This window comes from Carassius gibelio, chromosome A24 (genome assembly GCF_023724105.1).
Source record: "Carassius gibelio isolate Cgi1373 ecotype wild population from Czech Republic chromosome A24, carGib1.2-hapl.c, whole genome shotgun sequence".
Classification (NCBI taxonomy): Eukaryota; Metazoa; Chordata; class Actinopteri; order Cypriniformes; family Cyprinidae; genus Carassius; species Carassius gibelio.
In genome coordinates this window covers 1,969,639-2,028,673 of record NC_068394.1, presented here as the reverse complement: position 1 = coordinate 2,028,673, position 59,035 = coordinate 1,969,639, and the positions used below count along the sequence as shown (strand labels likewise).

General features: G+C 35.4%; 3 protein-coding genes across 5 annotated transcripts; 1 reads left to right on the top strand and 2 right to left on the bottom strand.

Annotated features, from left to right (window-relative positions):
- Positions 1-17,903: 17,903 nt before the first annotated feature.
- On the top strand, positions 17,904-45,689 carry LOC127946087 (katanin-interacting protein-like). Its single transcript, XM_052542402.1, is given in 27 exon segments — positions 17,904-18,350; positions 19,952-20,023; positions 21,999-22,542; positions 25,379-25,835; positions 28,667-28,752; positions 29,803-30,139; positions 30,245-30,346; positions 31,496-31,597; positions 31,716-31,935; positions 33,745-33,873; positions 34,049-34,352; positions 34,909-35,269; positions 35,346-35,483; positions 36,678-37,431; positions 38,647-39,351; positions 40,844-41,058; positions 41,428-41,488; positions 41,658-41,835; positions 41,911-42,076; positions 42,167-42,369; positions 42,479-42,543; positions 43,487-43,597; positions 43,740-43,879; positions 44,014-44,115; positions 44,584-44,744; positions 45,200-45,285; positions 45,372-45,689. Coding segments are annotated over 25 exon segments (5,673 nt in total). The 5' UTR covers positions 17,904-18,350; positions 19,952-20,023; positions 21,999-22,111; the 3' UTR covers positions 45,431-45,689.
- A 1,429-nt stretch (positions 45,690-47,118) lies between these two features.
- LOC127945872 (cytochrome c oxidase subunit 6B1) lies at positions 47,119-49,562 on the bottom strand. 2 transcript variants are annotated; one of them, XM_052541961.1, is made up of 4 exons: positions 49,322-49,562; positions 48,745-48,869; positions 47,458-47,558; positions 47,119-47,380 (listed from the first exon to the last, which is right to left on the bottom strand). In XM_052541961.1, the coding sequence occupies exons 2-4, from the start codon at positions 48,848-48,850 to the stop codon at positions 47,327-47,329; spliced, it is 261 nt and encodes an 86-aa protein (XP_052397921.1). In that variant the 5' UTR covers positions 48,851-48,869; positions 49,322-49,562; the 3' UTR covers positions 47,119-47,326. The 2 variants fall into 2 exon arrangements, with proteins under 2 accessions (XP_052397921.1, XP_052397922.1); XM_052541962.1 differs by having other exon boundaries at positions 49,333-49,560.
- A 1,694-nt stretch (positions 49,563-51,256) lies between these two features.
- LOC127945844 (protein FAM234A-like) lies at positions 51,257-58,756 on the bottom strand. 2 transcript variants are annotated; one of them, XM_052541940.1, is made up of 12 exons: positions 58,639-58,756; positions 56,775-57,044; positions 56,592-56,699; positions 56,164-56,346; positions 54,921-55,066; positions 54,708-54,831; positions 54,508-54,634; positions 54,290-54,430; positions 54,129-54,210; positions 53,326-53,472; positions 53,137-53,230; positions 51,257-52,990 (listed from the first exon to the last, which is right to left on the bottom strand). In XM_052541940.1, the coding sequence occupies exons 2-12, from the start codon at positions 57,022-57,024 to the stop codon at positions 52,761-52,763; spliced, it is 1,632 nt and encodes a 543-aa protein (XP_052397900.1). In that variant the 5' UTR covers positions 57,025-57,044; positions 58,639-58,756; the 3' UTR covers positions 51,257-52,760. The 2 variants fall into 2 exon arrangements, with proteins under 2 accessions (XP_052397900.1, XP_052397901.1); XM_052541941.1 differs by having other exon boundaries at positions 58,514-58,648.
- Between the last annotated feature and the right edge of the window lie 279 nt (positions 58,757-59,035).

Below are 59,035 nucleotides of genomic sequence, written 5' to 3'. Positions count from 1 at the left end.
TGTATGTTCACAAAGGCTGCATTTATTTAATTAAGAATTTTTTTTTAAATTGTGCAATATTTTTACAATTTAAAATAGCTGTTTTCTATGTGAATATTTGTTAAATTGTAATTTATTTCTGTGATGCTCCGCTGTATTTTCAGCATCATTCCTCCAGTCTTCAGTGTCACATGATCTTCAGAAATCAGAATAATGTGATGATTTACTGCTCGAGAAACATTTCTGAGTATTAGCAATGTTGAAAACAGTTGTGCTGCACAATATTTTGATGCATTTTTTTTTTTAGGTTTCATTGATGAATAAAATATCAGCATTGATTTGAAATAGAAATCTTTAATAACATTATAAATGTCTATACTGTGACTTTTGATCAGTTTAATATGTCTTTTCTGAGTAAAAGTATTTCATTTGTAGCGAACTATTGACCCATTTTTTGTGTTGTTGGTTTAGTCTGTTCTGGTTCTGGTTAAGGTCACGTCAGATCTGTGTCATGAATACCTCAGAAGGTGGGCTTTGTGGGGTTTGATCACGGGTGTCAGTGATCGGACGATCCCTCGCGGGGGTGACGTCCCATCAGCGGCCCTGTGGAGGTCCTGTGTGTGTGTGTGTGTGTGTGTGTGTGTGTGTGTATCAATTAGTCGTAGGGTAATGTAATTAGAAAGGTTAGATAAGGTTACATGAACGTGTGTGAGTGCAAATAATTTTGTAAGATGATCTTATGCAAATGACAATCTGTCTGAAATCACTTTATTGTGTGAATCTCACAGAAATAGTCAAGAAAGATCTGATTTACTGTCAAAAAATGCAATGAAACAATTTTTTGCATAAGATTTTTTCATTTTTTGAAACAGCTTCATTTTTTGTAATCAAATATGTCTTATTTAAAAAAATGCAAAATGAAATAAATTATATAATGCATAACAAAATATTTTCATGATATTAAATAAATTAGATTAATTGTGAAAAACGATGTGCTTAACTAAAAAAATTAATGTTTTAATTTAATTTTCTTTATGCAAATATAATTTCTTATTTCACCCCAAAATCGATGAGGAAAGAGAAAAAAATAATAATAAAGGAAACGATATAACAAAATGAACTCTATTTTAAGATTACTAGGATTATGACATTATCTTCATCACATTTAATGAATTATTTTCTTTATTAAAGAAATGTGTCTAATAATTTAATGGTCCAAAAATTTTCAAAAAACAAAACAAAATTGCATTTAGAAAATGAACTCTATTTTTATGATTACTATGATGTCTTGACATTATTTTTATGACATTTAAGTAATCATAAGTAAATTTAAATTGTGCAATCAATTCTTATTTCAAATTAATACGTCATTTTTCTTAATGTACTTACAGTTTTTGAATGAAAAAATACCATAGAGAAACCGGTCAGAAATACATAACAACCAAACATCACAGAAAATAATCAAATATAGATTTCTTGAATTTTTCTTTACAAAAACATACATATATGAATTATTATTATTATTATTATTATTTATAGAAAACAATAGAATATTAATATATTTGATTATATATAGGGATTAAACAATATTACTATTTGTCAAATATTAATGTAATATTATTTAAATTATTTTGTTGTATGGTTAATAAAATCATCATTACATCACCCATATGAGTGGGTAAAAACATATTAATGTTTGTCAAATATTAATATCTGATTATTATTTAATGTTTTTATCATCTTTAATAAAATGTTTACAGGTTATATATGTAAACGGGTAAAATATTAATATTTGATGTTCTTGACCATTAAAAAAATAACCATAGAGGCACTAGAGGAAAATCCCTCATGCTTGCGTTTGACTGAGAGCAGAATGTGACTCATGACGTGTCTTGAGCTTTAATAACCTCCTCACACATCATTCTCGTGATACCGACTGACCATGACACACTGGTTCCACTTAGTCATGAAACCAAAGTTATGTTTCCGCTGAAGGCACTAGTGGACCTACGCAGTCACGAGGAATCTCCTTTGTGAAGTATCTGTACACGCTGATAGTTCTGCAGCACACACCGCTGGCAAGGGAGACACATTTAGTCTGAAAAAACGGAGAAAGTGTGCAAACTGAACTCCCGAGTTGCTGCAGCACAAATCTCAGAGAGAGACACTCTCTTAAACGATGCCCAAGATGTTGCTAAAGCACGAGTGGAGTGACAGACACAGACTGAACCGTAATGAGAAATGACCTGAACCACCCAGTGAGCCAGTCTCTGTTTGGAAAGTGCAGTCCAAGTCTTCATTGGTGGTGTGTGTGTGTGTGTGTGTGTGTGTGTTCTTGTTTTTGTGTCATATCAGGACACAACTCTGTATAATGACATGGGTATGACACAGGTATTACAAGGAGAGAGTGACTTATGAGGACATAACCCATGTCCCCATTTTTCAAAACACTTATAAATCATACAGAATGAGTTTTTTTTGAGAAAGTAAAAGTGCACAAAGTTTCCTGTGAGGGTTAGGGTTAGGGCCATAGAATATACAGTTTGTACAGTTTGTTTAATGTGTCACATTTGTTACATTTTTTATTCATATTTGTTAACGTTGAAAATTTAGATTTTTACTTTTAAATATCTTTTAGATTACATTTGACCTTACTTTATATGGGATTATTGTGTATTAAAAAAATAGTAATAATATATACATTTTTTGTTCATTAAATGCACATTAGATTACACCAGGGTTTACACCCAAACTTGAAATATATGATTTGTTTATTATTCGCATGTTAAAATAACCCATTAACCAACATCAGAAAACATGCAAATGTATTGTTTAATTCTAGAACTATTCACTTTAGATCTCAGGGGGACTTGTAATCCATTAAACATTAACTGCAGAAAAAAAACTAATTTTTTTTATTTATTTTTATTCAGCGGCGGAAACAGGCTTCCTTGTTAATTCACTATAGCTGATTTCTTTAAATAATGTTAACAGATACGACTTTTGATTTTAATATTACACTAGTAAATGCTGAAATTAACATTATAAGTAATAAATGCTTAAGCATTTTTTTTTTAGTTGCTGTTAACTAAAGTAATTAACTAATGTTAACAAATAGAACCTTATTGAAAATGTTACCGATCAGGTTTATGACTTCCTTAAAATATGAGACATTCTTTCTACATTTGCTTTAACTCTAATTTAAAACATTTTCATGATGAGTTCTTTGAACATACAGACTTTAATGACAGTAAAGATATGGTTTGTCCTGTTTAAAAGTTATTAAGTACATTTTATTGTGTATTAAGTACACAATAAAAAGTGATTGTGTCTTGAACCGATGCATGTGATTTCCTGAGCTGTATATAATATTTGAATGGACGTGTGTGTCTGTCTGTGTAAGTGACCTGCTGTAACCCATCAGTGTGTATGAAGTCATTACTTAATGAGCGTCAGATCTAAACACGTCTGAATCGCTGCAGACTAGATGACGACCGCCATGATTACACGTCTGAACCTCCTTCACCAGGGGAATGAGTGACAGCTGCTCCACACACACACACACACACACACACACACACACACAGCTGATGCTCAACACAAACACACACAACACATACAAGCACAGTTCTCCACACACACACTATATATATATATGTCATTTATAGAATAGAACAGTGTGTGCTAGTGTGTGTGTGTGTGTGTGTGTGTGTGTGTGTGTGTTATATGCTGAGTTGAATACTACAATTAAGGGCAAATGTGGGTTAAAAAGCAGAAATGTGAAGCACAAATTTTTGTTCAAACTCTTTTTCTGTATAAATGCATGTTATTTGTGCTGTGAAGTTTCTGAATTGTCCTAATATGCTACAGGTGGAGGAACTTCTGGTCATGCATTACTGATGTGGTTCATGTTAATGGAGTTTTGCTCCATATAAACAGCTTTGCATCACATCCATATCACTTCCTGGAATTCCCACACGGAAAGTTGAAAATATGGATGCATCATGGCAAGTGATTTTATTATTATTATTATTATTATTTTTAGTTATTTTTTGCATTTTCGACCAATATTTACAAAAAGGTTTTCTTTTTTATGTTGACTTGTTTTTCTATTGAAATAGTACAGGGAGGGAGATTTCCAAGATTTGTCAATTGGGTTTTTTTTTTTTTTTTTACTAATATATCTATATACATTTATTTTTTATTTTTATTGTTACTCTGTTTAAATGTCCCACATGTACAATTTTGGCCATTGTGATGCATCTCACTGCCATTTCAGCATCTTTTGCTGTTATTGTAGAAACTACAATTAAAATGGTTACAAATTACAAAAACACAACAGTATAAAAAAAAAAGGACCCACTTTATATTAAGTGGCCTTAACTACTATGTACTTACATTTTGATTAATAATTTAGTACAATGTACTTATTCTGTACATACATGTTTTTACATTGTACTTATATTTAAAAAAAACTACATGTAATTACATCTGTATTTAATTTCTGTAATTACATTTATAATTACACTGTTGAGCCATACTTTACACCTTAACCCACCCTTAAACTTACCCATACCTCCACCCCTCTCCCTATCCTTACCCCTGTCCCACCTCAATAGCAGCAAAAGTGTTTTACAATACAATATGAATACAATAAATACATTGTACTTCTTTTTATGTAAGTACATAGTAGTTAAGGCCACCTAATATAAAGTGGGACCCAAAAAAAAAAAAAAAAACCTAAATTAAAATGAAAAAAGCATGTAAAAATAAAACTGTATAACACTATATAAACTGTTCGGTATTTTATCAAATTAAAAATACTTCTGAAAACAATAGACCAATCAGATGAATTTTTGGCAATAAACAGAGATTTTCATTGTGTATTTTGATAAAATGTTTATTTGAGCTTTTAGTACGACACTATGATCTCGAAGCTAATCTTTAAGCTTTACTAGTTTTCTAAGCCCGTGAAACGTTTCTGTTGTATGATGCCTTTTAGTTCACACAATGTTTCATTACATCATGTCTTCTTTTCACTGCTTTTTCAGTCCGTCTTGTACACGAGTCACTACAGCTCAGCATCAGACAGTTCTTCTTTTTATTCTGTGTGTCTGTCGTTCCTTTACAGAAAGAGTGCAGTCATCCTGCATTAGGCCTGTCGTTCCCGAGAGCTTTTAAAGACCTTTATCTCCCTCTTGCACTCTTTTATTATCAATGTGCTGCTTTACAGGGTTGACAGCTCTTAAGTGTGTGTGTGTGTGTGTGTGTGTGTGACAGTGAGAGTGTTGTACAAGGTCAAGGACTGAGCGATTCTTGGATTTCAGGCTGCACGAGGACAGAGGTCACACTGTTTCTTTTAGCATTAATGACTGGAATGACCTCCTGAACTTTGCCTGAATGGAACAAGGGTCTGTTTCAGGAGTGAAGGGAATGAGCAGAAATGCGGGGGCTTGTGGGATAGATACACTTTAATTAACAAATCCAATTTGAATGTAATTAATGTTGTTTGGAAAGAGAACAGGAGACAGAGACAGTGTTCTTCAGGTGACACTGACGACTGGAGTAATGATGCAGCTTTGATCACAGAGATAAATTACATTTTATAATATATTTCAATAGCTATTTGAAATGGTAATAATATTTAAAACTTTTACTGTATGTACTGTATAAAAAAAAAGCATAATGGTGAGCAAAGAGGGTCTCAAAAACAAACTTCCTACCTGCTTGTGTATATTGATTATCATATATAGATTATATATATATATATATATATATATATATATATATATAAATGAACAGTCTGTCTGTCTGCTATAATCAATCTATGTTTAATTTAGCAATGACTAAATTAAATTTAGCAATTGCTAATTCTTGTGCTTACTTCACAGCTACTTACAAAACAATATTAACCTGAAATAATTGATGCAAGAAACATGAAACAGGCATAAAATCATCATTTTGAAACAATGATAATATTTTTTGTATAGAACAAAAACACACTTGTCTTCTCTCACACACGCGCGCGCACACACACACACACACACACACTCACACTCACACACACACACACACACACACACACACACACACACACACACACACACACACACACACATACACACACACACACACACACGTTTGTTTTTGTGTAAAGTGTGTTCATCCCATAGGTGTAATGGTTTTTATACTGTGCAAACTGTACATTCTATGGCCCTTCACCAACCCTACACCTAACCCTAAGCCTCACAGGAAACTTTGTGCATTTTTACTTTCTCAAAAAAACTCATTCTGTATGATTTATAAGTGTTTTGAAAAATGGGGACATGGGTTATGTCCTCATAAGTCACCCTCTCCTTGTAATACCTGTGTCATACCCATGTCATTATACAGAGTTGTGTCCTGATATGACACAAAAACAAGAACACACACACACACACACACACACACACGCGTGGAGGTATCTGGCCTCAAAGGCATTTTTCCATTTCTCTCTTAATGAAAGCTGCTCCTCTGATCATCTCCTCTGTCTCACCCCTCTCTCACTTTCACCTGGTGACCACAGCATCCCTTTCTCACCCTCCTCCTCACCGCAGCGACCCACTCAGCCCGTAAACCAACCCAGCAGAGCCCACATCAAATATTAACCGCCCCATTAATGAGTTTTCCATCGCTCAAACACACACACACACACACACACACACTCTGCCGTAATTAACCGAAAGCACTTACCATGTCTCACTACTTAAATCCACACGGCGTCCACGAGTGACCTCTGAGAGACAGACAGACAGACAGAGACCACAATCTCAACTCCCTGAAGTCTGGACAGTGACGATCACGTGTCATACACCACATGTGTGTTTACATCCAATCTGCAAGAAACGATGCTGCATTAATATTCAGTGTGTTTGTGTTGGGGGGACGGGGGGTGTAGGTGTGTTAATATTTCATCTCTTTATCAAGTTACTGGTGAATGTGGCTGTTCTGAGCTAAAGTGTGTGTGAAACTAGATCTTGTTTCGGTCTCTGCGCCCCTGCACCACCTTGTCTGGGATTCGATCTCTGGACCTCTGCATCCGAATCAAGACTCATATAGTAATGGAAGTAAAAATCATTGAGACACATTCTCAAACTACTTAGCAATGTATACACTACTGTAGAACATTTTAAGGTTGTACTATTTTTAACTGTTTTTGACTGACATACTCATCATTTTACCCAAAAACTGCGGTAAATATTGTGAAATATTTTTACAGTTTCAAATAAGTGTTTTCTATGTGAATCGATTGTAAACTGTAATTTATTTCTGTGATGCACAGCTGTGTTTTCAGCATCATTCCTCCAGTCTTCAGTGTCACATGATCTACAGAAATCATGAAAATATGATGATGATAAGAAACATTTCTTATTATTATCAATGTTGAGAACAGTTGTGCTGCACAATACTTCAGTGAAAACTGTGATACATTTTGCTTTTCGGGATTCTTTAATGAATAAAAATGTCATGAGAACCACATTTATTTAAAATACTTTTTTTTGTTGTGAAATTATACATTTCTTTGCTTTCACTTTTGATTCATTGCTTTCTTGCTTCCTTCCTTGAATAAAAGTGTCAATAAAAAAACAAACAAAAAAAAAAAAAAACATTACTGACTCTTAACAGTAGCGTATATATTTGAATCAGGTTTATTATTGTTAAAAAACAAAAAAAAAACAAAAAAAAACATAATAAATAATAATAATAAACTAACTGAAATAAATATATATATATACATACATATACATATATTAATTAATTAGCTTTAACTTGATGTACTAGAATAACTAAAACCAAAACTGAAATAATTTTTTTTACATATTTAATATTTAGACATATTTAATTTTATATATATATATATATATATATATATATATATATATATATATATATATATATATATATATATAATTATATATATATATATATATATATATATAATTATATATATATATATATATATATATATATATATATATATATATATATATATATATATAATTATATATATATATATATATATATAATTATATATATATATATATATATATATATATATATATATATATATATATATATATATATATATATATATAATTAAATAAAATAATTAAAATGAAGACTGAAATTATACAAATAAAAATAAAAAAACAATAAAAAATAATAAAGACATTTAGTATCTCAATAATACTAAAATATTTAAATATTTGGCAGTAAACCTAAAACATACAATCAATGACATTAATATATTTCTACAATTAACAACATCAATACTTTTATATTCTACTTTTTTTCTTCATCATGGTTCATAATGGTTTGTGGGATATGCAGTTCATAAGTTTATAATTTAATCTTGATGCTTTCACTGGAAAGGTTTTTCCTTTAAAGGGGTGGTAAAACACGGTTTTTCGAAGGCTTGATTGTGTTTGTGGGGTGCACTGTAACATATGTTCATGCTTCGTTTTTTAAAAAAATGCATTATTTTTCATATATTTTACCTTTACTCTACACTGCTCTGTCCCTCCTTGTAAAACGGTCCGATGGTTTCCGGGTTCCATGAAGCCAGTCCCACAAAAATAGCAATGGGCTCAGATTGGTTAGCTGCCCCAGTGTGTTGTGATTCGCTAACCGACTAGCGAATCACAACACACTGGGTGTGTTTTTCGGTAACGTCATGCCCCTTACCTTTACCAGTAGTCTGTGCTTTGGGGGTATTAGAAACAATGGCGTCAATAAAACCATACCAATTTGAGCCCGAATCGGACCCAGAAAATTTTGATGAAGATGATCGAGCATTTCCTGTTCAAGAACGGCTGTTAAATGACGTTTCAGAATGTTATGTTTTTTATTGTTGTGATCTAATACTTTTTTAGATACGCTGTTATTTAATTGTACTAATTATAATAGTTGATGTTGAATTTATAACAATAATAAGTTTTTGTCTATTAACAAAAGTATTCAAGAACCTTTTTTATTTAAAAAATATATATATTTTATTAGGTGTAAATGTAATAACTGTGCAAAAATGCGGAAATGAGGAAAACATCTGCTGCAAAGAAATACAGAAGGTAGTGTAATAAGCTAGTAACAAAATTATGCATAACGTGTTAATAGTTCTGTATAATCCCTTTTTCATATTTAAAAGATGAACATAGGTTAATTGTACAGTATGTTCTCATTGTCTTACATTACTGTTTAGGTTGTAAAACCAGACCCTCCTAAATATATGGTTGAGCATCCAGGTTTTGAACCAAACTGCTTAAATCCGTATACTTTGCAAAATATCAATAATATTTAGAGCCGACTATGGACCAGTGAGACGCAGAAATGAAGAGGAGTAAGTATTTATTAAATTTAATGAAATTATGTTGTGTAAAATAATATAAATAAAAAACAAATATATATAAATATATATTTACACAAGACATGTTATTCAAAGACAAAAATTAAATCAAAATCTAAATTTTTATCAAACGTATTTTCACATCACATATACATGTTTCCAATATACCACTGGTTTTATACACAATATTGAGGTTTTCAGTTCCTGCCATAGGCGCTTCCGTTATCTGGCCTATCGCAGCTTTGTCAGCTGGTGCTGGGGCTACCTAGGACGTAGTGTGAGGGTTGTCATCCCCTCATGTGTTGTTAACCGGATCCGCCTACAGTTTCCTGATCCAGCGGGACAGTATGTTGGGTTCCGGCCACCCCTCGACTGAATCGTGACACACGCTGGGCAATCACCTCTTCTTTGGAAGGTTTTTCATACTTTGATGACAGAGGAGGTGGAATGGGGATTGCATGCAGCTCTTCCGCATATGGCTTGGGGTCCACAAAGACTTTATGTAACAGAAGGCTCATAAGGTCATCGACATAGTCTGTAAAGAACAGAATACTTAGTCCCTCTATGGGTTTATATAATTACTGATAAATAATCTACCTTTGTTTTATAATTAACATTTGTGTAATATTTATAAATATTTTTTGTAAGCTTATATTTATTTCATTATAGCTTTTGTTATATTATTGTTAATAAAAATTTTTACAACTTACTGTATGTTGGTTCTATTTTCACTGGCTTTGCTGTGCATTCCCCTTTTTTGGACTTTGGAAAAACAAACTTATACACAGCCTGTCCTTCAGTTGTTGTTGCCTGCTCACGGTTAGCATTTTCATTATAGTGCATTGCTGCAAGATACAGCCTGTAATCAGTGGACAATCCATAACATATGAAAAGATTAGTAAACTGTGTTGTGACAAATAAACAAACAATTCAGAATAAGAGACAAATGTTCAATCAATGATTATAATGGTTTCTTTCTTGCAAGAAAGGCTCACAGTCGCACAGTCAGTCAAGAGAATGTGAGAGTGCTCGCCAAGATGGGAGGCTCTCGATCTCTTTATATCTCTGCTACTCATAACATAGATAACATAGAGCCACAGGCAAGGCTCCTAACCTATTTTACCTGTTTCTTCCTTATTAGGAAAGAACATTATTTATTATAGAGAAAGATTATTAATATTAATAAAATAATGAATAAAAAAAACATTTCCATAAAAATTGTTAGAAACAATGTTTATAAATATTTCTGAACATGTCAAAGATTATTACCTGCACAACATCCCTATGAAAGGGAAAATCACGTTCTTTGGGGCAAAACGCAAAATCAGAGTGTGGAAAGCCTCCAGCGATGACGTCTGAAAGTTGTGGCTGAGCTTTTCTATATCCTTGAGAACTCTTTTGTTGTATAATAGCTTTTCCACTTTATGGAGCGCTATTGATCCTGTAGCCAAACAGATCAAACATGAAGAAAATCTCAAAATTTTACTATTTTACTGTCATTCTATTGTCATTTGTCTCTCTATACAGTCATACCTGGTTGGAACCATTTTTTTGGATCCCTGGAAACTTTGTCTGGGTGTTCACACTTGGGGAAGAGGTGGTTCTCATGATTGTGTACATTTTGTATGTGGTTCTGCAGTGAATTCCACTTCGCCACCTTTTCTGGCCCAGACTCAGAGGAAATCGCACTCCAGTAAACATGGTTTTTGATGCTGTGCAACCATTTTTTCAGCACCTCGCAGTCCTTCATTTTTGAAAGTTTGTCAAGTTTCTTAGATAAACCTGTACAAAGTAAAAGCTTGGTTGTACAATCATTATTTCAAGAAAATCTAATTACCCCAAAAATATAAATGTACAAGTTAGGTTTAACAATTAACTGAATAAGTATCAATTAATAATACAAAGATAAATAATTACCTTTCTCAAAGTGCCACACGTCATAGAACTGAGTGATATTGCGGTCCATCAGGTACTTCTGAATCTGCGGATGGCGATCGGTGACGATGTAGTCAACAGCTAAACCATGAGACTCCAGCTTATCGAGACCACGCTTCAATCCCTCCTTTTCCATATGATAACTTCCACCAACCTCATTGCTCTGTTGTTGGGTACACAACATTTCAAATGTATAAACAGAGTAGAGTATAAACAATAACAGATAAAAGAAAATTTAACTTTTTTTTAAATGCTTAATTACTAACCTGAACTAGTTGAAGATCCAGAATTTTGTTGGTTTCCATGTGCATAATGGTGTAGCTGCCAAATTTTGCTGAGTGTCCTATTGTAAACATCATAATCAGATATAGAACATTACTGAGAACATCAGTATCATAATATTTTAGGAGAACTCAAAGACTATAAAATAAACGGTGTGATTTTTTAAAATATACTCTAAATGTACCTGGCGTGTCAGCACGCATATCTCCAGCCACAGCAACATTTCCTCCCTCTTGCAGCTGTCTTATAAGATTCAGTTGATCTTGGTTCCACTTGTGTATTATGGTAGGCTCAATGAAATTCCTAGCATGAATCCTAAAAGTTACGAAATGCATCATCTGGAGCTTCATGGCTTTGAAAATCTATTAACATAGAAATCATACAGTACATACATACTGAAACAACACAGTATTTTTTTGTGAATTTTATTGTAAATTGTAATACCTTCTCTAGTTGTTTAAAAGATCCACCGGTAAAATACGTTGCAGCAGACAATAGCAGGTTTCCAAGTGGGGTACTCCCAACAATGGGCTGGCTCTGCCACTGTCTGTAATAGTTACACTTTTCACAAAGCTGGGTGAATGCAACAAAAGTCCCCCTTCGTCTGCTCTGGACAACACACTTTGTCTTACAAATTGGACAGGACACAAACAGCTCTCGAAGACAGCTTTCAAAAACAATGTATTTGTTATCGCTGTGGTCGGGCTGTGGATCTATCCTAAGGCAATATAAAAAGAATAAATATTAGGAAGTTGCTTTCATGTTTTATATATATTTTAAAACACAAATGTATTAGTAAAAAAGTGCGTAAATATGTATTTATATCTTACGCCAATTCTGATTCTTCAATGACAACAGAATCTGGGTTATATGTGGAATCAGTGGGTTCGACATTTAATTCTGATTCTTCTTCCTCATCTAACACCAGACGAGGTCTCTTACTGGGCCTGAAGACTGAGCCCCTTACTGGTGTTGAAGACAGCTGCACATCAGGAAACATGTCAGTTGTTTGGGTGCCCACATCATGACCATAATATGTTGCCTGAATGCCTACAAGTACAAAAAAAAAAAAAAGAGTAAAAATACAATTACTCAAAACCATCGGTCATGCTATTACAATTTTTTTTACAGTGATAAACATAAGCCACTTTCTAATACACATACGTTTCAGTAGCCGGTATGACAATTATAATAAAAAAAAGACAATATGTACTAGAACTGCATATGATAAAGTAACACAAACACATTTAATGTCTGTATTTCATACCTTTGCTCCTTAAGTGGAAACTGCTCAATGTACCCATTGAAAGTTGTGTGCCCACTGATCGCATCTTCGGCTTTATCTCTGTGGCTACAGTTTCGGTCTCTATAGGTTCTGACTGACATCCAACTTCATGAAGTGTAGATGTAGTGGGGAGCTCTTGGGAACTCGCACCCTGCTGAGATGTTGTCTGTAAGAAATAATGACAATATGTAATCAATGATCAAATTACAGCTTAAAACATACATTTGACATGTAAAAATAGTAAGAAAAAATTACTGGATAATAATCATTGGACCACAAAAAATAAGCTTCATAAGCAAGATTTTCATATAATTGTTCTGACAAATTGTATTAGTCCTCAAAGGGATTTTTTTGATTAAAGAGTGAAGATCTATAGTAATCGGTACTGAATGAAATCGTTACTTTTGTATTTTTAGAACGCTTATAACCAAATATCTGTCGCTATAACTATTAACCAAAAACATTGGCTTTACTATAGTAGCCAAATCAAACACAGAACCATGTTTAGCATGCCTGCAGATAAACAAACATGTAGATAAACAATACATAAACGCTCTAATCAAAGAAAAATATACACTAATTCCAAGTTCGTTGTTGAGATTAAGAAAAAAAGTTCGTAACGTTAGGGTGTTTGTCGCATTAAGTATGAATAAGCATTTAACTAACGGGTTTGCAGAGCCAAACAGCGTTGTTATTTGTTCACTTCCTTGATACAACGCACAATTAGCAATACAGCCAATAGCAATACAAACCAATACAGTAAAACACATCGACGAAAAATAAGTCATACTTACAGCTTGTGGCCCGTAAACAGCTTCTGTTTTTAAAGTTGGAACTGCTCCATCTTTCAGGACAAGCCGTTGGGCGAATCCTGCATTGAACTCGCGAAGATTGTGGAAGCTTTCCTCCGTAAAATGTGCGGCACAGAGAGCGAGATTTGGGTAATAATTTTGAGGGACCGAGTTAAAAATAAATTTTAACCATTGATCCCTAACTTCCCCGTCCCTAGGAAGGCTGAACAAAGTGGACCTGCAATCCGGATGAAAATAACAGCGTTTCGTCGGCATCGCGGCAAAAATACTCCAGCATACAACAACTCTTCTCAATCTCCACAGCAATATAAAATGGCCTCGCCCCCCACCTAATCTATTATTCTCGGAGGAGGGGTTTATGTAAATATTGGGCTTAGTGACGTCAGCAACCCTGAAGGAATGTCGTGTAGTCCCTACCGGCCGTTTGCTGTAGTCCTTAGAAATGGATTTCTTTAAAAGCAAATATCTCCCTTTGCTTAAAACTTTGAACGTTGTTACTTTGCAGATGTTGTTTATGCTCAAACAGGAAAATTACACACTAGCTAAAGTTAGAAAAGTGACATCGTGTTTTATCACCCCTTTAAAATGGTAAAGTGATTAAAAAATGACTTCTTTTTGCACATTTTCGTTTCCAAACTGTTAAATAGACAAAGTATTATGCATTTGCTGACTTTCTTAAAAAATAAAAAGAAGAAAAAAGTTTAACTTGGCCTCGATGAATATCCTTCTTTTGTGAAACAAGATTCATGGCAGTTTTTTTGTTGCTGTTTTGGAGCGTGACAGTGACTTTTCGTCTATAATGAAGAGCAGCATGAACATTCTTTAAAACATCTCGTTTATTGTTCCACAGATGAAACCAGAAGGCAATGGGTTTGAAATGACACAGAGTGAGTAAATGATGACAGAATCTCATTTTCAGGTAAATGTTCCCTTTAACGTCAACTTCGTGAACTTTCAGGTCTTAGATGGGAAAGGTTTGGGATGAAGGAACAGTCTGAATGTCACTCAAACACACAGAAACATGCAAACGTCTATCCTGTGTGTAATATCTGTAATAATCAGTCCAGTTAAGAAATCAGTTAAAGCTATTAGTGTTATAATGTCTGATTCAACTTCATGGAAAGAGAAGAGGGAGCGAGCGAGGGAATGTGTCGTCTTGTATTTGCATGCAGCGTGTTCTAAATGTCTTTATAGATGAAAGACAATTAAGGCTTTAGTCATCTAATTACATGCTTTCTCTCTCTTGCACCGTCTCTCCCACTCATAACCATTTCTATTTCCAGAACTGATGTGTTATCATGTTCATGCATGAAATATTACATATGAACAGGTTATATACAGAAGGGTTTAGCTGTGATGTGCTATAAGCTGAGCTGTGAAATTACAGTTTTATGGGTCAATACAGTCAACATATTAACCCTTTCTTGCAGGTTACTGCATGGTCTTATTGTGCACTATTCAAGCGGCAAAGTGTTTTTCTTTTTACTTCCTTGAATTTGTAAACTACGAAGTACACTGTTTATTCAAAACATATAAAATCAAGTCCTGAACTACATTTGTTTCTCTTGCATATCTTTTCATGTTTAAATCCCTTTCAAATGGGTGCCAGAAATGTCAACTTGTCATACCGTGCATATAATGATGACAACTTTTTAAACAATTATTTAGACTTTTTTGCATGCACAATATCTTTGAAATGTTTGGGGTTGCAATATATTTTGAAAGAAGTCTCAAGCAGTAATATTGTAGAATATTTTTTTCATTTTAAATCAGCTGTTTTCTTTGTGAATATATAATAAAATGTAATTTATTTCTGTGATGCACAGCTGTATTTTCAGCATCATTCCTCCAGTCTTCAGTGTCACATGATCTTCAGAAATCAGAATAATATTCTGATTTGTTGCTCTGTAATGATTAATTATTACTGATTCTCAATTATTAATAGTAGTCTTCACTGTCACTTTGATCAATTTAATGCATCAATACTGATTTACTGACTTTCCATAACAATAATAAGATTTTTTTTCTTTTTCTTGAGCAGCAAGTCAAAGAAATGCAGCCCTGGTGTTCAATCTTGAGTGCTAGTGTAAATCTGACTTCTCTTGTCCCTGAATGTTTTGCTGGGCCTGTGTGATCCAGTGTAATCTGTGGTGTAATCTAGTTGTGAAGCTTGTCTGTCTCCTTGTTTTGACATTTGAAAGCAGTAAACACAGAAGTCATGTTTATTTGATGTTGACAGTGATTGAGGTAGATGATCTATGTGTGCTGGATCACTCACTAGTGTCTGATCACTTCTACTGATGACCTTGTGTGTTAGTGAAAGTACGTGAAGATCTCTGTGACAAAGCGATGTCTTTGTGCACAAGTGATTTCCAGCTAATGCAGATGGTTCAGGTGTGGAATACAGAATAACTGCTGATGGGACGGTAGGATTGTCCTCTCTTTCTCCCTCTGAAATAATGCACTCTTTACTGTATGTGCTTGTTCTGTAGAGGCCTGGAGATGAATGGCTCTTGTCCGCTCACAGGTCCTTTGCCAGTTGTGTAGTTATTTATTTAGAAAGCTTTAATAGCGTAGCCTCAAAACACACACTCACTCGCCTGTAATCACGCACGCACACACACACACACACACACACACGCACACACACACACACACACACATAGTGCTAAATAGTGCATTATTTCTGCTGATTACAGGAATCTATAATTATAGAATCTATAATCTAGATCAGGACAAGCAGAAAACACTCACATACACACACACACTCTCTCTCTTTCTCACACACACACACACACACACACACATACACACACACACAATACAATATGCTGTTATACTCCATATAGCTTCATATACAAGTCAAGAAACTAAGCTTTTTTTGCACAGGCCTATCTAAAGGGTTAATGGTCCCACCTAGTGATCAACTGTAAAATTAAAATTTTTTACCTCTTCCCAAAAGGGAAAACCACAAACAATCAAGAATCCATGATTACATGGTGTCATGGCTTTGCAATCAAAAAATGTTGTTATAATGGAAGTCAATGGGGCAAAAACAGCCACCAACAACAAATTAGGGAGAAAAAAATGTAATCTAATGCTGCACAAAAACTATACATCAAAGCCAATCTTGTTACTAATCTTTGACATGCCCAAGACTGTTATAAAAAGTAAAAAAAAAAAAAAAAAAAAAAAAAAAAATCCAGCCACAATTACTTTTATATTGAAAATAAGTCATTTTGTGTGTTTTCCCCCAAATCAGTGACATCATTTATGAACTTGGCAATTAAAGAGTTAAAATCTTGGATCTTAAAAAAACATTTGGTAGTTTTGATCAGGACTGAAGTTGATTAACAGATTTATGCAAAAAAAAAAAAAAAAGAAAAAAAAAAGAATCTGATACATTTTTACAGCAGTTTAATTGGGTGGATGTTTTCATCCCGAACATACCGAAAGGGTAGTGAATTTGAACAATCCACAAGGGATATATATCCCAAAAAAATGCATGAAAATAAAAACCAGGTAAAAAATATTCAAATGTTTTAAAAATAATAAAAAAGATATAAGTAATAACACAATTACTAACAGTTAATGGGAAAATGAGATGACAACTGAAAATATAAAAAATACCAACTTATTCAAAATAATAATAAAAATATATAAAATTAATATAAATATGAATAATATAATTCTATATAAATAATACTAAAATAACACACACACAGAGTCAACATTTCCATCAAATGTATTTTAAAATTAACTTCAATAGTTATATCTGTTTTAACCTAGTTAACCATCTTTTTTAGTGAAACGGCGACACTGGGTGTTCACAAAGTAGTATTACAACTACAATTAAATATCTAATGTTATTATTTGAAAACTATTGACGGTTTTTAAATGGCTTTACAGTTACAGTTACGTATTTGTATTTGCTCCATAAACGCTTTGTTTGACTAACGCCAGTGAATCTCTATCTGGACTTTCTGTCACCTTTGCTTTATTCAGTAGGAGTCTATCTGCCCGTCAATAAAACACATGTCATCTATTCCTGAGTAGAGCACATATATACTTGATGTATATATCTATGGAAAGAGCAGTGCGGCTTGTCTTAAAATCATAGGCAGTAAAAGAAAAAAAGGTGAGAATCTTCGCACTTCCGCACTCCTGCGTCCTCGTGCTCGCGAGTGGTGACGTCTTGTTTCGAACTAGTCCTTAAGGCGCTTATGTTGCGCAGTCAGAGAGCCGTGGGCTGTTTGGTGCGGCTGTATATGCGTCAGCTTTTGCGCAGACCTTCTCGAACCCAAACAAAAAGAGAAACTGCGATCGATTAATCAGCAGCCGATCTGCGTCTCTGTGGGTCCGTGTTGAGTCCGTCACGACCATCTCAAACCCCTAGCAGCGACCCCGAGGAGTGTGAGAGCCGGTGAAGGCGGAGGTTTTACCGGAGCCGGTTCGGAACAGCGCAGGTTCGGTTCGTGTTCGGTTCTTTAGGAAGTGATGATCAACCATGATCATCTCCTGACCCAAAGGGCATCAGAAGCACACAAAGAGAAAGCTCTTCTCCTGCGCAGAGATTCAGAACCGATCCGGTTCGCCCGGAGGGCGTGATTAGCTTTAGCTTTAGCATGACAGCAACAATGCGCTGATTCCGATCCATTTCATCATCTTTCCACAGGTAAACCAACACAAAACACCTCCACTTCACATCTCTGCGGCCTTTCTGACCTAAATCCACACATTTTAGAGTTGAACTGAAGTTCGGTGTGTAGAAATGAACCTCTCTCATCAGAAGCTAACCAGCTAAGCTGCTAACATGAGCTCAGCTCTTTAATAAAATATTTTATCTGTTTCATTACTCGCATACAGTCTCATATTAATACTATCAGGATAATTCCAGAGCGTAGTTAGTTATGACATTTGTTGTTTTTGCTGTACAGACGGATAGTTAATCGTATTTTAAAGGAAAAGTTTCTCATTTATACTGACAAGAGACTCTAGCTGTTTACATAGACAGTATTATCACATCCCTTAAAATGATGCTTATATATAAAACTGATGGCCTAAAATAGTGTAGGTTTCTTTTAGATGCTCAAAATTCCACATTTGATTGTCATGCACCAAAATGTTGACTAGATTGACAGCATCTGTGCAGGAATCTCACATAATAATATAATCGAGATTGTGACATTGCCTTTCATTGACATTAAACATGAGTTTTTATCAGTAAAAAAAGAAGTACCATGCTGTTACTATGTTTTACAGTGGTTTAACCATGGGAAAAAACTATGTGCATGTGGTGCTAGAGGGGGTCTGATGAAAAGTTTAGAGAAAAGCTTAAAAAAAGAGAATTTTTCAATAAAATACATATTTTTATTGTATTTGTTGTAATCTATTTTTTAAATATATAATAAGAATGATTTAAATTAAGTGTAGATAAGATTAAAATAAAAAATGCAATAAAAAATTATAAATCAATAAAATTAAATAAAAATTAGACTGAAAATTAAATACAAAATACATTAATACATTTTTTAAAATTAGGTTTAAAATCTACAAATACAAAAGTTGTAAACCAAAATACATTTAACTGTACAGCGCTATAATGAGAAGAGAAAAAAAACCTGATTAGAATAGCTGAATAGAAACTAGATGTTTTCCAAATAATATTTTAAACATTATTTATTTATGGAATAAGTTGTATCTCCCTTCAATAAACCTTGCAGGAATTATCATATTTCTGGGATCATTTATAGTAATAGTATGTTCTTTTGGATAGCCACTGATGTACCAATTTATTCTTATTTTAGCTTTGGAGTGCGTGTAAATACCAAGGTAGTTTAATATGCAAATTCTTTATCATGCAGTTCACATCAAATGACTAATTACTGCATTTATTAAATATATCTGTAAATGCAGCACATAATGGAAGTCATTTAGGTGGCAGATGCCATTTGTTGTTGATTGTCCACCTACAAATGCAAATTTGTTCTTGCTCTTGACCTTTGACCCCCAGATGCTGGCCACATCTCCATCTGATGTGTGTTGCTATGACGATGACCCCAGTCAGGTGATGTGTCGTTTAATCGATACATCGGTCATGTAACCCAGCTCCCGTTTACCCTGTTTTATTTAGGCTGCCTCGCGGGTGTTAGTTAGTTAGAGCTTAAGGAAACCGTTTCCGGTCTCGTGGTGTGTAAGAGGTGTGTTGTGTAGATGCTCCAGACTGTGGTGTGGCGTGTATCAGTTCCTAACAGTCTCTGGTTTTCTTGTGCTCAGGCTCGTGGATGATCCGGCCGTCTCTATGGAGGTTCCTCAGATGACACGTGGCTTCAGTGCTCAGGGATTTGGGTGAGTCAGTGTGTCCCGTACTACACCACACACACATGTGTGTGTGTGTGTCCTGATCCACACTGATGCTGTCGCTCTGAGCACATCATTCTGCTGCTGGATGCTGATTGGTCGATGCAGTGTTCCGGTTTCCATAGAGACACAGTGTTAAGGGTAACTTATGTGTCACCATTAGATGTGCTAGGATAAGGGTGACACTAATTTTTTAAATGTTATTATTATTATTATTATTATGATGGAGCAACAGCTCAAGGCAGCTGCATGTTAAGCATAGCAATGTCATAAATATACACAATCACTATAAAATAAATATTAAATAATAGAATTATAATGAATAATTATTCATATAAATAGTCTACTTCATAATTTTTTAATAATCTCTCTTAAAATATACATACATACATACTATATATGTATAGTATTCTTTTTAAATAAAGTAAAATATAATGATATATAAAAGTAGTTGTAAATATGAGATAAATATTCTACTTTATAATTCTGTAAATATCCTCTTTCATAATCTCTCTCTATATAAAATTATTTGTAAAAAAAAGTATAGTAAATAATGATAAATTATTTTTAAGTTAATATTCTACCTTATTTTATATATATATATATATATATATATATATATATATATATATATATATATATATATATATAATATATATTAATATTATTAATATGGGGTAAATATTCATATTATGTCTTAAATGCTTTCTTTATAGAATTAAAATGATAAACAAAATATTAATATTAATTATAATTAATAATGACTGATTTAAAGTAAATATTTGACTTTAGTATTTTGTGAATATTTTATCTTATAATGTTTATCATTTGTTATCCCATCCCAGTTTGTTATATCCCATTCTAATTGTGTGTGTGTGTGTGTGTGTGTGTGTGTGTGTGTGTGTGTATATATATATATATATATATATATATACACACACACACTGTTAGGCAAAGGTTATAAACTGATAATTCGGCATGTCGTCGAGGTTCTTTGTACTGATTCGTCTCTTGTCTGATTATGGCACTAATTAATTTTTGACACGTTTTGTATTTTATTGCTGCATTCAGAATCAGATTGTGTTTTTTAATGATATGTTTCAAAGGCATAACAAAATGTTGCTCATAAGTAAACTCAACTAAACAGCTAGAGAAAAATTATTTGGTTTTTAACACACAAAACAAAGGCCAGAAACGAATGAATTTTGGACACGCATGGCTCTCATTCCTCTGAAGAGACACAGACGGCTCGTTAGTAGCGTGTTATTCTGAGAACTTCAGAATAGTCTGTGCAGGTCTGTGTGACTCGCCCTGGCCTAATAACACAGTTTTTTGGGATGTTTGCTCATGTGATGCTGGAAGCATTAATGAGTTCTTTTATGTAGTTAGGTAGCCAATCAGAATGTGGGAGGAGTGATGGCTCCGCCCCCTGACTGTTTGAATCCCTACTCATGCTGTCATACACTGAATACTAGTTCAGCAGCCACAATGAATAGATTTCCCCACACTGGTTAATTAATTAACGTCCCGCCCTGCCTCTGATTCACTGACAGGGTGCAATCTAGAAACTGCTTTTCTTTGTTCGGCAGGATAAGATTCATGCAAGATGATTCAATGGGTCGGCTTTTCCAAAAGAGGCAGAATGAAAATAAAAAATCACATGGAATAGGGAGTTTTAACCGCGGTGAGATACGCCGTCTGTTGGCTGTGTGGAAGGAAGTGAAGCTCTAGGGAACTTTATGTTTGTGGCCCTGAAAAGAGGAAGAGCATACGTGTGATATAGATTCATCTGATCGTCATCGTTCTTTGGAAGTGGAATAAAAAGGGTTGTGAAATCCTCTTCAGTCTTCTTTGACATTTAATAAACATGAACACAAAGCATAATAGACCCTAGACTTCTTTCAGTGGCGCTTTGAAATGACTTCTCCACGATGATGAATCTTTGATTTGACTTTGATTTCAGGGCATGGTGACTGCTGTCCGTCAGCCAGAGCAGCGGCGTCTAGCAAGGGCCGTCTGGACCTGAAGGAAGACCTCTGAGACGTGGACGCCCAGGGCGATCGATACGGGAACGAGATGGGTCAGTGTGTGACTAAATGTAAAAACCCCACATCCTCTTTGGGCAGTAAAAGTGGCGAAAAGGATGCCGGGAAATCGCACGGTAAAAAAGGAGGTGGTTCAAGCGGCACGCACACAGAGGAAGTGGCCAAGTCCTCCGCCGATGTCATATTCAACGGCACTAAAGTGTCGGAGGTGACCGTGGAGAGCAGCACGGCTCCGGCCGTCTCCGCAGAAGTGCAGCGGGAGACGAGCGCGCAGGACGCTGGAGGAGTGTCGCTCGCTCAGATCGACGACTTGTTCTCCTGTTATAAGGACGAGTATGAAGATGCCATCCTGGAGGAGGGGATGGAGCGCTTCTGCAATGATCTGTGCGTCGATCCGGCCGAGTTCAGAGTGCTGGTGCTGGCGTGGAAGTTCCAGGCTGCTACCATGTGCAAGTTTACAAGGTGAGTTCTGATAGATACTGTCAGTAAGATTAAGTCTCTTCCGCTCAGCCAGGCGGCATTTATTTGATCAAAAATACTATAAAAATTTGAAATATTTTTACAATTTCAAATAACTGTTTTCTATTGTAATATCTTTTAAAATGAAATTTATTTCTGTGATGCACAGCTAAATTTTTTAGCATCCAGTCTTCCGAGTCACATGATCCTTCAGAAATCATTCTAACATGAGGAAACATTTCTTATTATGTTATAAACATTCATATCCTTGTGGGGACGGTGATATAATTTTAATTTTCAGGGTTTTTTTTACATTATGAAAGTCTTTGCTGTCAGTTTTGATAGTTATAATGCATCCTTGCTGAATAAAAGCATTAACTTCTTTAAAAAAGAAAAATGGGAGAATGCAATCTTAGAATGGATCTTGGATGAAACAAAGTCTCAGCTTTAAATTCTGTTATAAATGTATTTATTTTTTAGAAATTCAAACAATAAAAACTGTTTTGTGACTGCTATGCGTCACGATAGATCACCGTAGCACCTCAGTTCAAGCGGCACATGAACCGATCATCTCTCTCTCTTTACTAGTAGTTATAGCACAAAATAAACATGAATGAACATTAGAAGGTGGGAAAATGCAATCTTAGAATACATTGCTTCATAAGAACTTTTTTTTTTGTCTGTGTGTGTGCATGCTCTGTATGTTATTATGCTATTCAAGTGTCATTCAGTGTACGTATCCCAGAATGCAATGCACAAAAATTGATCTTCCATTTAATGTGCAACAGAAGACCTGGAAGTGACACAAGTCATAATTTGTAACCGTTCTTTCATCGTTCAACGGTCAAAATTGAATTATTGCGCCATAAGCAATGCACTAATATTGCATTCTAAGTTCTACAGCATTGCATTGTGGGTATTATAAGGTTCTAATGCAAATGCTTGAAAATGTCAACGTTCAGCTGAAGAAAACGAAGCAATAAAGAGAGATGTTTTCCCAGAGTTCTTGTTGAATAGCAGTGGTGAGAGGCGATTAGTCAGTGCGGTTCAGCCAGAAACAGACAGACAAGATTGCTTCATCATGATGGAGTGTTGCAATGACGGCATTTGCAGTTGTGGGTTTTTTCCTCTATTTGTTTGACCTTAATTTTCAGAGTAAGTCAAGCTACAGAATCGGATTACTTTTTCAAATAAATAGTAAAGTGGGATTACTTATTTGAGCAAGTAATGAGAAGCGTTACTGTAGAAGAAATTTGTACATGCATTAACTCGCTTTACTTGCACAAAAACAAATTCATTATTCCTCAATTGTTGAGCTGTGTCCTCTACTATACAGATCTGAATTTACATTCAGCCTGGGGTTTATTCATTACACTTTTGAAATGAAAGGGCTTTGACATTTAACAAAAACAGAACTTTTTATATTAAAAACAAACAAGCCAGCACAGATGAGAAAAAGTAATGCAACAGTAAAGTAACACATTACGTTAGACAAAAAGTAACGCAAAGCCCCGCCCCCTTAGTTACTTCTGCTATGTCCGAAAGCAATTGCGCTTTTACACCACACATCATGTTCTCACGCAGTGAAAAATACTCATCTCTTCCTCTTTACTACTAGTTATAGCACAAAATAAACATGAATGAACATCAGAAGTTATCTCATTTCAGCCACAGAAAGACATCAGTGCACTCCGCTTTTCAAGTTTAATCCACCAACGTTAATCTACTCTCTTGTCTGTTTCTGTTTTGTTGGACAAAATGCCAGATTCAGCGTTATGATTGGTCAGATCACCTGTCAGTCAAACTCCTGGCAAAGGGTCAATTAGTTACTTTAGGGAGTAATGCAAAATTGTATCGAATTACTTCTAAAAGTAACTTTCGACAACATTGATGTTGATGCACTAAAATAACTGGTGCTGTCAAATGATTAATCGCATCCAAAATAAAAGTTTTTGTTTACATAATTTATCTATGTGTACTGTGTATATTTATTATGTATATATAAATGCGCACACACACACATGCATGTATATATTTCCGAAAATTTTACATTTATATATTAAATATATATTTCTTTATAAAATAAATCATATGAATATTAATATAAACCTGTAAATACTACATTCAAATATTTTCTCAATATATGCTGTATTTGTGTGTATTTATTTATATATAAATATATATGTGTTTGTGTGTGTGTGTGTGTGTGTGTGTGTTTGTAATAAATATACAAAGAACACACACATACAAAACAAACAAAAACGTTTATTTTGGATGCGATTAATCGCGATTAATCATTTGACAGCACTAATAAATAACTACAACTGAAAGAAATATGAATAAAACCTACAGTATATAGACTAAAAGTAGCTCATAAAAAACAATAAAAAAAATTAATGAACTTTTAACTAAAATTAATAAAAATGCATATGCATATGTGACCCTGCAGCACAAAAGCAGTCTTGAGTCTTTGGAGGATATTTGTAGCAATACCCAAATACACATTTTATGGGTCAAAATGATATATTTTTATTTTTATTCATTAGGATATTAAGTAAAGTTTGTGTTCCATAAATTGGAACCGTAAAGGTCAAAACGAAATTTTTTATTAGTAATATGCATTGCTAAGAATATATTTGGACAACTTTAAAGATTATATTCTCAGTATTTAGATTTTTTTGTACCCTCAGATTCCTGATTTCCATCAATGGAAAGCTTCTTTATTATTGATTGACACTTCAGACTGGTTTTGTGGTCCAGGGTCACACATTACACCACATACAGAAGTAAAATGCATTGCAAATGTTGACTGAAGATGTTTTGCACTTGTGTGTCTCAGGAGGGAGTTTGTGGAGGGCTGTAAGGCGATCCAAGCCGACAGTATCCCGGGCATCTGCTCTCGGTTCTCTGTGCTGCTAGAGGAGTCCCGTGGAGAAGAGAGTTTTAAAGATCTCTACCGCTTCACCTTCCAGTTCGGGCTGGACGCCGAGCAGGGTCAGCGTTCGCTGCAGCGCTCCATCGCCATCGCGCTGTGGCGGCTCGTCTTCACACTGGACACGCCGCCGCTGCTGGAGCACTGGCTGGACTTCCTGTCGGAGAATCCGTGTGCCGTGCGCGGGATCTCTCGCGACACCTGGAACATGTTTCTGAACTTCACGCAGAGCATCGGCCAGGACCTCAGCAACTACAGCGAGGACGAGGCCTGGCCCAGCCTCTTCGACTCCTTCGTGGAGTGGGAGATGGAGAGACGGCGGAGAGAACAGTCGGACTCTGAGGCCGCGGCCGTGTGGCCGGGAACTTGAGGACGGATGCTTTTGGGATGGTGGTGAATTGTGGACGATGACGTGCGGAGGTGTTTCTGAGCCCGTCACGCTCCATCCTGTTATGAAATTTTCAGTCTTATCGCGTTGGGCATCCCGGTGTGCGCTCAGACTTTTGTTTTAATGAAAGGGCTCCAAACGAATAGTTTTTTTTAAGCACTTTTATTTAAGTTATTGCTATTGTTCATTTCATTTGTTTTAATGTTCACATTTCATCCAGAGCGGTTTCTTCTTGATAATATTTTGGAGTTGACCAACACGCCAAAGAAAAGGGAATTCTGTCAGCTGCCTACCGAGTTCGAACACACACACACACACACACACACACACACACACATGCATGCCAGCATAAATGCTGCAGGGAATGTGTTTTAACGGTTATTTTTGGTTTGAGGGGTGTGTGGTGGTTCTGTTTAACATCAGATTTTGGTGATTGATGTCCTGGAGCCCTCAAAACCTCATTTCTCACACGTGCTTCCCTAATAGTTTCTGACTTTATTAGTTCTTCTCATTCACGTCTCCTCGGATGCATTCATTCATTCTCATGTATTCTCAGTGGTCAGATGTGTGAGTGGGAAATACAGTCTGCTGTGAGCTTTTACTTTTATTTTACTGTTTACATTATTTTTTTTTTTAATTCAAAGTGATTTCATTTCAGTCTTTTTTTGTCTGGTTTTATATAAATGATACAGTTTATAATGAATAAAAATGTGTTTAACATTTTTAGTGTCTTTTTATGCTGATCGTTTTACGTTGGATTTGAGAGAGATTCACTTTCTGATCTCTGATGTTCAGTGCATCTGTGTAGCAAGCAATACCTATCATACGTCTTAATATATTGGGTAAATTGTGTTGTTACATGAAAAAAATTTAAATGATAGAAATCCTATTAGTTTTCTTTCATTTCAAAAGATTAGAAAATTTGAAAAAAATTAATTTAAAGAAAAACGTACAATTCCAAGAAAAGCAATCCAATATTTATTTTAACTTTAATCAAAAATGTATTGAAACTAGCTTTAATTTTTTTTTTTTATCTGGATCAGAGAATATTTTATATATATTTATATATCTTTCTTTTAATAAATATTATTATTGCAGCATTCAATTTGTATTTTATGAGTATAAATACGCATAAACAGACCAAGTAATGTTACCTAACCAACGTTTAAAAATTACATAAAAATAAAACGTGTCTCATTAGACTTATTAAACATTATTAGTTAAGTAATAAGGTCAGTAGTGCTTGTAATATCCAAAGAAAATTGTAAATGGATAAAAACACTTTATTTTCAAATGATTGATTCATTTATCGCAGATGAATGACAGATGTGGGTATGAATTTTGCGTTGGCCTCACCTGTGTGGGCGGATCTTCTAATGAGAAGGCGTGCTGTGATTCGTAGTGACAGTCGTATGGGCGGGGACTGTGATTAGAGGACGCGCTGTGATTGGTCAGCGTCTCTCTGGTTACCAGCCCTCCCTAAAAGCAACAACACAGACGCTCCAGCAAGCAAACAGAACTGCGATTTCAGCTGAGAAATGTCATGGACAGTAAGTTGACAACTTTTTATTTCAGATTGTGTAGAAATGAATGCTAGAGTGAATTTAGAGTGATTTAAATCTTATACTTTAATGGCGGAGAGGATTTGCGTGTTGTTGTTAGCAGAGAGGCTAATTTTCAGCATGTGAACATCTGTATAACATCTGTCTAATAATAGACAGTATATAGCTTTGGAACTTGGTAAAAACTAAAGCTTTACATTAACAAAGCATTATAGATGCGCATTTTTACATACACCTTAAAAAAAGGTGTTTAATTAAAGGTGAATTGTGATTAGCTGCCAATTGAAATAATTATTCTCAATCAAGTGCAAATATCCTTTCTTTGTCAGCTATAAATTGCACTCACACTTCGTTTTCTTCTTTTTTCCTGTCTGTTTTCCTTCTGACTCATGCTTTTCTAGTGTCCAGATGCTGTGATTGAAAAACAGTGCAGATTTTGTAAGAGTCATGTCTGTCTCTCACATCTGTCTCTCTTCTTCCGTGTCTGTCTCTCACCTCTTTCACAAATCAGTCTCAGACTCAAGAGATGAAAAAAAAAAAAGAAAATTTCCTGAAAATGTGCTCACTCTCAGGCTATCCAAGATTAGAATGAGTTTGTTTCTTCATCAGATTTGGGGAAATGTAGCACTGCATCACTGTCTCATCAGTGGATGCTCTGCAGTGAATGGGTGCCGTCAGAATGAGAGTCCACATCACACATCACAATAATCCACAGTCCATCAGGGAAAGAGAAAGCTGTGTGCTTGTGAGAACACAAATCCATCATTAAGACATTTTAAACTTTAAAGCGTCGCTTCTTGACAAAATATGAGATATAATATCCACTGCTTTCTCCAGGGAAAAAGAACGAGAGAAGAAATATGCACAGATCAAAATGAATATGTGGGAGTATTTTGATGTGAGAGACAACAACGGATAGGCTTTTTCACCGGAGGAAGCGTTATTATTATGGATTATGGACATTTTTGGGTGAACGATCACTTTAAAGATTTTTTTTCTATGTTGTAATACTCGCTCCTGTCACAGGTTAATATGCAGAGTCAACTGTTAGGACTGAGAGTGAACCTATCATTATTTTTGCATGCATTGCATGTATTTGTGCTTCTTCAAAGCTTCTTAAAGAAACCCAATGACTATGAAATTCCTTGAGATCCCCAGTCGCTCCAGTCTCTGTGTCTGTGCAGCTTTCTGTCTCATCTGGTGTCTGATATTGTTCAGATTGACTGAGAGTTGTATTGTCTGCAGGAGCTCGGGAGGAGCAGGGGAGGGAAACACTCTTCTGTTGAGGAGAAGCTGGATGAATATTTAATCAACCTGCAGCATAAAAACAGGTTTGATGACATACCCGAACACAAACGTACAAACACAGGTCAACAACTGTGTGCGCTCAGGTTGGCTACTATTACAAGCCCAACAAGAATCACATGCAAACGCTGCTCGTCCATGTGACGTTCTACAAGATTGGACCTGCTAATGAGCTTCTCTGATTGGCTGAAAAACCACTAAAGTGGGTCGTGGAAATTTGTGGCGTTATATCTTAAAACAGTCAGATATCTGAAATCTAATATTATTAGGTTTGTTACTAACCTTGCACATTTGCATTTTATATCTAATTTGACATTTAAAAGTGTTGCTTAGCATTTATCATTGAATATATATTTTTGAATGATTTAATTATTATTAATACAGCAACAATGCAGTTACAATAAAGACATATGTAATGTTACACAAGGTTATTTTTTTTATTCATCAAAGAATCTTGTATCAATAATAATGATAATAATCAGAAATGTTTCTTGAGCAGTAAATCATCATATTTTCATGATTTCTGAAGATCATGTGACACTGAAGACTGGAGGAATGATGCTGAAAATACAGATTTGATCACAGAAATAAATTTAATTTTACAACATAGTCACATAGAAAACAGCTATATTAAACCGTAATAATATTTAACAATTTTACTGTTAATTTAACTGTGTTTTTGAACAAATAAAAGCACCCTTGTTGAGCAGAAGAGACTTCCTTTAAGAACATAAAAAAGTGCAAACCCACACTTTTAAACAGTAGTGTAGTTGACAACCTAAAAACTTGACTTGTAGAATTTATAACCAAATGTTTACGTTAACAAGACATGAAACTGCATGCATGAGATCAGAAATGTGAGATATATATATAGCTGGGAAATATACACTTGCAGTTGTTGAGCTCTGCATAAGGTTAAATGTAGTATGAAAGGCCTGAATGATGAAATTAACAAACTTTTGTAGTTATTTATAGATTGACCATTTAGCAACAATGTCTAGGGCGCTGAAGCACATCCGTTGTTTAAGTACCGCATGTTTGAGATGATCAGATGTGTGTTTTGTGTTCTCTCTCAGGGCGTTGAGAAGACTGCAGAGGAAGGATCCTCGACAGGCCGAGTTGGAGCTTTTAGAGCAAGGCTTCAATCTGTACATCAACGGCGCTCATGTGAGCCGATCCAGCAGGAAAAGCATCCAGCCTTCACTAGCGGCCCATCCGCCGACACTGAGAAACACACACACTGCAGGTAAACCCTCGCCTCACGCTCGTGTGTGAACGCAAGCTTCCCGTGACTGTCTGAATGACTTCTAGTGGCCTGTTCACATAGAGAGCGGAGAGAAGCGTGCGATAGATCGACAGCAACAGAGGAGCCACACAGCGCCGGAGAAAACACAGAGACGACGATGGGTGCAGGTACACACACACCTTGCTACTTCACTGTTGCTGATGCTTTCATCCCACATTCTGTTTGTAGTTGGTTGAATGCATTGCATTTGAACACTATGCACATTACCGTAGGAATCTGTGTACATCTGCACTGAGAAAGGAAGTAAAGTGAAGATTTCACCAGAGCACAGATACTCAGATGACTTTGAGCCATGCGAGAGTGTGGATATAGAGGTGAGAGAATATGTGTGTGTGTGTGTGTGTGTGTGTGTGTCCGTGATTGTGCAGTTAACATCTCAGGAGTAACGCTGCATGTTCATGTTACATCAGAATAACTGTAATTGCTAGTTTCCAACTCAGAAAATGTTCTGGTCAATCTAGATCCTTATTATAGTTTATAAGCTCCACCTGACAACTGTGATTCTTAAACCAGATTAAACTAGATATTTTTTTTAAGTTAATGTTGTTAGGTATCATTGTTGCCATAAAACATTCCTAAATTCTGAAAGACATCAAAACATAACTATTTAAAAATATAAGGGCTTTTGTAGTTATATAACACTACAGGGATTTTTCTTTCGTGTTTTTTCATAATTCAGATTTTGATTTAACCTGTCAACATTATGATGCATTCTCATTTTAAATATATAATTTATATTTTTTTCATGTTTATTTTAAAATTATTTAAAATGTATTTATTATATAAGAACATTTTGTGTTAATAGCTTAATTTATAAAGTTATTATAACAACACAGGAAATTCCAATGCATACATATTTGTGTAATTAGTGTTCCCTTAAAAAAAAAAAAAAAAAAAACATAATTATGCTAATTCCATCATGACATGGACACAGCACAACAGTAGTAGTTTTGACAGTGTTTTTGAACATAGAATGACTCAGTATAGCATTATGATACAGTAATGTAATGAGACAGTATTCCACACAAAACATTGTGTACGTTGCACATGCTGCATACTACTTTTTTTGAGAAATACTACTTAGCATGCGATTCTGATCTCCAGATCAATTACCGTATTTTTCGGACTATAAGTCACACCTGAGTATAAGTCGCATCAGTCCAAAAATACGTCATGATGAGGAAAAAAAAACATATATAAGTTGCATTTATTTAGAACCAAGAGAAATCATTACCGTCTCTAGCCACGAGAGGGCGCTTCAGTGTAGACTACAGTGAGCAGCATAGAGCGCCCTCTGGCGGCTGGAGACGGTAATGTTTTCTCTTGGTTCATGTCAAATTAATTTTGATAAATAAGGCGCACCTGACTATAAGTCGCAGGACCAGCCAAACTATGAAAAAAGTGTGACTTACATTCCGGAAAATACGGTAGAACGACTGTAAAACCTTGTGTTTGTCTCTCAGTCTGCTCATGACGGCAGTAAAGCGCCACGTTCTGTGGATCTGATGTCACGTAGCGAGCCGGAGCCTGTCGACAGAGTTCTTCTGAATGCTGACCAGGTCAAGGTGAGGAGGAAGAGTCACCCATACAAGCACACTTGAAGATAAATACAGTGCATTGCTCTGACCCACGCATCACTTGTGCTTTGTGTGCTCAGTGTTGACCGGTGTTTGTGTGTTCAAGGCGCTGCGATGCAGCCTGGAGCTGAGCGTCAGACGCAGCGATCGAGACTCAGACGGAGAGGAGTCAGAGGAGGAATGGATCGAGGAGCAGATCGAGAGAGAGGAGAGCAGCGACAGCCTTCCTGACCTCACACTTCCTGCCCAACCTACAAGCCAGCCAATCAGCAAGCAGCTCAGCCATGGTGACCTCATCATGCTGGAATTCAGCCCTTCCTCACAAGGTAATCATCTCTGACAGCAACTTATGCTGTTTTTCACAAATACTTGTTTGTTTCTCTTAACATTTTTATTACAATAGTAATATTTATTGTTTTTTTAAATAACAATAATATTCATTTTATACTCTAATGATTATTTTTATTTTACAGTTTTACAATTATATAAATATTAATTTGCATTTAGTCATTTAGCAGACGATTTTATCCAAAGTCACTTATAAATGAGGAGAATAGAATAGAAGCAACAGGGCACACCTAACAAGATTTCTTTTTATAAATAAATAAATAAATAAAACAAAAACAAGTAGATAAAATAGAAATAGAATAGAGAGTGCTAGTGTCAGATGGTCTTTTTTTGTTTGTTTTTTAATAAAAAAAGAAAGCAAGTGTATATAGAATAGAAATAATGAGTGCTAGTGATGGAGGGTAGAGTTTTTTTCTTTAATAAATACAAATAAAATAAGTAGATAAAATAGAAATAAAATAGAGTGCTAGTGTTGGAGGGTCAATTTTTTTATAATAATAAGTAGGTAGGTAAAATAGAAATAGAATAGAGTGCTAGTGTTAGAGGGTAACGTTTTTTTTATAAATAAAGAGAAAACAAGACAATAAAATTAAAGTAGAATAGAGTGCTAGTCTTAGAGGGTCAATTTTTTAATAATAAAAAAAGGAGTTAGGTAAAAGTAGATAAAATAGAAATAAAATAGAGTGCTAGTGTTAGAGGGTCAAGTTAAAAACAATAGTATGTAAGTAAAATAGAATTAGAATAAAGTGCTAGGGATAGAGGATAAAGTTAAAGAATGAAAGTAGATAGAATTGAAATAGAATAGAGAGAGCTAGAGTTAGAAGGTCAATTTTTTTAAATAAAAAGAAAGGAAGTAGATAGAATAGAAATAAACAGTGCTAGTGATAAAGGGTAATAATAATTGGTAGGTATGTAAAAATAGAAATAGAATAGAGAGGGCTAGTGTTAAATGTAGAGTGTACATTTAAAAAAATGGTAACACTTTAGAATAAGGTTCCATTAGTTAATGTTAGTTAATGTATTAATTAACATGAACAAACAATGAATAATACATTTATTACTGTATTTATTAATCTTCGTTAATGTTAGTTAATGAAAATACAGTTATTCATCGTTAGTTCATGGTAATTCACAGTGCATTAACTAATGTTAACAAGCACAACTTTTGATTTAAATAATGCATTAGTAAATGTTGAAATTAACATGAACTAAGACTTATAAATGCTGTAGAAGGATTGTTCTTGCTTAGTTCATGTTAACGAAAGTAGTTAACTAACATTAACTAATGGAACCTTATTCTAAAGTGTTACCAAAAAAATAAATAAAAATATAACAAGTGGATCAAATCGAAATGAAAGAGTGCTAGTGTTAGAGGGTCAGTTTTTTTATAATAATAATAATAATAATAAGCAGGTAGATAAAATAGAAATAGAATAGACTGCTAGTGTTAGAGGGTAAAGTAAAAAAAATAGGCATGTAAGTAAAATAGAATTAGAATAGAGAGTGCTAGGGATCGAGGATAAAGTTTCTTTTAGTAAATAAAAAGAAAGAAAGTAGATAAAATAGAAATAGAATAGAGAGTGCTAGTGACAGAGGCTTAAGTGTAGAAGGACTCAGCTTTTCAGATTGAGTTATAATAATAATATATTATTAATATTAAACATTATAATAATAACCCCCCCCCCCCACCAAATCGTGTAGCACTGGTAATGTTCTCGATTCCTCAGCGTGATGTTGTTAGCTCAGTGGAAACGCTCCATGCTTTCAGTGAGGTTTTGTGTGTGTAGGTGGACGAAAGATCGAGCGCGCTCTCTCAGCTCAAAGAAAAGACAACGTGGAGTCGTACATCCCCACCAAACCAGTGACCGTCAGGAGACCGACGGAGAGAACGTCTGGAAGCAGACCGGAGACGTCACGTGTGTGCTACTCACACTTACTCATCCGTATATACTCGCAAACATTAACAGTGTACAGTGAAATCTGGTTTAGATTGTGAGCAGCTCCTTTAGAAATCCAGCCGAGATTGTAGAAGAAGTGAAGGAATAGTTGCTGCCTATGTAGTGCTCAAACCTATGATTTCTTGTCTTGTAGTGCCATGCAGTTGTGTAGAGCGCCCCCTGTCTGCGGCTCGTAAGGTGCAGGAGGAGCCAGATTCGGAGGAAACGGCAGCCCTGCAGAGAGAAAACACACCGGTAGAGCTTCATTTACATCAGCAGATCAGTTCCAGCACATGTCTGTAAACTGCTTTGTCATACTCGTACATAAATGATCGATACCGTAGCCTAATACAGATGACAAGACTGTGAAATCTCTGTTTTAAGGAGGAGGAGGAGGAGGATGATGATCAGTATCGGGTTAACAGAGCTATGCGGAGTATCTCTCTCATGGAACCGAGGTATACAGTCCTCAAGATTAAATTTATAGAGTTGTGCAGGCTACTTTTTAAAGTAGTCAGGATTTAAGTTTGGGTCGGTATGTGGATATGCATCTTCTGCTCACCAATGATGCATGCATTTGATCAAAATACAGTAAAATCTGAAATATTATTACAACTTTTCTATTTGACTCTAATGTATTCCTGAGTTTCCAGCATCATTCCTCCAGTCTTCAGTGTCACATGATCTTCAGAAATCATTCTAATATGCTGATTTCCTGCTCAAGAATCATTTCTGATCATCATCACTGTTGAAAACGGTCGTGTTGCTTCATGTCTTTGTGGAAAACGTGATGTGTTTTAACTTTTCAAGTTCAAAAGAACAGCATTTATTCGAAATGGAAATCCTTTGTAACATTATAAATGCCTTTGCTGTCACCTTTGATCAATTGAACGCATCCTCGCTGAATAAAAGTGTTAATTCCTGAAACACGCTGATGATAAATAAAACTATAGCACACTATTATTTAGTGACGACCTGCATCTTTATAACACAGTTTCTGTCACGTGTTCTCAGGCAGCAGAAGTGTTTGTTAAAGGCTCTGGAGAGGATTGATGTCGCTGACACCAGCAGTTTCTCTCTGACGGTGAGTGTATCTGATTTAACACACACTGTACTGTCAACGCTTGACCAGACTAGTTCACCAAGCGCTTTGTTTTCTACACAGCCGAGGGAAGCATCTCCGCAGGTGACGCCCGCTCTTTACGTTAGCATTGAGATCCTGTCAAACTGGGGTCACCCGGGTCAGGTGGGGCTCACAGAAGTGCAGTTCTTCTGTCCACAAAATCACAAACTCTTCGTGTCTCCACATGACCTGGACATTCGCAACATGGATCAGCCCGGGAATCTGGCCGCCCTCGTCAACGGAAAAACTAAAGTAAGTGGGGAAAACATACTACTGATGATAAGTGATGCAGATAATTAGCATGTGTTTAATATCTGTGTGCTTTCAGACCACAAAAGAGCGTCACATGTGGACTTGTCCGTTCCATCCGCCCGTCCAGCTTTATTTTATCATCAGGAATGTGGAACGATCTCCGAACTTCAGCATCTCTCGGATCAAAATTTGGAATTATAACCGCAGCCTTAATGTAAGTATTATTGTTATTGTTTATTATTAATAATATTAAGAACCCATTTGTTATTTTAAAGTACAATATTATTATTTCAATAGTAATCAGTTTCTTTATTGATTTAATAGATTTTTTTTTAATTAAAAAAGTTATAAAATAATATTTTGAGTAATACTAGTATTGTTGCTATTGTTTATTATTAATATTAAGAACACAAATTGTTAAAACTTTAAAAGTAATAAAATAATATTTTTAATACTAGTATTGTTGTTATTGTTTATTATTATTATTAAGAAAAATTTTTTTATTTTACAGTACAATATTATTATTCCAATAGTAATCAGTTTCTTTATAGATTTTTATTGAACTTTTTAAATTGAAAAAGTAGTAAAAATATTTTTAATAATACTAGTATTGTTGTTTTTGTTTATTATTATTATTAATATTAAGAACACATTTGTTATTTTACAGCGCAGTATTATTATTTCTATAGTAATCAATTTATTTATTGTTTTATTGTACTTTTTAAATTTTAAAAGTAATAAAATAATATTTTTTATAATACTATTTTTGTTATTATTATTATTATTATTTTTAAGAACTGATTTTTTATTTTATAGTACAATATTATTATTTCAATAGTTATCAGTTTCTTTATTGATTTTAATATTTTAAAACTATTTTTAGTAATAAAATGGGTCAAAAACAGGTTTTCCTGCTCATTAATGAATAAAGGAAACCAGTTCAAATAAATTTTTATAGAAGTCAACAGAACAAGAAAAACTTGCCTGGTGTTGCTAAGGTGTTGCCTGGTGGTTGCTAGGTTGTCCTTTTAATGTACGTGTTTGGGCTGAAGTTGTGTGTCTCTCATTTGCCGCATTAAAAACAATTGATATCTGAATCAGTTTATATTATACAATTTTTTTTCCCAAAAGTACTTTTCTGAATTTTTCGGAATAAAATGTCTATTGTCATAGATGATTAAGTATTATTTATTCAAATATCTCTATATACACACATGTATTTTATATATATATATATATATTTTTTTTTTTTACTCTCATTCACCCCGTTATCAACCGCTAATAGGGCTTGTGTGTGTTTTATGAAAATTCATGGCATATTTTGTGGTATAAATACCCATATGAGTTTGCACTTTTGTAATATTCACATTAAGTGACCCATTTGGATATGCATGTGTTTTTCTGACAGGATCTGGACGTCGGTGCGCGACACGTTCGCTTGCACGTGAACAGCACTCTGGTGTTCGAGGGTCAGTTGGAGAAGGGCTGTGGTAACCAGGTCTTTGACTACAGCAGCTCCATTGAGCTCCAGGAACCACATCTCCCAGAATGCACCTCTCCGAGCCCGGTCTCTTCAGGACACAGTCTGCAAGACTGCAGCCCACATGAGCCAGAGACTCAGGAGTCGAACGCTGGTGTTTCAGTGGTAGAAACAAACCAGGACAAATCTGATGTAGTTAACCCTGGAAGCAGTGTGGCAGAAATGCAGAGAGACTCTCTAGAAAGACACGACTCTTCTCCTCTGGACCTCACGTTACCCGCCGGCCGGACAGAGACGATGAAGACTGTGACCACGCAACCGTCCTCCAGTCGGATTCCACACTGGCTCCAAACGATGAATCGAACTGCAGCGAATGATGCCGAAGCGTATCGGGAACGAGAGCGTCCTCGGTGGCTCCAGGCACAAAACACAACCCAATCCAAACACTCAGTGCTCCCTGACGTCTCGTGCAACGCTGTAAGCGCATGCAAACAAGCCTCCAGCCACAAGGGCCCACACAGAACCGTGTCCGAGCAGCACTTGAGCGATCGTTTGGACCAGGATTTGGCTCTGTGGGATGAGCAGTTCGAGCGGACCGAGCGGCCCATCAGTGGCAGGAGAAATTCAGCACAATCTGTGAAGAAGACACAACCGAATCTCATGACCGAGTTCACCACAACAGGTGCATTTCACTAAACATACACTAAAGCTGCATCAGCCGTCTAGAGGCATAAGATTAGCATTAGTGCTTCACAGAGAAAGTAATATGACAGAGGTTTATTCATCAATGCTTCTCTGGTATAATAATTATTCCTAGACAGGTTTGTTGCAGTTGGTTCTAGGACTAAGTGATGCATTAGGAAAAGATTAGTTAATATTTAGCCTTGGTGAACACACTAAACCTTAACGAAGATAGAAGAAAAACAGGAGTGTATTAAGAAGCAAAGAAAGAAAGTTGCTACTGTACAGATTAAATGTGCTTCTCAAAGTGGTAATAATATTAATAATAATAACAATAGTTAAAATGTATGGAATATAATAAAAACACGATATTTTTTCAGTCCTTTTTTAATGTATAAAATATACGAGTTCTGTTATGTAGCTCCTTATTTGATAAAAAGTAAGTGTATATATAGTGTATATATATATATATATATATATATATATATATATATATATATATATATATATATATATATATATATATATAAACACATATACATATATGTAAACTTTTAATTTCAGTTGATTTTGTTGTAAATAAATTGTTTTAATTTTATCAGTAGCACCTTATTTGACGAAAACAATTAAAAACATCTATTAAATGTTATTTTGAACTTAATTAATTAATTCATTATTAATTAATTATTGAATGTAAATTATTTTTTTAGGTAAAAAAAATATATAGCCTGAATGCATTGTAAGTCGCTTTGGATAAAAGCGTCTGCTAAATGCATACATTTTAATTTTTTATTTCATTTAAATGTACTTACATTTTAGAAGATTGATCGAATTAAGGTTTTTAGAAATGTGTTTTACTTGTACTTTTTAGGATACATTTGTATCAAAGGAACTTTGGGGGGGTAAACAGATATTATTATTATTATTATTATTATTATTATTATTATTTAAACAGGGTAACTCCTTTTTTTAATAACTGCAGTAAAATTGGTTTCCAGCAGTTTTTCACATTGATTTCAGGGTAAAAGTTTCAAACTCAAATGCACTGGTTTTGTGGTTTTGTGAATTGTATGATGTTTATTTTCCCTGCATACTTTCCCTGCATCTCCAGTGCATGCTAGGAATATATAAACTGGGAATGCATCCAATCATTCTTTCCCATGAATGAATGCACATTTAATATTAATGTAAAGTACATTTATTTTTCATTTTTTAGCTATAGAGGAAAGCAGCCCAAGGTCCGACTGTAACCGAAGACCGAAACCACATTGGTGTGAACCGGACGACCCGTTAATGGAGTCCTGGGACTCGTTAACAAAGTTTAACCAGAGTCAGCGAGGGCGGATCTCCAACATGGGGCTGGAGGGAGATGTTTTTGATGAGTTTGTTCAGCGTCAGTCTCGTCTGACACCCGTCTCCTCCCGACGCCCCTCTGTTTCAACACTCCCTGATTCTGACGACCCCGAAGACTTCGAGATCCCGGTTCTCCCGCAGGGTCGCCACCTCGTCATTAAGATCCTGTCCACGTGGGGCGACCGTCACTACGTCGGTCTCAACGGTATCGAGATCTTTTCCTCCAGCGGTGAGCCGGTGACCCCGGTCCACATCACCGCTGACCCGCCGGACATCAACATCCTTCCGGCCTACGGGAAAGACCCACGAGTCGTTACTAACCTGATGGACGGAGCGCACCGGACGCAGGACGACATGCACCTCTGGCTCGCCCCGTTCTCTCCGGGTCACAAGCACATCATCAGCATGGATCTGGGTGTTAGATGCTCCCTGGCGATGATGCGGGTTTGGAATTACAACAAGTCCAGGATCCACTCGTTCAGAGGAGCGAGAGAAACGGAAATGATCCTCGACGGACGTTGTGTCTTCCGAGGGGAGATCGCCAAAGCGTCAGGAACGCTCTCAGGAGGTACAGATGGAAATATAACACACACGTGCTGAATGATAGCCATTGCTTTTTTCTTACAAATTTTTTGGGGTGCTGCCGATTTAAAAAAAATAGTCACATGGGAGCGTCACACTTTCTCACGAAATGTACTTTTTGTAGCGTTTGTAAGGTGACGAAGTCTTTAATTCTCTCTTGATCTGTAGAAAATTGCTACAAAGATATGATTCTTGTTTTCTTCTGAGCCAGATTACAACTATTTTTTAATTTCTGATTCTGAAACTTTTAGTAGTGTATATCAGCATTAATGCACTTATCAAAATAACAAAAGTAGTCAAATGTGTAAAGTTTTGGGAATGGAATTTTTTTTCTAGAAATATGTCTAAACACTCCATTTAATAATAATAAAAAAAAAACCTTTCTGATTTCAGGGTTAGACTTTTGGCCAGTGAGAGAATAAAATGTTGAAATAAAATCTGCAGGGGTTTAATACAGCGACTAAAAATAACATATTTTGTGAAAAAGCTTATTTATAAACCTGTTTTTCTTTTAATTCTTTGAGGCATATTTTTCGACACCTTTCGCATTCCCAAAACTTTACACATTTGTCTACTTTTGTTATTTTGATAAGTGCATTAAAGCTGGAGATCAGGAAGACTTGTAAAGAAGTTTCTTCTGCTCATCAAGGCTACATTTATTTGATCAAAAATACAGAAAACAGTAATCTTGTAAAATGTTAGTACAATATAAAATAAAGGCTTCTATTTTAATATCCTTTAAAAATATAATTTATTTCTGTGATGCAAAGCTGAATTTCCATCAGCCATTACTCCAGTATAAAGTGTCACATGATCCTTCAGAAATCATTCTGATATGAAGATTTATTATTAGAATTATCAAATATTTTTTGGGAAACTGCGATGTTTTTTTCAGGATTCTTTGATGAATAAAAAGTTTAAACTAACAGCATTTATTCAAAATATAAATCTTTTCTGTCACTTCTTAACAATTTAAGATGACTTAAAAGAAAGAATAAATATTTACTGACCTCTAGTGTCACTTTTAGTGTATATTGTTACAAAATATTTCTATTTTAAATAAATGCTCTTCTTTTGAACATTTTATTCATTAAAGAATCCTGAAAAAAAAGTATCACAGGTTACAAAAAACAATAATTAAGCAGCACCAGTGTTTGATAATTCTAATAATAAATGATCATATTATTCTGATTTCTGAAGATCATGTGACACTGAAGACTGGAGGAATGATGCTGAAAATACAGATGTGTATCACAGTGTATAATGTATATTAAAATATATATATATGAAAAACTGTGATAAGTTTTTATTGATCGCACTTTATTAATTTATTACATTTAATAATATTAATAGCTCAACACCATCAAATGATTTATTTTTTTATAAATCAGCAGATTTTTTTAGGATGCAAGGCTGTGCACTTCATAATTGAATTAATTCACATGAACATCATCATGTTGTTATTGTTGTTGTTTCAGAATTGGATCAGTTTGGCGATACCATCCTGTTCACCACAGATGATGAGATCCTGGAGGCCATGGCGCAGTTTGATGACACGTTCGGGGGTGAGATGGAGACGGACGGAGCGGGCGATGAGGACGAGGATCTGCAGCGGCCGCAGACGGCTGACGGTGAAGGAGAGGAGAGACCGTTCACACGAGCCGGGTTCAGGACGGAGGACACGCTCATCCACGTATGTGATGCTGCTTAGAACCAAAAATATCTATACCAGTGCTTTAAATGTAAGAAACCAATGCTTTTATTCAGCAAGCATGCATTAAATTGATAGTAAAGACATTATAATATTAAGAAACAAATGCTGTATTTTTACATATCAGGCAGCACAACTGTTCTCAACATTGATAATAATCAGAAATGTTTCTCGAGCTGTAAATCAGTATATATTTTCATGATTTCTGAAGATCATGTGACACTGAAGACTGGAGGAATGATGCTGTTGTGATCGTTTCTGTTTCTCTGAAATAATCTACTCACATATAGAAGTAATGAGCCCTGCTATTGGGGTCAAACAATGTGTAAAGAATGGGATGTTTTGCTTCAGATGGAGCTGGATCACATGACTGCAGCCGAAGAGGAAACAACGGGACTTTATACAGGAAGCAGTAAGTATCAATCAATCTCAATACTAAACAGGTTTTCTTTTATCTAACTGTGCCAAGATATGTCTGTGTGTGTGTGTGTGTGTGTGTGTGTACAATTACAAAATGCACGAAACATTTCATGCATTTTCCGTAAAGCTGCTTTGGAATGATGTGTGTTGTTTGTCTCTAGTTGTGCAGCTGAATCTGCTGTCGTCGTGGGGTGACCCTCACTATGTGGGACTGACGGGGTTAGAGGTCGTCGGTAAGGGCGGTGAGAGTATCCCTGTTGATGTTTCTATGGCAACAGCGTCACCCCGTGACCTCAACGACCTCCCCGAGTACAGCAGCGACCTTCGAACCCTAGACAAGTTGGTGAAAGATACATTCTGTACACCAGAAACCGTTTTTGGATGATTCTAAAGCCTGTTTTCTTCCTCTGTCAGGTTGTTTGACGGGATGAACCTCACCACAGATGATAAACACATGTGGCTGATTCCCTTCTCGTCCGGTTCTGATCACACGCTCACCGTGAGGTTCGCTCGGCCGCAGACCATCGCCGGATTCAGGATGTGGAACTACAACAAATCGCCTGAAGACTCTTACCGAGGGGTGAGAGTGGAATCTGTCTCTGTTCGTACGAAATCAGTGTGTTTTTCAGCACACGCACACACACCTCATGTGCCCGTGTGCTTCCTCTAGGTGAAGGTTATGCGTGTGTTCCTGGACGGAGCGTGTATTTCTCCGATCGGGGGGTTTCTCATTCGCAAGGGTCCGGGGAATTGCCACTTTGACTTTGCACAGGAGATTCTGTTCATAGACTACCTACAGAACAACACGAGCACAGCGAGTAACCGATCGCCCGCTTCGACCAGCGAGAACACAGAGGACGTGCTCGCTCACTGGTGCAGCACGCTCATACTGTCATCTTTGCTTACTGAAATATTACAGACAGCCTTAACCCTACATGTTGTTTAATGTTGTGTGTGTGTGTGTGTGTGTGTGTGTGTTCAGGGCAGGGAACCGGACAGATGAGCTGGTCAGTGTGGACTATGAGGCTCCACTGATGCCATGTGGATGTATCCTCACTTCTGCTCACTATACGCTTCATTACAAATATCAGTGTCTTTCATTGTCGGTCCCGGTAATACTTTAAATATGCTGTTCATTCGTATTGCAAGCTAAATTAACTTTAGTAACAGTATTAGTCATAAATCTATTACTTGTCAGATCTCACAGGGAGCTATCTGTTGAAGTAGACTATTTCATCCATTGAAGATAATGTCTAAGAAATGTCTTAAAAAAAAAAAAAAAAAAAAAAAAATATATATATATATATATATATATATATATATATATATATATATATATATATATATATATATATATATATATCTCTGACTATAGATAGATAGGATAATAAAATATTTATCATAAATTTACTATATAGATCAAAAAAATAGATTATATAGTTATAAAAAATATTGTAATTATTTTAGAAATTGTGTGTGTGTGTGTGTATATATATATATATATATATATATATATATATATATATATATATATATATATATATATATATATATATATGAAATAATCTATTTGGATTATATTATGTCTAAATAGATGTTCAATAGATTCAAAATCTAAATTGATAACAGATTAAAAAAAGCATCTTTACAGATTATTTCAAATAAATATATATATATATATATATATATATTTGAAATCTATTTAGATTATATCTGTCTGTAGATAGATAAATAGATGGATATATTTAGTATTATTTCAAATAAATTATTTTATTAGACTGATAATAATAAAGATAAAAAATAAAAATAAAAATTCTATACTGCTTTAATTACTTTTTCCAATAATTTCCAGTGTGGAGCTGTTACATTTGTATCAGCCATTGGCAGAAAGTAACAAATTAGCAAAGCATTAAAAAAAGTACAATTTTCCCATTGATCCACAATTTTGTGATGAGATCTCTGAGTTTTTCCTTGACCGAGTGTGTGTCAGTTATCTTCCAGCTGCAGTTGTTGACATCGTGGGGCGACCTCTACTACATCGGCCTTAATGGACTGGAGCTCTACGACCAGAATGAGCAGAAGATCCCTCTCAGTGACAACAGTATCCTTATGAACTCTCTCTCTCTCTCACACACACACACACACACACATACACAGAGTCAAGGGGCCACACACACATCACCCAACAAGATCAAGACACTTTACAGCTCAAATAAGAGTTTTCTTTAACAATCTGTCCCCAGACATCGCTGCGTTCCCGGACAGCGTGAATGTGTTGGATAACGTGTGCGGTGACGTCCGTACACCTGATAAACTGATAGATGGGGTCAATGACACACACGACGGGCAACACATGTGGCTCGCACCGGTGCTGCCTGGACTGGTGAGGACAAACTGTGTGTGTGTGTGTGTGTGTGTGACTGTAGTTTATCAGCTAAGCCCCGCCCCCTCCTGCTGTAGCATCGTGCTCATTAAGTGGCTAGAATTGATCTGATTGTTATGTGTCTGTTTTTCCAGGTGAACCGTGTCTATGTCATCTTTGACCAGCCAATGACGGTCTCCATGATTAAATTATGGAATTATTCCAAAACACCTCAGCGAGGAGTCAAAGAATTTGGGGTAAACACACACATACACACACACTTTTTCATACATTTGAAAGACTTTTCTGCTCAGCAAAACCAGAAATGTTGTGAAATATTATTAGAATTTAAAATAGCTGTTTTCCGTTTGAATCTATTGTAAAATGTATTTTATTCCTGTGAGTTCAAAGCTGGATTTTCAGCATCATTACTCCATTCTTCAGAAATCATTCTACTACACTGATTTGATACATTTCTGATTATTATTATCAATGTTGAAAACAGAATTCTTTGAATAGAAAGTTTAAAAGTTCAGCATTTATTTGAAATAGAAAACTTTTTGTCATTAGAAACGTCTTTAACTGTCATGTCTATTTAATGCGTCCTTGCTGAATAAAGGTATCTAAGAGCATGTGAAACATAATAATTCAGTGTTTTCCTCTCCTGTTTTTCTGCATCTGATGCGCATTAATTCAGTCGTGTGTGTGTGTGTTTGTGTGTTTAGCTCTTAGTTGATGATCTGTTAGTGTATAACGGGGTTTTAGAGTGTGTGAAGAACGTTTCGCGGGGAATCCTGCCAACCCTGGATCCTGTCGTCCCTTACCACACCATACTGTTCACAGACAACACGCAGATCACACACCGAGAGAAGAGCACAGTCATCAGGTACACACACCGCATCTAATGTTTCTGTGCTGCAACATTTGTTGTTGCTGAGGAAATGTTGGGTTTTCTATTGCATCAGACTGTTTTTAAAATTGCAGTAATTATACTCCCACAAAAATGCATTGAACACACAGCCACAGTTGAATGTGAGGACTCCGTGCCAAACCCAGACAAAACACACACACACACACACATCTGCTGATGACTGACTTGTTTGGCCTGATCGCTCTCTCTTACACCCTGGGCGTGATGTAAAACAGACCAGATGATGACATGAGAAACTCTGTGTGTGTGTGTGTGTGTGTTAGAAGAACTGTATGACACGCTGTGATCACTCTTATATTCATCCTTCTAGCCTACGGTTCACTTCCAGACTGCACTTTTGTCCCATGATGCATTTTGTGTTCATGTAAACAAGTGCTTGCGTCAGTGAAACTCATCGTCTGTCATTATAGCAACCACGTAGAGTACCAGGATGTGAAGTTGACCAATGAGAATCAGATCATTCACCAGCACAAGAAGAAACAGACAGCTGACCCAGGTGCTGACAATCATTACACACGCATTTAATTCAGCAATGCATGCACTGCTATTGTTTGATATAAAGTACATTTCATTTAATTTCAGCTCTGCGGCCTAAAACCTGCATGACTGACATACGAAGACACGGAAAGCAGCGATACTGAGAGTACGACGGCAGGGTGCAGGGTTTTTAAAAGCAGGTTATGTTTTTCTTTTCCCGTCTTGGAACGTTTGGAAAACTGTGTAACCTCACCACACACACACACACACACACACACACACACTTGAACTGTATGTTAAAGCTGTGTACATATAACATTTTTTGCTATGATGTTGTTGTATTATATATTGTACGTCTTTTTAAAGTAAGTGTCCTTTGACCATGTCATGTGATTTTTGATAAAGTCGATGCATACTTACATGCACACCGCATTACATGTTTCATGTCAGATCCACTTGTGATAATAAGAATTTGTAGTTTGTATATCCTGCAGTCATATTTGTAACATTTAAATTGTTTAATATATCATCAATAATAAGTATTTACATTGTTTCAAATCTACAGAGTTCATGCAAAAGCTTTTTAACACAAACAAATATGCAAATGTGCCCAGTTTACCTCCTATGAAAGCCACTGTTATTATTATTAAATATCCCCTATCTCTTTAATGTTTGCATCAGATTTGGAAAAGCGTAGCATTTTATCAGTGTCTCAGCAATGGATGCTCATCAGTGAATGGGTGCCGTCAGAATAAGAGTCCAAAACAGCTGATTAAAAACATCACAAGTAATCCACACTATTCCAGTCCATCAGTTAAAGGGTTACTTCACCCAAAAATTAAAATAAGCCCTTAAATGACTCACCATGAGGTCATCCTAGGTGCATATATGACTTTCTTCTTTCAGACGAAATCCAGTCAGAGTAATTTTAAAAATGGTCTTTGATCTTTCAATATGGATATATATATTTTTAATGCATGAGGTTTTTATTAAACTTCTCATAGACCAATGCAGTGCAGCATCCGCTGATTTGCATCCAACAGCTTGAAAGATCAAAGACCATTTTTGAAATAAATCTGACTGAATTTTTCTGAAAGAAGAAAGTCATATACACCTAGGATGACTTCAGGGTGAGTCATTTATGGATTAATTTTTCATTTTTGGTTGAACTAACCCTTTAATGTACTGTGTGTTTGTGAGAAACAACCATAATACTTGCTTTCTCCAATGAAAAAGCTATTTTATTATAATTTTATTAGCATGATTATGGATTTTGGTCTGATGAGATAAGAAAGTTAAAACATTTTAATGATGGATTTTGACAGCTTTTGACTTCTCCAGATGTTAATTATTGTGGATAATTGTGATGTTTTTATCAGCTGTTTGGACTCTCAATCTGACGGCACCCATTCACTGCAGTGCATTCGTCGTTGAGCAAGTGATGCAATGCTACATGCATTTCTCCAAATCTGATGAAGAAAAAAACTCATCTACATCTTGGATGGCCTGAGAGTGAACACATTTTCAGACAATTTTTGTTTTTGTAGATCTATTTCGTTTAAAGGGAAGAGTCCGTCTGATCAACATGTTAAATGTTCTCCTCATGGTTATCTAGTTTACTTGTTACTAAATGCCTTAAAAAAAAAAAATGTAATTTGAACTTGATCAAATCCACTGATTGAGTTCTTCCTCATAAGTTCTTGTTGTAACAGGTTCTCAACCTGGTACCTTGTAAACACTATTTTGTTTCCTGGTGAACTGTGCACTGTGTATTTCTGCTAATAGCTGTTGGTTTGTGTAATATGCATTGGATGTCAAGTTTTATGACTCCATGAAGCACGTCACAACAAAATCACATTTCAAAGCCTGAGAGATTTTAATGTAGAATCTGCAATACTTTCATTTAAATAAGGAATGACGTTAACAATCGATCTCATCCTCCAGCCTGACACGAGCACTTTTGGACAAACATTGATAAGGCCCTGCTCGGCCGGGGTGAGATATCACAGACAGATGTGTTTCGGTTCCCCTGATGCAGTTCTCTGGAGACTGTGTGCTCTTCAGATCTTTCCTGGAAATGTTCCGTCTTCCCTCTGAGTGTCCCATTTCTCAATCTGAGCGACACATGAAAATGTTGAGAGTAAATGACCTTCATGGTGCTAGCAGAGATCGGTGAGGAAGGAATATTTACCCAGGATAGAGGGCAGAGAGATTTGTAGACCCTCTTGTACCAGTCACATGGAGCGGTGTCCACACCTTTGGCATCCAGAGCTTTTTGGCAGCGATAAAAATCTAGATAAATTAAATAGATTCCATAGATTACTGTGTTTTAAGGACATGGTACCATGGTATTTCTAAAAAAACATACAAAATAAAAAATAAATAAAGAAGTACCGGTTTAATTTCATATTACTCTTAAAAAGAAAAGGGAAAAGGGAAATATTTCTAATGAAAATGACTGAAAAATGCACAAAATATCATTTTTTAAATTTCTTTCTTTATGCAATTTTTTGATGAAGGAAATTAATTTACTGTTTTACAATTTATATAAATTATTAATAAAATATCTCTTAAAAAGTTTCTTAAAGTCTCTTCACTCAACAAGGCTGCATTTATTTAATAAAAAATACAGTAAAATAATATGGTAAACAACACACACACACACACACACACACACACACACACACACACACACACACATATATATATATATATATATATATATATATATATATATATATATATATATATATATATATATATACGAATGTGTAAATATTTCTTAAATATAAACGTGTTTATTTATATAGACATATACTGTAAATATACACTTTACACACATATTATGTAAACAAACATTTATTTTGAAAGCGGTTAATCAAGATTAATCAATTTTAAAGCACTAAATAAAAATAGTCCTTATTTAAAAAATAAATCTTGCTGATCCCAAATTGTCAAGAAATAGTGTAGGCTTATGTTTCATACATTATTTTATTAATTAATCACAAACGTGGTTAGCATGTGAGCTTATTTCCACAACGGAATAAAAAAAAAAGTATTTGCGACTCAAAATTGCAAGAAAAATACTGAATTTTGTGAGGTTATCTAAGAATTGTGATGGAAAAATAAGATTTGCAATTACCGTCTTTACCGTGTTGAATAAATAAGTTTCCATAGTTAAGAAGAGCGCAGATCCAAAACATCGCGAGTTAGCCATGGCAACGGTAGACCGGGAATCGACAAAACGCTACATTTTTATGTTACTTTTTTTTTTTTAATTTGTTGTCAAAAATGTTTTTGAACAGCCAAAAAAAAAAAAAAACATTAAAATTACTGACATTAATTACTTTAAAAATGTCGAGTCCCCTGATCGTTAGTTACACTGATGGTTGCACCAGCACAGGCCATGACTTACAGTGGATTACACGCACTTGGATAACTTACTCTCTAAATATTTCCCCTCCTAAAAAGAACTCACCCACGTAGTTCTGCCAGCAGTTTCTGGTCTGGTTCTGGTTCGGGAAGCGCGCGTCGAAGGGCGCCGTGCGGTACTTCTCCAGTTTCTGCTGAATGTCTTCGGCCATGACTCTTAATTCAGATAAACTAAAATACATGCATCTGTCATAATTATATATATAATAGCCTATTCAGAAAAATGCACAGATATATCCACAACTCCACCTGAATTACTAGATCTTCATCATGGAAAAATAAATCAATAATAGTAATAAAACATTGGTCACGAGACTAATGCATTTTTATTAGCTCTATGACAGGACAGGAAATAGTCTTAGAAGGTATTATTATCCACATAAATATATATTTAATTAGAATTACACAAATGTGCATTTATAAAGGTAGTGTTTCATATATCATTCCGTTTAATTACTAGTTTTGCACCATTTTAAAAAAGATCATAGATGGTCGATGCCTTCCGCATCACATTGTTCAACACTTTCGCTTTTACAATGAGAATGAGAATCTTATTCCCACAGAGAATAACGCGCATTTTAAAGAGAAAGCGTTCAGTTGTCACACGTTATTGAGTGTTTTACCTGTGTTTTACCTGTCTGAGGCGGCTGGCTGTGCGAAGTGACTTTTGTTGAGGGACAGACAATCCTCGTTGGTTCACTTGCTGTGTGTGATGTTAAGTGCACTTGAGCGCTGGCGTGCAGTCCTTTACTCTCAGTATGGCGGACTCGGGTCACATTGAAACGAAACAACTGAGATGCGATCACAATGGGATGTGACTAGAACTCCAGGAAGGAGCACTCAAAAGCGCACATGCAAGGAAACACAGCGGATGAATTATTGAACTATGTATTTATTTTATGTGAGATCATGTAACATTGAGAAGAGCACGTCAGGTCATTTCCGTGCACAACAGCAGGTTAATGTTTAACTGGAGAGAATCTGCAAGTTTATTCTAAAGATCAATGCCTTCCCGTTTTGTTTAGTTACTAGGGGTTTTATTTTGGCATCTTGTTTGAGCTCGTTCTCAGAACAAAGTTATGAACGAACGTTCTTAAATAGAACGTTCAAACAAAAACGTTACAATTCTGGCGCCAATTATTGCTTGTTTCAGAAATCATAAAAAAATAAAATCTGGGGAAAAAATAGAAACTTTTCTATAAGTCTGAACATTCACCATTTGTTTGAATACAGTAGTCAAAATTTGAAGTGGATCAAAAAATTAATCAAATACGAGAACGCTTTTAGGTCTTAAAGGACAAATTTGATGATGAAATGTTGACTAGTGTTCATGGCATTAACTAACGGCATTATTATTATTATTATTTTTTTTACCGTACATTTCTGCTGTATGGACATCATCTTGACTGATTGGCTACTCCTAAATACAATGTAAAAACTTAAATTTCCTGTAAAGCTGCAACGATTGGTTTTGTGAAAAGCGCTATAAATAAACGTGAACAAAAAGATGCATGTGCTTAGAGTCCATAAATAGCTTCAATTATGACATACAAGGGTCTTTCTAGGAAGTCTGGTGCCTCTGGCTGGTGCTCTGGGCCTCTTACCTTTTATAAATAAAAATGGAAAGATTTTGTGGGCTTATGACCTTGTGGACGCTTTGAATCATTCCCAGTCAATGCCCCAGTGCTGTGATAAATGGAAAGTATTTTGGCATGCAGCTCAGATGGCATCAAATGACCAAACCAGAATGATGCCCACATTCATGCAATGATGGACTGTTTGTGAGTTACTGCAAGGCACATAATGCATGTCGTTATTATGATTACATGTCAACAGCATGGTGTTTTCTAGTGTTTACAGCTCCCCCGCCACGAGTTTGCCCTTCTCACTAGGAGATGCGTTTAACAGTCTGACATTGATGCTAATTAAACTGAATTAAACGTCTCCATAAACCCGTCAGTAGCTCATAAACGAACACCAGCGAACGCTCGCATAAATCAATAATTCACTTCCAATAGTTTTTGCATTTTCTTCGCACACTAATACGTATTTTCTTGCATTTGCTGTCTCTGTGGTCCAGTAAACCTTCATGAACCTACTGTGTACAGTGCGCGTGCATGTGACAGTGACAGGAATTGCGCGGTACACGAACGTCACGTGACTCGTTAAAAACATGCACGCTATGTACACATCAGCTTTACTGACGTCACTTAAAACAAGTAGCAGAAATTAAAAACAGAAATTTCACACGTTTCAATGTGGTAATTTTGTTGTATTGTATTTAATATTAAAATATTACTATATAAAACTGTATTATAATACCGTTTTTAAAATTTTCCTAATTTGCTTTTAATGGTATTTAGTGCATATTTTAATAATAGCGTATTGAATAATATAGCAGAAAGGGGAAGGGAATAAAACTACTATGCTGAAAACTTATTAAGTAGGTATGACCTAATACATATTCATGAGATAAGTGTGATGTCTTGAATAAACATGAAATAAGAAGATAAAAAGACATAAACTGCATTAAGGATTCAAAAAGCAATAGCACTGAATGCATTCTACAGTATTTATTACACAGTATAACAATTCAATCATTTAGAGTTTTCTCAAATAAAGACAGAAAATGGCACAAGCTAAATTTCCGACCTGTTCTACAGGTTTACAAAACCATCTAAACCAGTTAAAAATAATAAACCTCTGGCTATAACTACAGTGCATCAAAGTAAGCTGATTTATTTTAAACATGTTCATCTCCTACACCTGTCACTGAATCCAGTGTTTCATTTGGCTTCTTCAGATGCAGAGTCATGTTGTTTTGGTGCAGCTGATCGTCCTGATCTACAGAGGATGCACAGAAAACTGAAGATGACACAAAGCTACAGTAAACTAAAGGTACAGTTCTGCTAATTGGTTCGAACATCCACAGCCCCACTTTAAAGGAAACCCACATTTTGTAGATATGATTAAAAGCCACAGTATATTACTCACAACAATGATTTTAGGTCCCTGTTTAAGGCACTTAATGTACAGCACTAAGTGATAATAGTCCTCCCTGCTATCAAAACATCACAGTGAATGACGTGAAGGTGCATCTTTAACAACAGCAGCATGAAACAGCAGAACACTTACAATCACTTTGTTTTGACTCACCCAAACTCTTCAAGCAATGAATTTAAAGAGACACAGCGTCTCCATCCCAACAAACAAAGCCCTGAGACTCTGCGCCGCAAATATACAATATGCATTAGTTTTTAGGTTTTGTTGCTGTAAAATGCAGTTAAATTTTTAGTATTTTTGGCTTCACTCGACTACAGCAGAATCCAGTGAAAACCGCACAATGATACAAACACGAATCTCATGAAACTCATGTCCACGTCTATTTCATACCAAAATCCAATGGAAAAAAAAGAATAAATTAGATTTTGCAAAAGAAAATTAAGACCATTTTTAGGATTATTAAATTTTTAGATCGTGGCATTACTTTTATGACATTTAAAGGAATAGTTCACCTAAAAAAAAAAAAATTTAATTAGCTGAAAACATACTCCTCTTTAGTCTATCAAAGATATAGATTCAACAAATTTGAAAAAACAAACTCATCTACATCTTGAATATCCTAAGGGTGAGCACATTTTCATCAAATGTTCATTTTTGGGTAAACTACTCATTTATTTATTTATTTTTGTCATGACCCATACTGTTCTCCACGAGATTCACCTTTATATGAAATCCCTGATCATTATAAATATATATGTAGTCCCTGATAGTCCCTGGCCTTTTGTAAAAATCATCTGAAATGATTTACAGTAGTTTATGATTGTCATAAATTAATGCAGCAAGTGTATAACTTCTAAATGAAGTTGATATGATTTGGTTTGGTTTCCGATAAAGACATTTTAGGTTTTATGACATCGTTCTCAAGCAGCTTTAACTAGATCAAATTAACAGATACACGTGGATGATTTGGATTTCAAATTCTACACACAGCCACTGTTTCTTTTTTGTGGCCTATATGACCTTAGGGTTGAAAATGAGTGTTTGAATATAAACTGTGTTTCAGAGAAGTTTATCGCTGAAGCGCAGCCTGTGGAACTCCTGCTTCACTTCATCTTCAGAGATGTATTCATCAGCGGACACTCTAAGAGCAATGCTCTCCGACACGTCATCCTTGATCTTGTGCTTGGTCAGAATGACCGTCTCCGTCTCGTCTGGTCCTACATGCCGCCGTCCATCTGGTCCCGTCAGAACGAGGTAACAGGCATGACGTCCTCGCTCCAACAGCATCGCTACACAAATACAGAAAGATGATTCTTTTCTTTTACAAACCTATATGCCTTAAAGCATCAGTAGCAAAAACAGTGTGCAATAAAGAGAGAAAATGATCATGATCAACAATTATCAATGCAACAAAACATTTGGGAAAAGGAGATACCCTTAAAAGAGATGATGTTCTGTAAAGGATGTCTTTTTTCAAGCAGGAGTTGGGAATTTCGAGGATGCAGCAGGAATGATGAATGCATCTCATTCTGAGTATCGTCAAAAACACACACAAACACACACACACACATCAGTGGTCTATTTCTGCAGGTGTGTGTTTGTGTGAATATGTCGTGGTTCTTACGGTCTGGTTGCCTTGACTCTGTCCCCAGAGCATGAACACTGAGTAAGTGTTCAGTGTGAGGACAGACGCGGGACGAGGATTCGGAGTCCAGAACAACAGATTCATCTGCCACAGGACGACTCCAGAGCTTCCACTGAGAACCAAGACCTAAAACACACCACATATATACATTTAATCTAATCTATATCAATAATATATACATGCACTAAACACCTGGGGTCAGTGTTTTTTTTTTTTTTTCACATATTATTGCATAATCAAATTTTTTTTACATATGATTTTTAAAACATGTTTTAAAAAAAAGTTTAATTTTTTTTACAATTAAAATAACCATTTTCTATTTGAATATCATTTCAAATATATTTTATTTCTGTGATGTGCAGCTGTATTTTCAGCATCATTACTCTTCAGAAATCATTCTGATATGCTTCTCAAGAAACATTTCTGATTATCATTACTTTGTGTTGTGTTGTGCTGCTTCATAGTTTTGTGGAAACATTTTATTTTTCAGGATTCTTTGATGAACACAAAGTTCAAAAGAACGGCATTTAATCGAAAAATAAATCTTTTAAAAGTTTTTACTGCCACTTTTGATCTATTGAATGCATTCTTGCTGAATAAAAGTATTACTATAAATTATGATTATTTTTAATCTTACTGACCCTATACTTTTGAACGGTATGGTTATTACATATGATTAAAACTTGCAAAAAACAAAAAAAGAATTGTATACTCATGCAAACACACACACGACTATATATAACACCTCAAATTATTATCAGTAATCCTCAATGCTCACTTACTCTTTTGGTTTTATTGCCGATGTCTTCCTCGATCATGATGTCTGGAATTCCATCTTTGTCGAATTGCCCAAATGTTGGCACACTAGACAAACACACAGGAATAAATCAGTTTAACACGCACAGATACCATCACAGGTTTGGATCAGTGTGTTTAATGGCACCTGAGCAGAGCGCTGGTGTTGGTGCTCCATGTGATCTTCAGTTTGTCTGTGTTCAGCAGAGACACGCTGGACTCCGTCTGGACCAGCAGCGATGGAGAACTACTGCCAGGAACAACCATCACACGCTTCAGAGAATCAAACCTAGAACACACAGAACATCATGAGAATGGAAATCCAAGAAAGGACGTGGGTAAGGTTTAATCCCCGATGTGTGTTACTGATAGAGGGAGATCAATCCAGTGTGTGTGTCCGATTTTTCCTCCCAGCTTTTCTCATCCTTCAGTGCAGACTCCAGTTTGGCTAGAGATGCCAGACGTCGCAGACTGACGGCGTAGAGCCCAGATTCTGTGGAGAGGGAGAAACACTAGAGGTCAGGGACATACAGAAGAACAGTTTTTAGCTGTAATCCTCTACTCACTTGAGAGTAACAGCAGGTATGAAGCACCACTGGCTGTTTTGAACTGCTGGTGACCAAACACCCCGTTCCCATCAACATCCACTGAGCCGATCTGTTCCCCGGACTCCCCTGAGAAAAACACCAGCTGAAAGAGTGCACAGAGCACAATGAACACTATCACACAGTCCTCAGCACAGGTGTTATTAAGTGTATGTGTGTGTGTGTGTGTCGTACTGGTATGGATGTGAATGATGGCGCTTCAGGATTATATGAAAGTATGGCAAAGTCCTCTGCTTTATCACCATTCAGATCCGGAAAACTGATGAGTGGGAGATTTCCATTCAGAACAGTGGAACGCGAGCGCTGCCACCTGACCTCACCTGGAGCATCAAAATATTTCCAAATTCACTTTTCTGATTTGGACAAAAAGCACTGTGACAAAACCATATTTATAAAGCGGATAGTTCCGCTCCTTGATTCTGATTGGCTGAGCTGAGTTCAAAGCTGTTTCTGATTACATCACAAACAACACACACCTTTGTTTACTTCTGTGTGTTGCTCGGCAACCACTTGGAACCTCACCTGTTTCTGAAGAACTACATTGTTTGGTTGAAGAATATGTTTTTTGTTAATATAATTACAGTTTATTTGCTATGTTTCATTCTGTGAAACCTTACTACATATATAGAATAACCGTTTTATAAAAGTAATAAGCCTTGTGAAGCCATGGTTTACAGTGAATTTATAACAGCTAAGGGGCAGAGATGCATTATTTTGATCAAAAGTGACGGTAAATACATTTATAATATTACAAAAGATTTCTCTAACACTGAAAAATAAGGTTTCATTTGTTTACAATAGTTAACATGAACAATGCTTATACAGCGTTTATTAATCTTAGCTAATGTTGATCTCAATATTTAATAGTTAGCATTGTAAAATAACAAATGTTACCATTACCAAGTAACATCAACGAAGGTTAATAAATGCTGTAAAAATAGTTTGGTTATTGTTAATGGATGCATTAACTTAATGTTAACAAATGAGACCCTGTTGCAATGTTACAAATCTTTTTGTTATAAATAAATTCTGCTCTTTTGAACTTTCTGTTCATCAAAGAATCAAGGTTTGTCTCGGTTAACCTCAAAAATATAAAAAAAATAAATGTTTTCTCATATTAGAATGATTTCTGAAGACTGGAGTAATGATACTGAAAATTCAGCTTTGCATCACAGAAATAAATTACATTTTCATTCAAACACATTTGCAAAGAAAACACTTATTTTCAATTATTAAAAAAATGTTTTTTTTTTCAGTTCCTCTATTTTTAATCAAATAAATGCAGTTTTGATAAGCATTAGACACTTCTTTCAAAAACATTAAAAAACCTTAACAGTAATCATTTGAACAATCCTGTTTCAGATACACAGTACTGTTTTCTTAGTGATGTTCTCGTGTGTGTAATTAAATCCTGTACCTGTCTTTTTATCGATAGCTGTGAGATTGTCCGCGTGAGCCACCAGACAGCCTGTTCTTTGAAGTCCAAGCCCCTTTACACCACACTCCAGCCAATCCAATTCGGCATCTAGAGGTCGTTCCCAAAGTGTCTTCCCATCGGTGCCATCAACAGCCGTTAAAACCAGACACGGGATTGATAAATCTGCAAAAGAAACATTATTTCAGGCAGCATAACACACAATACAGCAGTAGCCTGTTGACTTGAATATTCTCACTTCAGAAGGTTTGAAGAACAAATGCATGAGAACTTATATAAACTTATTTTAATATGCTTTCGAGGTATTTAAAAAAAAATTATGACTTACATTTTTTTATTGAGTAACAGATTTGTCTTTATCTCTAGAAACAAGAGTAAGCGGGTTTGTGCATGTGTGTTTTTGGGCTTACTTTGACTCAGACATGTGTTACGGCTGGCTTCAGCATCCTTGTAGATGAAGAACACATCCAAGGCTTTGTCTTCATTGGCGTCCTCAACAGCCAGGAAATCATACGTGGCTATAGGAGAGAAACACATTCAGCTTCCAGTCAGGAATGCATGAACGCTTCTACTGAGTTTTTCAGGAGGCTCACCTGCGTCAGGTAGCGTGTGGTTCCAGGTGGACAGGTACTGCGGCCGTACGGGACAGGGAAGGATGAATGAAAAGGCAAAAACAACCACCAGGCACAGGAAGAGAGAGAGGAGGAATGCAGCTGTGCGCCAGCCCAACAGTTTTGACATGCCAAGCTTCTCTTTGCAGCTTTTCTCCTTAGACACGCCCCCTTCTGCCACTTCCCCCTTCAGAGGCTCCGCCTCTAAACCTCGCTCTGATGCGTCTGCCATCTCAGACCGGCTCCACACCACTGCAAGACACAAGAACAGACATATGAGATGTAAAAGATATTTATATTCTGAGGACAATTCAAGAGACTAGCACAGTTAGAAAATCTGAATATTTGGGTGAATGTTGTATGCCAGGGTACTTTTTAATAATTTGACCCTATAAAGCTACTGTATCACATTTGTTAAATACATTTCTTAGGCAGCTAAATCTAAATGATCAACATGATCATACTTTTTTAAAGGCTTTTTAATCTAGCTGTACAAACGTCTATCTCCGGCTCGTTTCGCAGACTGGATGGACTGAAGCTACTAAGGTTTACTTGATTATCCAAACATAATTTTTCAAATATAATCATCATGCTTTTGAGGAACGTGTAGTTCGTCTCTGAGTTATTTATTCATTTGAATGTGTTTTAAAATGTAATTTATTTCTGTGATGTGCAGCTGTATTTTCAGCATCATTACTCCAGTCTTTATTGTCACATGATCTTCAGAAGTCATGATAATACACTGATTTATTATCAATTCAATAATTTATCATCAGTTTTGCTGCTTAATATTTTTTTGGAACCTATGACACTTTCACAGGATTCTTTGATGAATAAAAATTTAAAAAGAACAGCGTTTTTTCAAAACATAAATCTTTTGTAACAATATAAACCTACCGATTAAAAGTTTGCTATCTGTCTTTTTTCCCCTTCTTTTTTGTTGTTGATAAAAAAATTATAATAATGCTTTTATTCAGTAAGAATGTTAAATTGATAAAAAGTGATGAAGATTTACATTGCTAAAAATTATATTTTAAATAAATGCTGTATTCCTCAAATGATTCCTATATATATATATATATATATATATATATATATATATATATATATATATATATTCAGCAGCACAACTGTTTCCATTATTGATTATAAATCATCCCATTAGAATGATTTCTGAAGATCATGTGACTGAAAGTACAGCTGCACATCACAGAAATAAATTTGATTTTAAAATATATTAAAATAGAAAACCATTATTTTAAATTGCAATACTATTTCACCATTACACTGTATATTTGCTCAAATAAATGCAGTTTTGATGAACAGAAGAGGCTTCTTTAAAACACATCTAAGTAACGTTAATCCCAAATGTTGGACCAGCAGTGTGAATACACACTTCATCATCATCACTCAAGGAAACAACGGAATTAATAATTAATCATTAACTCAACTAATCCTGCTGCTTTCCCTCCAGACAGAAGCTGCTGTCAAACGCGCTTTATATTGCACAGAAACAGTCTAAAACAACACCATCTAATGCATCTGACAAATATAAACAAGTGGTATATGTATATAATGATTTTATATACATAATGATACATCTTACTAAATAACAATAACTCTTTAGCTACTGTAAATACAACTTATGTCCGTAACAACAGAAACAGTGTTCAAGATCGTTTTGTTTTGATATGTTTATCTTAAATAGAAGTTAAAATAACCTCAGTTAGTGGATCTCTTCAACTTTTAATTAGCATGCGTCACTTGTTGACCAAACAGAAACCTAATAAATGAACTAAACGGCGATGGTTTTGATAAAACATATTACTGTATGATCAAAACAAACCTGGTGAAAGACAGATCCTCCTGCGCTGCTGGGTGCGTGGGCGACACTTCCGCGTATGGCAGCACAACTGGGCCAAAACTAAAAAAATAATAAAAAAAAGATGATTGATGTCGTGTGAAATTACCTACTGCACTGGGAAATTATTGAGAAAGCTCGTTGAGGAAGAGTTTTACTAATTTTACACATTACGCAAAAATTTAATTACTTATTTTGGTCTAAAAATAAAAACTATTAAAATACATTTGAAAAATTAAATACTTAAAAGATCAGTTTAAATTATTTGTTGTAAATGCTAAATTAAATATTATTGATGTTACTTTATATTTGTATGTTATTGGTTTTGTTATTCATTTAATTAGAAGACTATTATTATTATTTAATCAATGTAATTTAAACC

What these genes read in the sequence shown, in the direction of transcription:
- LOC127945872 (XM_052541961.1), bottom strand. Translation starts at nt 48,850, where the DNA reads ATGGCCGAAGACATTCAGCAGAAACTGGAGAAGTACCGCACGGCGCCC. An exon ending in CTGCTGGCAGAACTACGTGG is followed by an intron (nt 47,559 to 48,744) that starts GTGAGTTCTTTT and finishes TAATTTATCTAG; the next exon opens with ATTTTTATCGCTGCCAAAAA. An exon ending in CTCTCTGCCCTCTATCCTGG is followed by an intron (nt 47,381 to 47,457) that starts GTAAATATTCCT and finishes TGTGTCGCTCAG; the next exon opens with ATTGAGAAATGGGACACTCA.
- LOC127945844 (XM_052541940.1), bottom strand. Translation starts at nt 57,024, where the DNA reads ATGGCAGACGCATCAGAGCGAGGTTTAGAGGCGGAGCCTCTGAAGGGG. An exon ending in AGCTATCGATAAAAAGACAG is followed by an intron (nt 55,067 to 56,163) that starts GTACAGGATTTA and finishes TTGATGCTCCAG; the next exon opens with GTGAGGTCAGGTGGCAGCGC. An exon ending in GAACATCATCTCTTTTAAGG is followed by an intron (nt 52,991 to 53,136) that starts GTATCTCCTTTT and finishes GTATTTGTGTAG; the next exon opens with CGATGCTGTTGGAGCGAGGA.